The following is a 72,089-nucleotide window of genomic DNA, read 5'->3' on the forward strand; positions in this document are numbered from 1 at the left end:
TAATATCACTGTCAAATGTCCTTTGTATTTTCATTCACTGTAAACTCCTTCCTCCAACTACTGAGGCACAGGGGCAGATTAACCAGTAAGCAAGGCACACACAGCCTTACATTAAGCAGAGTATGAACGGGCGTACTTGTGTTTACTTACTAATCTATAGTGAACAACTTCACACGGGTTTCCCCAGGTCATTGAAAAGAAAGTAGGTGAAATTGTTCAGATTAGTAAGTATGCACAAATAAGCCTGTGCATACCTTGATTATTGGGTAATCCGGCCCTGGAAGCACAAGGAATTTCAGAAAACTGTGGAATCCAAGTTGGTAGAGCACTTAAAGGTCATCTTATCTAATATTTCTTCCTATGCTAAAACCTAATGACAAATGCTAAAATTGATTCTACATTTTTCTGGACAAACACTCATTCGGCTTCTCTTTAAGCACTCTCAGTGACACAGAGCAATTCACTGCGAGGTATTACTTTTCAAGGTATCATTGTTACATACTTTTTCTCCCTACTGAGTTCCCTGTAACTTTAAACTAGTTTTCCCACTTTTCTCTCTGGACCTCTATAGAATTTCTTCTTCCCTCTCTCCTGTGATCAGGTCCGTGGGTGCACTACAGAAGAAAGGCCTGGTGATTTGCTTCCATAAAGATCACAGCCAGAAAAAAACTTTCTAGTACAAAGTTCTACTCTGTAACACGTGGGGCCACCGTGATTTGGAATCCACTCGAAGGAAACAGGGTTGAGGTTTTTTTGTTGTTCTTCTTCCCTGTGATCACCCTTTAGGTATTTGAAGACCACTACCGTACTAAGGGAAACTCTGGTGGCTTAGTGGCTAAGTGCTACGGCTGTTAACCAAAGGGTTGCCAGTTTGAGTCCCCCAGGTGCTCCTTGGAAACTCTATGGGGCAGTTCTACCCTGCCCTATAGGGTCGCTATGAGTTGGAATCGACTTGATGGGACTGGGTTTGGTTTTTACCCTACTATGAGTCAGAATCGACTTGATGGCAACAGGTTTGCCCCACGAAGAAGCAGCTCTGGTGGCACAATTGTAAGTACTCAGCTGCTAACCAAAAAGTTTGGCGGTTTGAACTAGCTAGGTGCTCCTTGAGAGAAAAGACCTGGTGATCTACTTCCATAAAGATTAAAAAACAAACAACCCAAAACCCACTGCTGTGGAGTCAATTCCAACTTATAGTGACCCCATAGGGTTTACAAGGCTATAACTCTCTACGGAAGCACACTGCCACATCTTTCTTGTGAGTTGCCGCTGGTGGTTTTGAACTGCCAACTTTTCAGTTAGCAGTCGATCACTTTAACCACTGTACCACCAGGGCCCCTTCCCATAAAGATTACAGCCTAAGAAACCATGTGGGGTGGTTCTACTCTGCCATATAGGGTCACTATGAGTCAAAATTGACTTGACAGCATACAACAGCAGCATTCCACTGGGATATCACCTCATTTGTCTTGAGCTCTCTACCAAAGTGACCAAAGCTTGCACTTTCACTTTTGTTTTTAAGAATTCACATTGTTGAGCTATATTTAGTTTGTCGGTAATGAAGCCTGCAGATCTTTTTCACACAATTGAGTTTTTCCCATGCGTGGTTTCTTCCTTCTCGCGTTTGTGAAATAGATTAAAAAAACAAACAAACAACAAAACAACTAAAACCTGACTTTACCTTTATCTCTGTTCAGTTTGACTATGGAAACCTTAAAACTGGGACTGCTTGGCATGACTGAAATGGTTAATCTCAGACATGAATTGAAATTCTATTTTAAATTAAGCTGCAACTAGGTTTGAACCCTGCCTCTGCCTTCTACAAAGGACAAGTTGGCTTCCTGTGAAAGTTTTAATTATCTGACAAAAAGAGTGTGGAGATCCTGGCCTTAGCTCCTGTAAATAATCTTACTATCTTAACTGCTCTCAGGCAAGTCACCCAGTGAATGCCTAGGCCCTAACTCTCTCCTAGCCAGATGGGCAATGTTTACTTTTCAAAAGGTTTCAAGTTACAGCTGATTTAATCTCCTTCTTAACCAAATAGGCAATTTACATTTCAAGGATTCCAACTGGGGTTGAACTGGCCTACAATCAATCACTAAACCCCCATATCAGGAATGTTTACATGGGGCACTTTACAGATATTACGTTAGTCAATTTGTATTGAGAAATAAGAGATTGATGTTAGGCTAGAAATTGATGTTAGGAAAATTTGTAGTTTGACAACCCTTGTAAATTTTTCCTTACTTCCCCTGCACCCCCTTGATGTGAAGCCATTTTGCCTTTGTTTGCTCTGCCTAATAAATACCTCACTGCTTTCCCTGTAAGCCAGAATACACGCTGCCTCTTGTTTGAGTGCCCATGTGATTCTCCATTTCACAAAATGATCTTTTTTTTCTCTGTCAATAAAATTCTTTGTTATAATTTCTAGTGGAGCGTCAGTCTAGTGTTTTCACTAGGGCAAGTTTAATGTCACTGGTTTAGACCCACTGTTCCAGTCTGTTCCACAGAACTGGAAATTTTAATACATTTGAATCTGAATCATCAGACTGCTCACCCTCCTAGATGGGGGTCATTTGCAAAGTTGATGTTTCCTTAGTTTTCAGGAAAATGATTCTGTCATTTAAAACATAATTTTCCTTTTCTGTGGTTATACTCACTTGTATCGCATTGGAAATTAGCATTGTCCTTCAGCTTGAATCATGAGTTTGAGGCTTAGCAAATCTTGTTTTTTCTTTCTTTAAAAGAGACAACCATAGTTTCTTCCCCTGTATCTGACTATGGTAACAACTGCAGATTAATTTTTGGCAAAAAGTATATTTTTAAGCAATTAAAAAAATAGAGCACAGAATTCTCTAGATATAAATTCATTTAGAACAGAGTTTCTCTAAGTGTAGCCCACAGAGCATATACATCTTAATCACTTGGCTGTTTTCTAAAATTGCATTCCTGGGGCCAACCCAGACCTCTAGATTCTCTTGTAGTGGGGCTCAGAAATCTTCACTTTAATAAAAACCACAGGTGATTCTTATGGACACTGGAGTTTAAGAACCTGGCTTTAGAATTTCAATACAGTCATCTATAGCAGTGGGTCTCAACCCTGGCTATACATAGATTCACTGGAGACCTCTTAAAAACTCTGATGCCCAGACTACACCCAATATTAATTAAGTTAGACTCTCTGGGGCTAGGATCCTAGCATCAGGACATTTGAAAAAGTTTCCCAGGTGATTCTAATGTGCAGCTGGCACTGAGATTATTTATATGTCCCATTGTATAGATTTGAGGGTTGTTGTTAGGTGCCATCCAGTCAGTTCCAACTCATGCACAACCTTATGCACAACAGAAGGAAACACTGCCTGCTCCTGAGCCATCCTCACAATCTTTGCTGTGTTTCAGCCCATTGTTGCAGCCACTGTGTCAGTCCCTCTCTTTGAGGGTCTTCCTCTTTTTCACAGACCCTCTACTTTACCAAACGTGTTGTCCTTCTCCAGGGACTGACCCCTCCTGATAGCATGTCCAAAGTATTGTGAGATGTAGCCTCACCATCCTAGCTTCTAAGGAGCATTCTGGCTGTACTTTCAAGACAGATTTGTTTGTTCTTCTGCCAGTTCATAATATATTCAATATTTTTCAGCAACACCACAATTCAGTCATCAAGTCTTTCTAGGTCTTCCTTATTCATTGTCCAGCTTTCATATGCACATGAGGCAATTGAAAATGCCATGGCTTAAGTTAGGTGCACCTTAGTCCTCAAGGCAACATCTTTGCTTTTCAACACTTTAAAGAGGTCTTTGGAAGATTTGCCTAGTGCAATGCATCTTTTGATTTCTTGACTGTTGCTTCCATGGGTGTTGATTGTAGATCCAAGTAAAGTGAAACCCTTGAGAACGTCAATCTTTTCTCCGTTTATCATGATGTTGCTTATTGGTCCAGTTGTGAGGATTTTTGTTTTCTTTATGTTGAGGTGCAATCCATACTCATGGCTATAGTTGTTTATCTTCATCAATAAGTGCTTCAAGTCTTCTTCACTTTCAACAAGCAAGGTTATGTCATCTGCATAATGCAGGTTGTTAACGAGTCTTCCTCCAATCCTGATACCATTTCTTCTTCATATAGTCCAGCTTCTCAGAATATTTGCTCAGCATACAGATTGAATAGGTATGGTGAAAGGATACAACCCTGATGCACACCTTTCCTGATTTTAAACCACACAGTATCCCCTTGTTCTGTTCAAAGGACTGCCTGTTCATCTATGTACAGTTCCTCATGAGCACAATTAAGTATTCTGAAATTCCCAGTCTTTGCAATGTTATCCATAATTTGTTGTGATCCACAGAAATGAATGCCTTTGCATAGTCAAAAAACACAGGTAAACATCTTTCTGGTATTCTCTGCTTTCAGCCACGATCCATCTGACATCAGCGATGATGCCTCTCCTTACACGTCCTCTTCTGAATCCAACCCAATTTTCCAGCAGTTCTCTGTTGATGTATTGCTGCAACTGTTTTTGAATTATCTTCAGCATAATTTTACTTGCATGTGATATTAATGACATTATTCAATAATTTCCACATTCCGTTAGATCACCTTTCTTTGGAGCGGGCACAAATATGGATCTCTTCCCGTTGATTGGCCAGGTAGCTGTCTTCCAAATTTCTTGGCATATACAAGTGAGTGCTTCCAGTGTTGCACCCCTTTGTTGAAACATCTCAGTTGGTATTCTGTCAATTCCCTGAGCCTTGCTTTTTGCCAATGCCTTCAGCGCGTTCAGTATTTTGCCCATAGAATCCTTCAATATTGCAACTTGAGGCTTGAATTTTTTCTTCAGTTCTTTCAGCTTGAGAAACTCGAAGTGTGTTCTTCCCTTTTGATTTTCTAACTCCAGGTCTTTGCACATTTCGTTATAATACTTTGTCTTCTTGATCATCCTTTGAAATCTCCTGTTTGACTCTTTTTACTTCATCATTTCGTCTTTTACTTTAGCTACTCTATGTTCAAGAGCAAGTTTCAGAGTCTTCTGTTATTGATTTTGGTCTTGTGTTTCTTTTTAATAATCTTTTCCTTTCTTTGTGTATAATGTCCTTGACATCGTTCCACAACTTGTCTGGTCTTTGTCATTAGTGTTCAGTGCATTAAGTTTATTTTTGAGATGGTCTCTAAATTTAGGTGGGATATACTCAAGGTTGTACTTTGGCTCTCTTGGACTTGTTCTAATTTTCTTTAGCTTCAACTTGAACTTGTATGTGAGCAATTGATAGTCTGTTCCACAGTCAGCCCCTGGCCTTGTTCTGACTGATGATATTGAGCTTTTCCATTGTCTGTTTCCACAGATACAGTCAGTTTGATTCCTGTGTATTCCATCTGGCAAGGCCTATGTGTTTAGTCACTGTTTATGTTGTTGAGAAAAGGTATTTGCAGTGAAGAAGTCATTCATCTTGCAAAATTCTATCATTTGCTCTCTGGAGTCTTTCTATTACCAAGGCCATGTTTTCCAATGCATCTTGATTGCATGTTTGATCAATTTCTGACTGTAGAAGTTAGGAAAAAGTCTTCAATTTCTTCATCTTTGGCCTTTGTGGTTGATGAGTAACTTTGAATAATAGTCATTTTAACTGGCTTCCTTGTAGGCATATGGATATTATTCTACCACTGACAGCATCGTATTTCAGGATAGATCTTGATATGTTCTTTTTGACGATGTGATACCATTTTTCTTCACTTTGTAATTCTTGGTATAGTAGATGATATGATTGTCCAATTCAAAATGGCCAGCACCAGTCCGTTTCAGCTCACTAATGCCTAGGATATCGATCTTCAAGAATTCCATTTCATTTTTGACAACTTCCAATTTTCCTCGATTCATACTTCATACATTCCACGTTCCGATTATTAATGGATGTTTGCGGCTCTTTCTTCTCATTTTGAGTCATGCCACATCAGCAAATGAAGATCCCAAAAGGTTTACCCCATCCACGTCATTAGGTCGACTGTACCTTGGGGAGGGAGCTGTTCTTCTCCAGTGCCTTCCAACCTGAGGGGTTCATCTTTTGGCACTATCTCAATGTTCCGCTGCTTCTGTTTCCACTGGCCAGTTTTTTCAGAAGTAGATTGCCAGGTCCTTCTTCCTAGACTGTCTTAGTCTGGAAGCTCCACTGAAACCTGTCCACCGTGGGTGACTCTGCTGCTGGTATTTGAAATACCAGTGGCATAGCTTCCAGCATAACACCAACAAGCAAGCCATCATAGTACGACAAACTGACAGATGAGTGGTGGATTTAAGGGTTAAATAATATCAATTTACATAAGGGTAACAAGTTAATTCTGGCATAATGTAAAAAATAAGTCTTCAAATAAGAAGATACATTTTAAAACCAGGCAGAAGTATTTAAAAGGAAAATAAATATGAATAACCTGAAGCTATTAGCACTCACTTAAGCAATATGATTGTTCCAGTGCCTCCTTGCTCATAAAAAAAAAAAAAAAAACCAAACCCATTGCCGTCAATTCAATTCCGCCTCATGGTGACCCTATAGGACAGAGCAGAACTGCCCCATAGGATTTCCAAGGAGTGCCTGGCAGATTTGAGCTGTCGACCTTTTGGTTAGCAGCCATAGCTCTTAACCACTCTGCCACCAGGGTTTCCACTTTCTGATAAGGCTACAGGAAAAACGTAGCAACTTTTCAAATCTCATAAAAACCCTTCAAGCTCATAAATGTCACCTGTTTACCTTGGACTTTGAGTCACTTGTCCTAGAGTAAAAGTGAATTTATCACTGTGAGAAAAGATAAGAGGTGCCTCTTGCTGAGCACTAAAAGTTCCAATAGTAACTGCCGTCATTATTTTTCGGACAAGGAGGGTTGAGGGACCACCCTATGTGCCGCACAGTGTTAAGCACTGCTGGCAGCACTGGGAATAAATAAGCTAGTAGAAGGCATGGTCCTGGAGAAACTTAAGTCTAGTTAGAGAGGCAAAACAAACATGGGAGAAGCTAGAGTGAAAGTTATAGAAAACTGCATTATAAAAGAGGAGACCATGTGGGACAGTGGTTAAGTGCTCGGCTGTTAACCAAAAGGTCTGTGGTTTGAACCCACCAGCCGCTCCGAGGGAGAAAGGTGTGGCAGTCTGCTTCAGTAAAGATTACAGCCTTGGAAGCCCTATGTCCTATAGGGTCACTGAGTCAGAATTGACCCAATGGCAATGGGTGTTATAATGAGGTACTAAACTGTGGGATACATATTAAATGCTAGTTCAGAAGTTCAGCAGAAAAGGTCAGTGAGGTCTGCAGTGGTCAGGGAAAGGTTTGCCCATGGAGTTTGAGCTGTATCATGAAAACATTTCAGGATTTGAATTTATGGTACAACAACGGGCAAATTCCTGGATGAAGGGTATTGTATTAGTTCAGATGACTTCAAATGCGAGTAACAAATTCCCTGAACAAACAGTGGCTTAAATTTATACAGATATTTTGTTATCCCGCTTAACAAGAAGTTGGGATGTGGGAAGTTTCAGAGTTTGTACAGGAACTTAACAATATCATCATGGACCCAGTATCTTTGTCTTTTTGCTCTGGCATCTTTGGTGTAATAATAATGTTTTTCCTCATGGTTCCAAAATAGCTGCACAACACCAAACATCACATCCTCACTCTATTATCTCAAGCAAGAGGTTGGAGGAGGCATTTTCCATGTGTATCTCTTTTTCATAGAGGAAATTTTTTTCCAAGAAGCCCCCTCATGTCTCATCAGCAAGAAGTAGGTCATTTGGTGTGATATAGTCCAGACTCTTACAGTGGAGGAAAGTGTACCCCGAAGAGATTAAGTGGCCAAAACAGACCACAGAGTGAGTAGTGGCCACACTGTGATTAGAAACCAGCTCTCCTGATTTCTCTGCTGAGGAGAGTAAGTGGCTGTTAGGTGTGAGCACTCTGCTAGAGGTGGCATTATGCAGAAACCTCAGCAGGGTCCTGCGAGAGCCATCGCTTAGGATTTATCTGGATGGTTGGTGTCTCCATCCTGGTTTATAGGTCTTCAAGTGGGTGTGTCTGCCTCTGGAAGCCACCCTGGCTCTCAGAAACTGCTGTGTCTGGGGAGAAAGGATTGGGAAATATGGACTGGAAAGGGACAGAATCAAGTGAGCTGTACTAATTTTTTTTTTAATATTTTTAATTTTCTATTGTATTTTAGATGAAGGCTTACAGAATAAACTAGTTTCTTATCAAACAGTTAGTACACACATTGTCTATGACATTGGTTAACAACCCCACGACATGTCATCACTCTCCCTTCTCAACCCTGGGTTCCTTATCACCAGCTTTTCTGTTCCCACCTGCCTTCCGGTTCCTGCCCCAGGGCTGGTGCACCCCTTTAATCTTGTTTTGTTCCATGTACTTATTTTTCTTGACTTCTATTAAATCCCTAATGAATGGGTTGGCTGGATGGACCATCCTCCTTAAAATTCATTATAAGGCCAGCAAATACGTGAACAGTGAGCTAGAAATGGGAATAAACAACATCTGGAAGAGTGAAGTTGCTAGGAAACTCACACATTTCAATTCATAAGAGTACTAAGGTCTCTATTTAATATATTCTGCACCAGAACTGAACAGGGCTCTCAGTGTTTTCCTGGCCTGTCTCACTGACATGAAACTTTAATGAGAGTTGGCTCAGGGTTTCAGCCAACTGAGAATAGAGCAGAAGACAAGGAATATAGAAATAAGAGTTCTATTCCCAGCTCTGCTGCCTACTTGGGCAAGTAACTTGACCTCCCTGGGCAAGATGAGGGGGCAGATGAGGGTCCTTCTGGTTTTCAAATATCTTATCATTCCACACCAAGAGTCTGCAACAAGCAGCTGTCATCAGGTGCTGAAGAGCTGGCTGCAGCCTTTTCAGTCATACTTGCAGAGTAAGGTTGTTGCTGTCATCATTGTTGAGTCATAAAGGGAGAGATAAGAATTTCTGAATCTGGGGTATACTCTCTCCTCCAAACCTCCACTACAAAGGAAGAAAACAATAGGACATTACTTCCTAATCAGTGCATCATCTCACAGTTTGGCAGGTCCTATCATCCTGAGGTCACTCTCTTTCATGATCTATTGAGTTGGAAGAGAGGGTATAGATTACAGTGGAGAGATAAGCAAGGAAGGTCAGCAAGCAAGTGTGTGTGTCTGTGTCTGTGTCTGTGTGTGAGAGAGACAGAGAGAGAGAGAATCTCAAAAAAAGAGACAGACAAAGAGAAACATAAAGACAAGGAGAAAGTGGTCCAGGCGGAAGTCAGAAGTTTGTGAACAGTCATCTGGCTAGTCTAGTGGAAAAAGACATATATCCTTTCACTTTCCCTGATGTGACACAGATGGAAAAAACCTGGAACATAGTATGCTGGAGAGCCCGTGCCACCAGCTCAGCACTTAGATTTTATGCTTTCCAAAAGCCGAAACCTATTATATATCTTCCATTCATTCATTAATTCAATAAACATTTACTGAACACTTACTGTCAGAACAGATGGTTGAAAAAGATGGCCATGTTCTCTAAAAAAGAGCCCCAAAGAAGCTCACAGGCTACTATGGGGTCTGGGTCAGTGAACAATTACAGTGTGATGAATGCCGTGATGAGGGAAGTCTGGGGTCTTAGGGGAGCACATAGGTGAGACCCCCCCAAACACTCTTAGCTGGTTTGGAGAAATTCATGCTACATGAAGGGGAAGCAGGAACCAGCCTGGTGGGGAGGAGCTGGAGAGAGAAATCGTATTCTAGGCAGAAGTAGGATTACAGGTTATTTTAATTTTCTTCTTTGTGCTTAGCAGTGTTTTTAGAAATGTTCTTTATTGAATATGTATTATGTTTCTATAAAAATAATTACAAAATATAAAGGATAGCAATGGCGCTCAGGTCAACTAGTGCCCTTGATCAGTAAGCACCAGTGATACCACCCTCAAGTCTGAAACACAGCCAGGGAGAGAGGAACACTACAATTACTGCTAATAATACTGGTGATGAAGCATATTTGTTGAGTGCTTACTATATGCCAGCACTTCCCATGTAGTAAGTGCTGTGTGATAGGTACTAGCATCTCCATTTTATGGATGAGGAAGCTGAGGCCCAGAGAGTTAATAACTTTGCCCAAGGTCACACAGCTAAGTAAGAGGTAGACGTAGGATTCAAATACAGGCAGTCCAATATCAGGGCCCCACCTCTTAACTACTACACTATACTGCCCCTTTTTAAATGATAAAAGAGATGTACATAAGGAACCAACTAGTATGTAACTTGGCTCTCTCCTTTTTTATTTTTTATTGAACTTCAGATGAAGGTTTGCAGAACAAACTAGTTTCTTATCAGTTAGTACACACATTGTCCTACGACATTGGTTAACAACCCCACGACTTGTCAGCACTCTCCCTTCTCAACCATGGACTCCCTATTACCAGCTCTCCTGTTCCATCCTGCCTTCCAGTCCCTGCTCCAGGGCTGGTGCACCCTTTTAGTATTGTTTTTTTCCATGGGCCTGTTCAATCTTTGGCTGAGGGGTGAACCTCAGGAGTGACCTCATTACTGAGCTGAAAGAGTGTCTGGGGACCATACTCTCAGGGTTTCTCCAGTCTCTTTCAGGCCAGCAAGTCTGATCTTTCTTTTTGAGTTTTGGTCCTCTTCTAAGAAGCAACTTCTAGTTATTGTTTGACTATATCCCTCTCTCCTCCAAATCAGGATAGGAGGAAAAGAGTCTTAATTTCTACGGGGAGAGGGAGACGAGATGCACAGAGGGGATGAAGTGACTTCCTTAAAGTCACGTGATGATCCGATGACTACATGGGTTCTGTCTTAGTTACCTAGTGCTGCTGTAACAGAAATACCATAAGTGGATGGTTTTAAAGAACAGAAATTTATTTTCTAACAATTTAAGAAGCTGGAAGTCCAAATCAGGGCCTGAGCAATGTCAATCCTTCTGTGAGCCTGTCTCCTCTCCTCACATGTCATCTGTCTTCCCCTATGTGTGTGTGTCAGTGTCCATTATGGTGCTTTTATAACTCAGAAGTGAATTGGTATAGGATCCACCCTACACTGATAGATCTTGACTGATTGACTGCATTACATTAGACTGCATTATGAGCAGTGATTACGTTATAATATATTGTTATTGTTAGCTGTCCTCGAGTCAGCCCCTAGCTCATGAGGACCCCACGTACAATAGGACTGAACCGTTGTGATCCACAGCGTTTTCATTTGCTGATTTTGGGAAGTACATTGCCAGGCCTTTCTCCCCAGTCAGTTTTAGTCTGGAAACACTGCTGAAGCCTGTTCAGCTTCATAGCCTCCACTGATGGTGGTGGCACTGCTTGAGGTGCATTGGCTGGGAATCGAACCCAGGTCTCCAGCATGGAAAGTGAAATTTCTACCATTGAACCACCACTGCCCCCTACATTATATTAGATGTGAGGTCTTTACATTACATTACATCATGGGAGGTAATCTACTCTACCCAAGGCCAACTGATTTAATCACATGTAACTATTCCATGAAAGCAACCAGACTAGCGTTTGGCCAAACCAGTGTGAACCATAACCTAGCCAAGCTGACACATAAAATTAACCATCACAATTTCCAAAAATCCAGTTCAGGATCACAATTGTGGGACCCCACTTTGCTCTGGCCACACCAGCAATATTTATCTTGTGGCTAGTTTTCCAATTTTCAAAATGACTTACCCTGCCACTTTATGGTGTTGTTCCATTAATGGTTTTATTCTGTGATGCAGTTTCTATATTAACCACATTGTGTTGTTGCAGATAGATCTAGCGATTTGTTTAGAGAGGAGGGGGTTTTAAGAAAATTTTAATTTTTAAATAAATCATGGTACTGTTACACAGTTAAAAGTTATGCAGCCGCTAATAGAATGAGGTAAAGCTATATGACTTATAAGAAACATCTTCAAGATACATTACTAAGTGATAAAAGTGAGTTACTGAACAATATGTAGCACACGTTCTCATTTATCTAATTAAAAGAAAAAGAATATAAATATAGAGGTTGGTACATGCATAACTTTTTTTTTCTCACCCCAGACCTACTCAATCAAACTCCGTGATGGGGCTCAGCAAGCTGCGTGTTTTTTAAATTTTATTGTGGTGAAAATATACATAACAAAGCATACATTATCTCAACAATGTCTACATGTACAATTCCGTGTGGATCATAACAAATTACTGATAACATTGTGAATAATGGGTATTTCAGAACACTTAATTGCGCTCATGAGGAACTGTACATAGACCAAGGGGCAGTCGTTTGAATAGAACGAGGTGATACTGTACGGTTTAAAGTCGGGGAAGGTGTGTGTCAGGGTTGTATCCTTTCACCATACCTATTCAATCTGTATGCTGAGCAAATAATCCAAGAAACTGGATTATATGAAGAAGAACGGGGCATCAGGATTGGAGGAAGCCTCATTAACAACCTGCATCATGCAGATGACACAATCTTGCTTGCTGGAAGTGAAGAGGACTTGAAGCCCTTACTGATGAAGATCAAAGACCACAGCCTTCAGTATGGATTACACCTCAGCATAAAGAAAACAAAAATCCTCACAACTGGACCAATAAGCAAAATCAGGATAAATGGAAAAAAGATTGAAGTTGTCAAAGATTTCATTTTGCTTGGATCTACAATCAATGCCCTTGGGAGCAGCAATCAAGAAATCAAAAGACGCATTGCATCGGGCGTCTTTTGCTGCAAAAGACGTCCTTAAAGTGTTAAAAAGCAAAGATGTCACTTTAAGGTGCTGCCTGACCCAAGCCATGGTGTTTTCAATTGCCTCATATGCATGCGAAAGCTGGACAATGAATAAGGAAGACCAAAGAAGAATTGATGCCTTTGAATTATGGTGTTGGTGAAGAATATTCGAATATACTATGGATTGCCAAAAGAATGAACAAATCTGTTTTGGAAGAAGTACAGCCAGAATGCTCCTTAGAGGCAAGGATGGCCAGACTTAATCTCACATATTTTGGACATGTTATCAGGAGGGACCAATCCCTGGAAAAGAACATCATGCTTGGTAAAGTAGAGGGTCAACGAAAGAGAGGAAGACTGTCAATGAGATGGATTGACACGGTGGCTGCAACAATTGGCTCAAGCATAATGATTGTGAGGATGGTGCAGGACCAAGCAGTGTTTTGTTCTGCAGTACATAGGGTCGCTTTGAGTCAGAACCAACTCGACAGCACCTAACAACAACAATTCAGTGACACTGATTACATTCTTCAAGTTGTATACCCATTCTCACTATCCTTTTCCAAGTCATTCTACCACCTTTAACATAAACTCGACACCTGCTAAGCAAAAACTCTAACCACTGATAATTAGTAACCGTTAATAATCTTTGCTTTCTCTATATTTTTTTCTCTATATTTACTATTTCATATAATTGAGATCATACATTTGTCCTTTTGTGACCGACTTATTTCGCTCAGCATGATGTTTTAGCAATCTGTGTTTTAATAATTCCTACAAGCGATTCTGATGCATGCTCAAGTTTGACAGCCATTTTGTTTAAGCAGAAAATTAAATCGCAGAGTGGGGGAATGAGAACAACTCTGCTGGGGAAAGCTAACAACTCAAAATGACATGTCTCCACTCACCCAGATATCTCTAGCTCAAGGGTTAGCAGCCTTTTGAGCCCACTATTACCTCTCTGAAGAAACCCTGGTGGAGCAATGGTTAAGCACTCCACTGCTAACTGAAAGGTTGGCAGTTGAAACCCACCAGCTCTTCCTTGGAAGAAAGATGTGGCAGTCTGCTTAGTAAAGATTACAGCCTTGGAAACCCTATAGGAGCAGTTCTACCTTGTCCTGCATGGTCACTATGAGTTGGAATTGACTTGACGGCAAAGGGGTTTTTCAAGTGACCTCTCCGTGGGGTTGAGCAATGACCTTACACTGTCCATGCTTTCACAGTTTAGAGGCATTATCCAGAAAAGAAGGAAATGCTACAGGAGGAAAAGAAAGAGATGAAGTGTAGGAAAAACTAAAAGGAGGATGGGGAGGGAGGAAAACAAGGGGAGAGAGAATGCAAATAAAACAATACAGATCAATAATCTTTAAACCTTAAATCTTTAAAACATCCCCTGAAGTCTTCTTAAAACCAAACAATAGCTTAGCTTAACTAGTAAAAAGGTCTGCCTTGAGCATTATGTTCTTTTAAGAACTATCTACATGGGATCAAATTGACAACAGCAACTTGAAAGATTAGATAGGAACCTTAGGGGGCAGTGAGTTTATGTTGATGGGAGGAACAACTCAGAAATAGAGGGTGAGAATGGTTGCACAACTTGAAGAATGCAGTCAGTGTCACTAAATAGTACATGTAGAAACCGTCAAATTGGTGTATGTTTTGCTTTGTATATTCTCAACAACAACGACAAAATGAAAATACAGATCATATGGTGGCAAGCAGATGATACCAATACTTCAGGGACACTCTTTCATTTATTCAATAAGCATTGGTTATTTTCCCATTTTAAATCTCTATACCTTCAAGTCCATTTCCTTCCCCAGCCCCCACAGTTCATTGTCTATCATTCATCGACTTTGATAGGGTCATTATTTCGTAAACCATTCAATGTGTTAGCATTTTGGGACCTGTTTAGTTTTTTTTAGTAGTGATCCCCCTGCTGTTTGGCCAAAGACTTATGAAATCTCAAAGCTGCTCAGAAGAGTCATAAACTACCTATAGTGGTGGAGTGTGAGGTGAAGATTAAGGAGTTCTGCCCACTGGAGAGGTATGAGCTCTGGTCAAGAGAGAAAGTGCATATAAATGCCCTCTGGACCCAGCAGTATCAACAACAGACTTGAGAGAGGGATGTCAAGGAGTTCCTCAAACACCAACCCCAGACCAATGTGTAGATCTGCCTCTATTACAAAATGTTGCATAAGATTTAATCTTAGAAAATTAAGAGAGTGATAAAATTTGTTTTTTTAATTTTTTTTCTTGAAAATTTGCAAAACATGAGGTAAAACATGAAGGGACCTGGTAATGACTGCACATACATTTTATTCTAGTCTCCATCTTCTTAGCCTTTTTATTATTTTTCATGAAACATTTTTCAAAACATGGTACAATGCATTCTTCTTTACTGCAAAAGCAGTACTTACAGCCCAAATAAATAAAGCCAAGGGACTTTTTATATCAAGAAAATTACCACTGCAATGCTTTCTTCATTACTGCAAAAGAAGTATTAATAGGCCAAATAAATAAAACTAACAGAATTTGAATCTCAGGAAAATTACTACTACTGTGTATTCTCATTAATACAAAAGCAGTACTAACAGCTAAGAAGCAGAAACAGCTGCCCTGGAATACTGCAGAACTGCTCACAGTGGTGCATGCCACCTGCTACATGTGGAAGCAATGACTGGACCCTAAGACTGAATGCAGAGTAGGAATAATTTACAGGAGTTCCAATCTCTTAAAAAGTACCACTTCAACGCATTATTCCTTATTGGAAAGGCATTATTTACTGTTCAGAAGCTAGAAAAGATGGAAGCCAGTAACACCTGGAAACAATGAATGGCATGAAGGAGAAATGGCCACTATGGATGAAGACTGGCAACAGCTTATTGTCGCAATAAGTACATTCTCATGAGAACATAGCAAGTGGGAAACATAGTGAAGAGGAGGCTTATCTCACAGAAATAAAGGCAAACCTGTCAAAAGTTTAGAAAATTCACACAATTGAAAGGCATCACCCTAACACAATGCTCAATCTACACAAAAACGAGGCTTCCACTCGGGATTTTTGAGTTTCACGCATTTCAAAAGGCTCCCACCTTAAGGATAAAGGCGTTAAAATTGGGCTATCCCCTTTCCAAAGAACTCCAGAGACCTAAAAAGTAGGTGGGATAAAATTTGTCCTATGGGTCTTGAAAGGGTTTAAGAACAGGGATCCATTGTCTTACAGTTCTGAGGGCTAGAAGTCCAGGTATTGATTGTGTTGATTCCTCCTGAGGGTTCTGAGAGAGTGACTGTTCCATGCCTCTCTCTAGGTTCTAATGGTTGCTGGCAATCCTTAGCATTCCTTTGCTGTTTGCTGATGTATCTTCACATGGTGTCTTCTCCCTGTCTCCATGTCTGTTTTCCCCTTGTATTAAGACATCATTCAGAAGGGGATAGGACCCACCCTACTGTGGTATGACTTTATTAATTGATAACAAAAGGATAACCCTATTTATAAACAAGGACTAAGGTGCACCTGGCTCAAGCCACGGTATTTTCAATTGCCTCATATGCATGCAAAAGCTGGATAACAACAACAACAACAAAAAAAAAACACAAAAAAGAAGAATTAATGCATTTGAATTATGGTGTTGGTGAAGCATCTTAAATAAACCACGGACTTCCAGAAGAATGAACAAATCTGTGTTGGAAGAAGTAGAGTGAGAATGCTCCTTAGAAGCAAGGATGGCAAGACTTTGCCTCATGTACTTTGGACATGTCCCGGGAGAAGGACATCATGCTTGGTAAAGTAGAGGGTCAGGGAAAAAGAAGACCCTCAACAAGAAGGATGGACACAGTTGCTGCAACAGTGGGCTCAAACATAGTAACGATTGTGAGGATGCCACTGGACCTGGCAGTATTTCATTGTGTCCTACATAGGGTCGCTGTAAGTCAGATTCAACTCAATGGGACCTAACAACACAAACAAGGCCACATTCATAGGAACAGGGGTTAGAACTTCAACCTATCTTTTTTGGGGAAACAATTCGATCCGTAACAATTACCATCTCAAAATGTCACTTCTTATTAATGGTGAGGCATTAAAGGACCTTTTGCTAAAGGCAGTGCCTAAAGTTGTAGTGAATATTAGTCCTGTATTGGGCAAGTCATTTACTCATGACTCAGTTTCTTCTATGACAGAAGACATACATTGCCAAGTGTTCTCACTTTCAGGAATTAATTATATTAAAACAAACTATAGTGAGGGTAGATCAAAAACAAAAAAACATTGCCATCGAGGCGATTCGACTCATAGAAACCCTATAGGACAGAGTAGAACTGCCTCATAGGGTTTCCAAGGAGCATTCGATGGATTGGAACTGGTCAGAGGTTGAGCTCTTAACCACTGTGGCACCAGGGCTCCAAAAGGGTACATTAGTGATTCTTAATATTTGAGTGTGGGGGAGGTAGAGAGTTACAGGTCCCATCTGAGAACTCATGAAAGCTAGAAACCTCCCCCATAAAAATAAACGTACATAAATGTTGCATGCAACTTCTGGGAAGTCAAAGACCCTCCTCCCAAGTCCATTCACAGAGGCAATTAAAATCCCCAGGACAAGATGGTTTTGAAGCTGTATTTCAGTGTTTCTCAAAGTGTGGTCTATGGGTGATAGGAATGAGAACCACTTGGTGTGCTTGTTTAAAAAGAGATCCCTAGGACTACTACATACCTACTGTTTCAGGATCTCTGGGGGATGATGCCAAGGAACCTGTGTGTCTTTAAAAAGCCCCAGGTGATTCTTTTGGAAAATAACATTTGAGAATCAGTACTTTATTCCAGCTTGAGGTTTTCGGATGCTTTCATTTGTTGAAGACTTTAGGTTTCATCCGTTTACCTGTCAAGTATATCAAACAGTGAGTTCAGTATGGTCTCATTAAAAATTTACATGTGTATATACATGTATTTTGAGATATATATATATATGTGTGTATAAACCAAAAAACCAAACCGGTTGCCATTGAGTCGATTCTGACTGATAGCGACTTTATCGACCTTATAGGACAGAGTAGAACTGCCCCGTACGGTTTCTAAGAAGCGCCTGGTGGATTTGAACTGCCAACCTTTATGGTTAGCAGCCGTAGCTCTTAACCACTAGGCCACCAGGGTTTCTATACATATGTATGTATATATATTTCTCAGGATGTTAACAGTGTTTCTCTCCAGGTAGTGGGATTATGGAAGATCTTAATTTTTTCCCCTTTATCCTTCTATTTTCTTTTTCTTTATTTTTTTTTTCCTGTATTTAAAAAAGGCTCTTCCTCTTTTTGGGTTCAGTTCTCCCAACTGAAACACAAGGATGTTGCAAGTAGATGAATTTAAAGGTCATGTCCTGCTTTGGTGGTCAGGGACTCATTACTACCCTCTAGCTTACTTGTCCATTAATAGCATGATCTGCATAGGTACTAAGTGCGTGCTCAATACAACCAAAAACCCACTGCCGTCCAGTCGATTCCAACTCATATGTATTACGTTGAGATGCCTGGCCACCGTTTTTATCCCAGCAAAATCATTCTCTTCTTTCTCAAGGAGCCATAACTGAAATAATCTCTACTATCTACACCCCGCCCCCTCCTGCAAAAAAAAAAGTTTATCCTCTCGCTATGGTTTTAAAAAAGGCCGTCCGCGCACATCTCTTATGAACTTAAGAATGGTTGTGAACCAAAAAGCCAGGGCTTCATCGCCCCGCCCCCCGGCCCTACCCCACCGCCCCTTCTCGACGCTTTCTAGAGCGGGGATTGGCTGAAGGCAAGAAAGAGCCCTGCCCTGAGTCTTATGACTCGCGCTTAAGCGCTGATTCCTGGCTCTGGCAGCGTCGTGGTCAGTGGTCACCGGAGCTGTTACCCAAGTCCCAACGAGCAGCTTCCTTGGTGTTGCTGCTCTTGTCGCCGCCGCCGCCGCCGCCGCCTCTTGGTTTGCGGTATCATGATGTACCGAGGCCTCCGCCTCTCCCCGGTTCCGGGCTTGGGGCTGGTTCTGCTTTGCGTCGTCCTGGGTGAGTTGTCAGGCCCGCCGGCTTAGGCTCCCAGCCTAGGCCCGGCGGGGCGTCACTTCAAAGGCTACAAACTTGAAAGACTGGTCGGCGGGGCGGGGTTGGAGGGGCTGACGAGCTGACACTGAGCGGCGGCGGCAGGCCCGGGGAGGCGAACAGTAACCTAGAGTAGGCCTGACCGAGGGGTGGTGGGGAAGATGGGCCCAGGAGAGTAGGATGGGGCAATAAGGGGGGGCTGGTGGACGCCGAGGGAGTGGGTAGAGAAGAGTGAGGAGGGGAGGAGGTCGGGGTAGAAAGAATAACTTGGAAGGATACTGAGGAGTGCGCGTAGGAGGGCGGTTCCTGCAGATTAAGGGGTGGTAGAGACAATTTGGAGAGGAAAATCCTGGTTTCCCAGGAGCAGGGGCGAGTTTGGGAGATGGTAGCGAAACTATGGAGTGGGTGAGAAAATTGCAGAGGGAAGAGACTGAGCCTGCATGGAGAAGTTTGGGGGAAAAGCTTAGGTAGGGGACAGATCTGAGGATTCAGTCTCAGGAGTAGGGAGGGGAGTGGAATGGTATTTGTAGGTAGGAATTTGAGGCCATGAAGGAAGGAGCTGAGGAATGATGCTGGGTTTAAGTTTGGTAATCAGAGCGTTTTTTTTTTTTGTAGTATCACATTTTTTAAATTTTTTAAATTTGCCTTTGAACAGCTAATTCATAACATTGTACAAAATTATCAGGAGGTGAAAATTTAGTAGGAAAAATATAAAAGTTATAAAAAGATATACAGGAAAATTAAGTCTCCCTTCCCTGTCGGTCCTCCAGCAACCCAGAGGCAACCATTGTTACTAGCTGCTTGTTATTACTTCAGAGATATTTTATGCATATGTATAACCAAAAACCCAAATGAAACCCATTGCCGTGGAGTTGAGCTCTTAACCACTTCACCACCAGGGCTCCTGCATAGGTAGAATAGTTTTTTTTAAAAAAAGAAATAATAGCAAACTATGTGCACAATTCTGCACTTCGCTTTTTTAGTTAAAAATCTATATTCTAGAAACTGTTCCCCAGCATTATATGAAACTTTTCTCATTTGTTTTTTCTTGTTGTCGTTATTTTTTTCTAAATTTTATTTTGTTGTTGTTATTGAGAATATACTTACTAAACATATACCAATTCAACAGTTTCTGCATGTATAATTTAGTGACATTGATTGCATTCTTCAAGTTGTGCAACCATTCTCACCCTCCTTTTCTGAGTTGTTCTTCCTTCATTAAGGTGAACTCACCGCCCCCAAGGTTCCTGTCTAATCTTTTGAGTTGCTGTTGTCACTTTGATCCTGTATAGATAGTTCTTAAAAGAGCATATTGCTCAAGGCAGGCCTTTTTTTTTTTTTTTACTAGTTAAGCTAAACTGTTGTTTGGTTTTAAGACTTCAGGGGGTATTTTGGGTTTAAGCTTTAAAGATTATCTCAGGGCAATAGTTTCAGGGGCTCATCCAACTTCCATTGCTCCAGAAAGTCTGGAGTCCATGAGAATTTGGAATTCTGTTCTGTATTTTCCCCCCTTTTGATCGGGATCCTGCTATAGAATCTTTGATCAAAATATTCAGTAATGGTATCCGGGCATCATCCAGTTCTTCTGATCTCCTGGCAAAGGAGGCAGTGGTTCATGTAGGCAATTAGCCACATATCCCATATCCTTTTCCTATTCTTGACTCTCCTACTTCCTCTATTGCTCCAGGTGAATGGAGACCAATTGTTGTGCCTTGGATGGCACTTGCAAGCTTTTAAGACCCCAGGCACTACACAACGAACTAGGAGGTAGAACAGAAGCACTAATCATGTTATTAGGCCAGTTAGCTGGGATGTTTCATGAAACCATGACCCTAAACCTCTAATCCAAGGAACCAAATCCCATGAGGTGTTTGGTTACATATAGGTAGAGTTTTGAGGATGAAGGAACCTAAGGTGGTTGGGGCAATTTTGAGGCAAGAAACTTGGACCCAACTTCGGGAGACTAAAGGAGGAAGTGGGGAGTGAATTTCTGATTTGGATGTATTGAGGATGTTGTTTTTCTACCATTTTTGCTCCTTCCTCCCAGCCAGACCCTGACAAAGAAATCCCCCAGATGCTTCACTTGGGGAGAATCTCCCAAATGTGAGGTTTTGCGGGTGGTATATTTGCATCTTGTATACTACCTCCTTGCCTTCCGAGCCTCTTTTTTTCTTCTCCCTGAACCCATAAGTAGCCTATTACTTTGGTTTGTTTGTTTTTTGGGAGGGAGGATAGGTAGCTTCCTAAGGACTGAGTTGTTACCAGGTCCTAAGAATGACTGGGTGAATGTTGGCTGATTGTGCTGTGCCTCTAAGTGGTGCCCTAATAGCTCTAAGGCCTGAAAAGTGAACTTTGACCAGAATATCTCTTCCCGACTGGATCATCCCATGCTTGTTGCTACCCACTGGCTCTTGCTATCTGTGAAATAATAAAAGAACAGAAGGAACAGACTGAGATGGGAGTGGGGAAGAAACAGGCATATTAGGGGTCTGAGAAGGCAGTGAGAGGAATACAATTTGTAATTCACATTTCTATAGGATCAAATCAACACCCTACAACAGTGCTTCTCAACCAGGGGATAGTTGGCAATATCTCAAAGCGTTTTGAGTGGTCATAACTGGGGTGGGGATGGCTTCTGGCATCTAGTAGGTAGAGGCTAGGAATGCTGCTAGACATCCTACATGCACAGACCAGCCCGCCCCCCCCACACAAAGAATTATCCCACTCAAAATGGCGGTAATGCTGAGGTTGAGAAACCCTGCCCTAGAACCATAGCATTGGAAGGGTTCTTGATTATCTAATCCCATGATTCTCAAAGATCTTTTTATGGGGTCTGTGAGAGCAAAACTATTCTCAGAACAAAACTAAGAGGTTATTTTTTTCACTCTCACCCGTGTACGGTGGAGTTTTCCAGAGGCTATTTAATGTGTGGTGACATCACCACGCGGATGGCTCTGATGTTCTTGTGTTTTATGAATTGCTCAGTTTTAGTCTCTGATGTGGTAAATATCGGTAGATATAACACACAAACCACAGCTCCTTGAGGTCGTCATTGGATAAGAGTGTAAAAGGGTCCAGACACCAAAACATTTAAGAGTCCCTGATCTAATCCAGCTGTCCACACAGTGCAGGAAACTTCTGTAGCATGTCTCCAGGAGGGCCAGGGAGGCTGTGCTTGAATGCTTAATTCAAAGTCTTAACTCTACCATGAAGCACTTACTGAGGCCTGAGTGACCCTAAGAAAGGATTGTTTACAACAGAAAGCCCCTTATCAGTGACAAGAACGCATTTGACGAAGGCATCTGTTAATCAGTAGTTCACTGCCAATTTGTGCACAAACACAAGGCTGCTATTGTTTAGGGAAAGTAAAAAAAAAAGTTGTCTTATTTGTTGGCTTTCATGCCATTAACCTTTTTGATTATTGTGGTAAATATATGTGTGACAAAGCATTTGCCATTTCAACATTTTTTACATGTACAATTCAGTGACATAATTAAAATGATGAAAGCTTTTTTGTTTTGTTTTAGAAAATCAGTGCCAGATCATTGGAGGAAAAAAAAAAAACAGGCAAAAAGATGTGCATAGATGAACCCATCAGCTAGCTCATCTACTGGTTTGCCATTTATTGATTGGGACTAACTAGATTTAGCCTCTTGGAATATTCGTAAGACTGATTCCTTCCACCTCCAAGTTCAGAACAGAATTTGGAGGAGTAAATGTTCATAATGTATCTAGATCAGATTTTTAACAGGTTCCAGGAGAAAACAGACCATCAGGGTGGACCTCAGAGTCTCCTTATGTTGCTTTTTAGAATTCAGCAGGTCTTCAGTTGCTTGGTGGGTTTTGCATGTTATTTTTACATATCAAAGTGGATACCAAGAATAGGTTTTTGAAAACTTAATAAATATTTATAAGGTACCTGCTATGTACCTAATAACTGCCTGGGTACTGTAGAGGGTACCAGTGAGCAGGATCTGTCCTGAATTTATAGTCTCATTAGTAACTTGTGCTCTGTGTGTGCCAGTTTCGCTTTGTAACTCTATCCCAGCTCCATTGGTAATTTTTTAAAAATAGCTGCTGTAGAGTTAAGTATAGAAAGTAATTCTTAGAGTCTGTGTATTGGCCTTCTTCACAGAAATTAAATAATGCTGACACATTTACTTGAATGAATTTTAACTGACCAGAGGATTTTCTGAGGTAAAGGTATGTGATTTAGAGGAATTATAAAGAAGGTAGTAGCTGAAAATCCTTTCCTAGCATCATTGCTTAATTACATTCCCTTTGTGATATCTAGGAGTCCTGGTGGTGTAGTGGTTAAGAGCTATGGCTGCTAACCAAAAGGTCGGCAGTTTGAATCCACCAGCCACTTCTTAGAAACCCTATGGGGCAGTTCTACTCTGTCTTATAGGGTCGCTATGAGTCAGAATTGACTCTCTAGCAACAGGTTTCAGGTTTGGTTGTGATAATCAGAGATTTCAGAATTTTTCTCTGGTGATTTAGTTTGACTTCTGGTATTTTTAGGTTGAAACTTTATTTTTGGTATTATTTTTAGTTGAGGCTCTTCTGGGTGGGAATAACTTCATTTAAATATCCTTTCTGTGTACTTCACTGGCCCCTCCTTCCCACAAATGTTTATGGAATCCCTAAGGAGCCCTGATGGTGCAGCGGTTAAGAGTTTGGCTACTAGCCAAAAGGTTGGCCGTTTGAATCTACTGGCTGCTCCTTGGAAACCCTGTGGGGCAGTTCACTCTGTCCTGTTGGGTCATTATGAGTTGGAATCAACTCAACAGCAATCAGTTGTTTTATTGTACTTGAGTCCACCCAGAGGCACCTCAGAAGAAAGGCCTGGCAATCTACTTCCAAAAGATCAGCCATTGAAAGCCCTATGGAGCACAGTTCTACTCTGACACACATGAGGGTCACTGTGAGTCAGAATCGAGTTGACAGCAACTGGTTTGGTTTTTGATTATTGTGTACTAGCTACTCTAGTAAGTGATAGGGATAAGAGCAAAGGACAAGACAGATGAGATGTCTGCTCTTGTGGTGCTTACAATTTTAGTGAGGGAAGACAGCCCATCGAGTAAATAACATAACTTCAGATGGTGATAGGCGTTGTAAAGAAAATGATGCAGGTAAGGAGGAAGAGAATGCCCAGATGGTAGGGGGTGGATGATGGGGGATGACCCTCCTTTACCTTATGTGGTTAGAGGTCTGCCTTTGTTGAGTGACATTTGAGCAGAGACTGTAGTGTCAGGAGGCCAGCCACGTGACCATTTGGGGAAAGAGGAATAAATCTTGTCTTTCCCCATCTCTTACGTTAACACATTAGCCTATTTTCTACTCTTTTTTTCCCTCTAGTACTAGTCAAGTCTCGCCTGTAATACTAATCTCTGAGAGCAGAGACCATCTTATGTACTGTTATTTCTCATTGTCTGCCTAGCACAGGGCCTGGTACGTGGTTACCCACCCACTGCCCTTGAGTCAATTCCAATTCATAGTGCCACTATAGGACAGAGTAGAACTGCCCCATAGGGTTTCCAAGGCTGTGATCTTTTCAGAAGCAGACTGCCACATCTTTCTCCTGTGGAGTGGCTGGTGGGCTTGAAATGCTTACCCTGGGTTAGCAGCCCAGCGCTTAGCCACTGTGTCACCAGGGCTCCTTTGGTACATGGTTAGTCCTCTAAATTTTTTGAGGGAATTCATTGGCGGGCACTGGGGCTTTGATGGTGAACTAGACCAACTTGGTCTCTTTTTTATTCTGTGAACCTTAAATTATGTTTTACAAGAAGTTCTTTTGACTCTTTGGATTAAGAAGTTCAAGATCAGTGCTAATCAGTACAGATAATTCTAAGCCAATTTAAACAAAAAAACCTGTGTATAATTTCATATAATATTAGTATCTTATCTGTAGCTCTTCAAATATAACTACGTAGTTGTTGTTATTGCTACTGTGGGCCATCAAGTCGATTCCGATTTATAGCGACCATGTGGGACAGAGTAGAACTGCCCCATAGGGTCTCCTAGGCTGTAATCCTTATGGGAGCAGAGCCGAGTTCTTAACCAGGGTTCCCTACCTACATAGTAGTAAAGGATAAACCTGGAGAACTTAGGTAGTCCTTGGTGAGAAGGACAATGAAGTTTTCACAAAGAATCAGTATTTCTCCTTTTGGAGGTGATCTGAAAGAGAGAAAGTAAGCATAGAGATTTTTCTGTAGCCTTAGCACATTTTGTTAAACTAGTAACTTAGACTTCAAGGTTCTGCCTAATTATTCTAGCGATAATAGAGATACTTGAAAGGACAGGTTTATCTTTAGCCCATTAACCATTGATTCTCACATCAGATAGGGTTATACATATGTAGATATTTCCGTGAGTACAGCTTTCTTCCCCTATACCTTTGGGTGGCTTTTGTCTGTGATCAAAGATTCTTTCACAGCACTATAGCTGACTTCAGTGACCCTTGGTGCAAGAGGGCTGTTCTTCTCCTGTAGTAACAGAGCATTCTGATAATTTCCTATTAATGCGATCAGATCCTTAAGCGTACTTTATAAATACTTGTTGGTATGCTATCATGCATTGCGAAAGAATTCTGGAGGTCTGCCAAACACTGCTCAGCAATAAGCACTTTCCATTAGGTCAATAGTGTTCAATGTTATTTCCTTACCCACTCTGTGACCTTAAAAAAAAATTAAATTATTTTGTAGCTCAAAATCAGATTATTCTTTTTCTATTTTAAGACAAGAATATAAGCAGCTGAATTCACTGATTTTACCTATATCACCCATTGCCGTTGAGTTGATTCTGATTCATAGCGACCCTGTAAGACAGAGTACAACTGCCCCATAGGGTTTCCAAGAAGTGGCTGGTGGATTCGAACCGCCGACCTTTTGGTTAGTTAGCAGCCGTAGCTCTTAACTACTGTGCCACCAGGGCTTCGACTTAACCATGTTAGGAATTGCAAATAAGGACCAGTTAATCTGACTTAACAAACCTGCGGGAAAATCATCACTCTGAATAGAAAAGAGTATATGCCAATGTCCTGTTTTTTTTGTTTTTGAGACCATTTGCTCAATATCATTCTGAATTGATGAGTTTGAGATCAAGAGCCCATAACTTCATAAGATGAAAGTAAACATAACCTAAAAGTTGGAAGGAATATCTTTTTAGGTGGTGTGTTTACTAGAAGGGAGGCTTATAAACTGGAATCTCTGACTTGCTTGGCTAAATTCTGTTAGCTCTGAGGGGTTTACGTGCTTGCAAGAACCTATTACAGAAACACACAAAATTCTTGGTGAGGTTAGCTTGTCCAAAGTCTCACAGCTAGTAAGTTAGCCTAAAACCAAAACCAAACCCATTGTCATCGAGTTGATTCTGACTTGTAGTGACCCTATAGGACAGAGTAGAACTGCCCCGTAGGGTTTCCAAGGAGCACCTAGTAGATTTGAACCAACCTTTTGGTTTTTTTTTTTTTTTGGTTAGCAGCCAAGCTCTTAACCATTGTGCCACCAGGTAGATTAACCTGCCTGGTTTGAATTCAAGCTCTTCAACTTCAGGAATGGGGTGCTTAATCCCTTCATTATATTGCCTCTTAGGTCATTTCTTTTTTTATCACTAGTATTGTGTTCTGCTCCGCTCCTCCCCCCGCCCCCGCTTTGTCTACAGATGTGTATTCAGCTACACTTTGTGTCATATAGATTTGTAAAAACCTAGCTACTTTTTGAAGTGTCTCACCCTTGGGAAAATAAGTTCTGAGCTCTAAAGGAACCTATAAATGAACTTTTGGAAAGAGAATTGAAAGGATATTTGAATTTGAGAAAGTTGATTTTGTGGGATGCCTTTCTTTGGAGAATAAATTTCTTGGTTGTATAGTTATAACACTAGGATATATTAAGCTATGGACTTTTTGTTTAATACCTGTCTTATAACAGAAATATCACAAGTGGATGGCTTTAACAAGCAGAAATTTATTCTCTCAGTTTAGGAAGCTAGAAGTCCGAATTCAGGGCGCCAGCTCCAGGGAAAGACTTTCTCTTTCTGTTGGCTCTGGGGGAAGGTTCCTTGTTGTCAGTCTACACCTGGGTCTAGGAGCTTCTCTGCACAGGGACCCTGGATCCAGAGGACTCACTCTGCTCCTGGCTCCTCTTTCTTAGTGGTACTGAGGTCCCCCCTCTTTCTGCTTGCTTCTCTCATATCTCAAAAGAGATTGACTCAAGATATAACCTAATCCTGTAGGTTGTGTCCTGCCTCATTAACATAACTGCCTCTAATCCTGCCTCATTAACTCATAAAAACAAACAGAAACAAACCCATTGCCATCAAGTTGATTCCGAATCATAGCAACCCTATAGGATGGAGTAAAACTACCCCATACGGTTTCCCAAGAGTGGCTGATGAATTCAAACTGCCAACCTTTTAGTTAGCAGCTGTGCTCTGAACCACTGCACCGCCACCAGGGCTCCGAAGAGGTTCAGATTTATAATACATGGATAATTACATCAGATCACAAAATGGAGGGCAGAGACACAATACTGGGAATCATGGCCTAGACAAGTTGACACACATTTTGGGGGGACATGTGTCAATCCATAACAATACCCTAAGCCTTTTTAACAAAATGGTTTAGCTATTCTAAAATCAAACAGAGCTATAAAGATGGAAATCTCTTGTTAGAGACTCCTTACCAAAGGGTAAATATTTCCATTGTAAGCTTACCCTATGGGAAAAGCATTATTCCTAGTTTGAGATCCATGCCCAAAATTTGTTGAGGAGAAAGCTGCATGGAATTTCTGAGTATCCAGCAAACTGATAGGTCCATGATTCAGAAGGGCTAAAGGCTTGGCCTTCCTGTAATTAGATTAAGCTATATTTCAAGTCCTTATTGCAAGGTATCCTTACCTTGATATAGTCAGTCAGTATGTATTAAGACTCTTTCATGTGTTCAAGTCCTTATTGCAAGGTATCTTTACCTTGATATAGTCAGTCAGTATGTGTTAAGACTCTTTCGTGTGTTCAGCACTGCTAGGAATGATAGGGGATACAGGAAAAGTAGTAGATATGATCTCCACCACGACACCCCTGATGGATGGTATTCATATAAAAGATACACTCCTAGGGTCTGTGGCATTGATAAGCTCAGCAGCTTTAGGGGACATATTGGAATTAAAATGAGTGAGAGAGACATTATCAAAAGGGAATCTTGAATCTGTCCATTTGTAGCATTCATTCACAGTCTTTGGTACTTTTTTATTGGTAACAGATTACTTGCTGTACACTACACACTGGTTTCTTGTAAAGTGACAATTGAAAACTGCTGTTTTGGCGCCTACGGCATAGGGGAGGCAGGATTTACAGGCATAAAATAACCTTGAATAATTTAGGACAGTATAAAATATACTGAAATGTGGGGGTTTGCACTACGACTGCTCCTCAGGGGCTTTTATAGTCAAGGAAAGCTTTGTGGAGAAAATGGGTCTTGAAAAATGGGTAGCCGAACAGCCCAGATTCTTAATCACAAGCAACAAAAATAAAGTCTGCTTGATTTTAAGCAGAAAAGGAAATCATTAAAAACATATTAGAACATAATCATGCTTCTTGACCCCGCAATTTCATTCCTAGATATATACCCAACTGACACACATACACATGTATGCACCAACGTGTGCAAGAATGTTTACAGCAGTACTACAGTATTTGTAACAGAACCGGACTGGAAGCTATCCAGCTGCCCACCCACAGGAGCATAGTGGCAATAGATAAGTCATGGTGTATTCACCCAGTGATAGAAAGCTGGACAGCTGTGAGAATGAACATACTGCAGTAACACACAACAACATGGGTGAAGCTCACAAACATAATATGAGTGAAGAAGCCAGACACAGAAGAGAGCATAGTGAATGGTTCCATTTATATCAAGTTGAAAAAGAGGCAGAACTAGTCTATGCGGTTAGAAGTTAGGATAGTGGTTAGTCTTTGCAAAGGGACATAAAAGGGGCTTTGGGAGTATTTGTAATGTTGTTCCTTGATCTGAGTGTAGATTATGTAAGTGGATTCACTTTGTGAAAAAATTTTCAGCTGGATACTTAATAGAGCCCTGGTGGTACAGTGGTTAAGCGCTCAGCTGCTAACCAAAAGGTCAGCAGTTTGAATCCACTAAGCGCTCCTTGGAAACCGCGCTGGGCAGTTCTACCCTGTCCTGTAGGGTCACTATGAGTCGGAATTGACTTGGCAGCAACGAGGTTGGTTTTTTTTGTTTGTTTGTTTATACTTAATGTTATGTGCATTTTTCTCTACATGTGCTATACTGTGTGTGCGTTTTTCTGTATGTGTGTTACACGTCAACAAAATGTTTATTTTATTAAAAATGTATACTGGGTAACTCAGAATTACTGGAGATTCTTGCTGTATATTCCCGAGCTTGATTCAATACCCCAAATCATGGCACTGAACTGCTCTACCACTGCTAGGCACTGAACTGTACCTTGCCCCACTGGCCACTGCCAGTAGTCCTGCTGGCCTCCCAAGGGAGCTTGTTCCATTCCTGACTCCACTGTTGGCTTCTTTGTCTTCTGAGTCACTGCCCTCCTATTCAAAGTTGGGGGTGGGGGTGGGGGTGATGCATTCATTAGGTAAAGCCTAGCACAAGTGCCCATCCTTGCTGCAAGGGAAGCTGGGAAAGCAAGTGTCTGACATTTTCAGATTTTATAGTGGGTGGTGATATCTGCCAGAAGTTCTCCTAAAAAAAAAAACCAAAAACCACCAAACCTGTTGCCTGTCGAGTCTATTCCAACTCGTAGCTACCCTGTAGGACAGAGTAGAACTGCCCCATAGAGTTTCCAAGGAGCACCTGGTGGATTTGAACTGCTGACCTTTTTGGTTAGCAGCAGCAGCTCTTAACCACTGTGCCAGGTTTTCCTCCCCTAACAGAGGGAGGACATATTTTGGACAGTGAAAAAAGAGAGGGAAATCCTTCCTGAGGTGAACATTTAGGTCAGTAAAAGAAAGTAGACTTCCAGTGTTAGGAGCAGTACAAACCAAGGGATAGAAATTGAATAGAGTATGGTGTTTGGGTCTAGTGGAAACAAGTTTAACCAGATTAAAGGGTGTGTTTGGGAAAATGGCTTGAGAGAAGTTGAAGGAATAGGGTGGGACAAGGTTAAGGATTACTTTGAAAGTCAGGCAGAGGAATTTAAATTTGATACGGGAATTTCAGAGCCAATGAAAGTTTTTTAACAAGAAGGTGTCCTGAGAGGAAGTAGTACTTAAGATCAATTAATCTGGCAGCACGTGCAGGAGCCGCTAGGAGACATCTGTAGTAATTTAAAGGTGGAGTGGTGGATTGGGAGCAGAAGTAAAAGGGAGAGAGTGATTGAGAGAGAATTTGAAGGGAAAAAATTAATAGAACTTTATGAAGATAATGAAGTAGAAGCTGCTTCCAAAACTTTTGAGCCTGAGTGACTGTGTGTGGTCCTGCCTTTCTTCTGGAGCCAGAGATGCTGAGATGAGGACAGGTTTAGAGGAGGTAGAAGAATGAATTTTCGTTTTGGATTGTTAACTTTGAGGTGATAGGCATTTGAGTAAAAGCGGTACCCGGGCAGTTGGAGACCAAGGAGTGAAGTAGGCTCTGTGTAAGGAATAGCTGTCTCAGGGACAAAGGCTGTGACGGGAATGGAACAAAGTATGCCAGAACCTTCAGAGCGTTTCATTTGTAGGTATCTAGTATTGATAAATTTGAATTACGAACTGTGCTTTCTGCTTCATAAAGTTTCAGTTCTGTTACCTCAGGACATACTGATAAACCAAAAAAAGACCCAAGCCAGTTGCCGACTCATGGCAACGCCATGTGTGTCAGAGTAGAACTGTGCCCCATAGGGGTTTCAATGGCTGATCTTTTAGAAGTAGATCGCCAGGCCTTTCTTCCAAGGCACCTCTGGGTGGACTTGAACCTCCAGCCTTACGATTAGCAAGCGAGCTCATTAACCCTTTGCATCACCCAAGGAATCCTCACTTTGACACAGCGATACTGTAGCTATTTTTTTTTTACACTCTTTTCTTCCTGTTACTCTACTACCTTTGGAAAAAACATGATTTATACAGGTGAGGCTTTTCTTGGTTAGTTCTACAATAAAACCTGTGAAAGCTGGAACCTGTGTGTCTTAGTCATCTAGTGTTGCTGTAGCAGAAATATTACAAGTGGATGGCTTTAGCAAACAGAAGTTTTTTTCTCTCACAGCCTAGTAGGCTAGAAGTCTAAATTCAGGGTGTCAGTCCAGGGGGAGGCTTTCTCTCTGTCAGCTCTGGAGGAAGGTCCTTGTCATTGATCTTCCCTTGGTTGAGGAGCTTCTCTGCACAGGAACCTCAGGTTCAAAGGATGCGCTCTGCTCCCAGCGCTGCTTTCTTGGTGGTAGGAGGTCCCCCGTCTCACTTCTTGCTTCTTTCTTTTATATCCCAAAAGAGATTGGCTCAAGACACAATCCAATCTTGTAGGTTGAGTCCTCCCTCATTAACATAACTGCCACATGTCCCCCCTTATGAACATCATAGAGGTAGGATTTATAACACATAGGAAAATCACATCAGATGACAAAATGGTGGACAGTTACACAATACTGGGAGTCATGGCCTAGCCAAATTGATATACATATTTTTGGGGGGCACAATTCAATCCATGGCACTGTGTAAGGTGGAAACTTGTCAGAGAAGGAAAACTCAAATATTTTCTATTAAAACAAGCCCTGGAAAAATGGTAAGACTTGCAACCTTTCAAAGGTGAAAAACAAGGCAGTTCTGTCAAGATCCAATTCTCACAGGTTTCACTGTAATGGTTTTGTGAATACAAAGAGAAGAATATGCTAACGCTAGGGACCTTAAACAAGATCTAGGGAGCCAGGATATAAAAGCAGACTTCCTCCAGTTGATTAGAAAAATTATAAACTGGAATTCTCAGCTCAGCACTGCTACAGGGTGGCCTTGGATCAGTGATGACAGCTCCATTCCTATTGTACTTAGTAAAGAATGATTGTAAAAGCTACTTAGGCCTTGCAAGGTCTTTTTGAGTCTTTGCCAGTACATTTAGTCACTGTCAGTATCCACAAGCTTTAGCATAATATTCTTGCTTGGTGAGACAACCAGGTCTCCAGAGCATGACGCTAGGCTTTTGTGTACAACCTGAAAGCTGTCGCTGAGGCACGCCTTCTTGGTATTTCTCTTAGGACTTTATTCTCTATAGTCTGTAGCATGTTCCTACCTGTAGATGGCAGGGGATTGCTCAGATATCATTAAAGTGTATGCAGCTATCTTAACAGGAAACAACTCATCCCTTGGGTAATGGGACAGTGAAAAAACCCTTAGATAATTACCCATTATTTATGGTGCTGGTATGTCGGCTGACACATTTTCCCCCTGTGAATTGTATTTTGAGTCCTTGGGCTCTTCAGTTCAATAGATAATGTCTCTGTGTTTACCCCAGTGTAGAAGGTGAGAGTCAAGTTAGCTGAAAAGTCCAGGTGCTTTTCTGTCCCCTTAAGGTCTCTCTGCCTATTGAGATAGCAGTTGAGAGCTTACGGATTCCTCTGAGTCCCTGTCAAAAGATTTATCAGTGCTTCTAATCAATTGGATTTTAATGTGGAACAAAGTGATGAACTTTGAATTTCTAAAAATTAACCCTTTGCTTAGGGACCTAACAACCCTTTGGAACTCTGCCTCTTTGGTCACATGGTACACATGCTTTGAAAGAGCTAGCCCACAGCTGATCACATCAGGATAAAATAGTTGGGAAGACATCCATGTCATAGGTCATGTAGCTTATGACAAGATTTAAAGCAACAAGACCATAGGACACCAGCTCTATCATTATTTTTGCAGAGAATGTTCCACTAGCTGGTTTGAGAGAAGCAGGAATTAAATCCCCCTTCCAAGTTTCCCCTTACCTCATTTACCTCAAACAAAAGTCCTAACGGCAAACTATAGTTGCCTGAAACAAAATTAGCAAGGCACAAATGAATGTGGAAATGAGGCAAATGTCACCAGTCAGTGCCATTACCTAAGCATCCTAGGTCTGGCAGCTATTCTTTTGTGACAGAATAATCTAACTTTAGCAAATGAATTTCCTTCAAAACAGGGCTTCAAATGAATGCTGAGAATTTGCATTTCTAACAAGTCCCCAGTAAGTTATACATAACAGTCACCTGGGGGTCTTGTTAAACTGTAGGTTCTAATTCAGTGTATCTGGGCTGGAAATGCAAATTTTCAGCAGGGAACTTGTTAGAAATGCAGATTCTCAGCAGGGGTTCGAACTGCATCAGACAGGTTTGAAGCCCTGCTTCAGAATACAAAGAAAAACAGTCACTAAAAAAAAAAAAAAAGTCACTAGGATACCATAAACCAAAAACCAAACCCATTGCTGTCGAGTGGATTCTGACTCATAGCGGCCCTACAGGACATAGTAGAACTGCCCCATAGAGTTTCCAAGGAACGCCTGGTGGATTCGAACTGCTGACCTTTTTGGTTAGTCGCCTTAGCTCTTAACCACTATACCACCAGGATACCGTAGGAATACCATATATATTACAAATAGTTTGTTACATTTTTAAAGTTGGTTGAACTTCAGTTGTGGATAAAACTTGTTTTTATTTTATATATATGTTTACTTATTTTTGTAGTACAATTTTAAAATCTTATTTTTTAAAAATAAATTCAGGAGCTGTCCGGTCTTATGCATTGGAACTTAACTTGACAAATTCAGAAAAAGCTACTTGCCTTTATGCAAAATGGCAGATGGATTTCAAAATACGCTATGAAACTGCAAACAGGAGTTATGTGAGTATATATTTTTCTTTGGGTTTTATAGTAGGAATTTCATTCTGACTCCTTTTTTTTAAATCCTTTAAACACAGTTATACAAATAAGATTTCGTATGTTGACTAACTTAACACTTAAAATCTGTTGGGTTTTTTTTTAACATATACATTTGAAGGTATTCTTAGTGCTAACATGAATATTTCTTCTAATTTATGAGTTTTTTAGAATTTTTCTTGGAGTTGGTTGAAGGCAAGTGATCTGAAGACTATGTGGTGTTCAGGACTAACTACTTATGTGATGTTTTTAAAATATACATCAAAGCTTCAACTTTTTTAATACTTTGCTATTAAAATCCCCTTTATTTTGTTCTCTCAGTCCTTTTTAAAAATAATTTGTTATTTTTTTGTTGTTGAGAACATACACACAAAACATACACCAATTCAACAGTTTCTACGTGTACAATTCAATGACATTGATTGCATTCCTTGAGTTGTGCAACCATTCTAACCTTCCTTTTCTGAGTTGTTCCTCCCCATTGACATAAACTCACTGCCCCCTAAGGTTCCTATCTGATCTTTCAAGTTGCTGTTGTCAATTTGATCCCATACAGATAGATCTTAAGAGAGCATAATGCTCAAGGCACACCTTTTTTACTAGTTAGGCTAAACTATTGTTTGGTTTTAAGAAGACTTCAGGGGTATTTTTGGTTTAAGGTTTAAAGATTATCTCAGGGCACCTCAGACCTTTTGCCTTATTGTTTTCTTTTCATTAAGGTCCTGCCGACTTACAGCCTAATTTTTAAAACATCAGCTTAAGAATAGCAGTTCAGGCCAGTTTCCCATTTCCCTTGATGTCATACAAAAATTTGTCTCAAGGACTGGTTTGTAGCTGAAGAGTCTGAGACTGGTTTATACAGCAAACTAAGCAAAGGGTAACCTGGTCATGGGGGTTGTGGGCATACATGCCGGGAACTCATTGCTGTCTTTTTGCTTCCTGCCTCCAAACTTCTTATTCTTTTAGGAAACCGTAACCATTTCAGACCATGGCACCGCAACATATAAAGGAAGCATTTGTGGTGATGACCGGAATGGTCCCAAAATAGCAGTACAATTTGGATCCAGTTTTTCCTGGAGTGTGAATTTTACGAAGGCGGCGACTACTTATTCAATTGATAGCATCTTGATTTCCTACAACACTAGTGATAACACAACATTTCCTGAAGCTAAAGACAAAGGTAACCTTGAGAATTGAATTCATGCTATATTCTTTTGCTTTCTATTAATAATAAAAATGTAAATAATTTAAAAGTCATCATTACACATGCCTGTCTTCCTAATGAGATAAGAAACTTCATGTCTCCACCCCCCCACCCCCACCCAGCCAATGCACCGTACAGTGTTCACCATAGTGATGATTTTTGCTGTCATTGCCGGTGTGCTTTGCTGTGTACCAGGTATTACCCTAGGGGGACTACCTTCAACTAAAAAAAAAAAACCTTCAGCGTCTCACTTAATCCTGAATGGCAATCCTGTGAGGCAGATATTACCTCAGTTTTACAGGTAAAAGGACTGAGACTTGATGAGATTCAGTGACTTTCTCAAAGGTCACACAATCTAGGAAGCGAATGAACCAGTGTTTGAAGCAAAGTCTGTTGAACTATATAGCATTTATGCACTTGACCATCATTGTTTATTATTCACTAGTGGACACTCAGTAAATGTTAAATGAATGAGAAAATCCTTTAGTAATAACAAAACATATACAAATTCAGGAACTGGAGACCAGCAGAAATGCTTAATCTTCAAGTCTTTTTACTGTTTAGATAAGATTTTAACTGAAAAGGAAATGATGGTTAATTAAAGGTAAAATGACAGAAGTCAACATTTGCTGCTGTTTTGAGACAGTTTCAGGTCAAAATGAACTTGGGAAGGCATCGGCAATTAGGCCATTCTTGTAATTTCCAGAACTGAAATATGTATTAAGACATTTTGAAGGCGTGGATGGTGGAGCTTTTAATTTTGTTAGGGATATAATTCTTTCCTTTCTTCCCCTCATTAAGATTGAGTTAACATGGTATTCGTAGTAGCTTTAGCTCTTCTCACAGATAGCATTTCACTTTGCCCCCAGAAACACAGGTGGATGGGCCTCAGCTGCTCAGACCTCAAGATGAGTGGCTCATTTGGATATCAAAGGATGACATTTTAAAGACCCAGAAGTGAATGAGCTCATGTAAAACATGGGAGGTGTCACAGGCTGAGACTTAGAAAGCAATCCTAGTTTTCCTTTCACTGATCTCTTAATTTGAGAGGATAAGTGGTTATTGGCTGTCTTATGTATTGGGCTTTGTTCCCTGCACTGTCATTCAGAAGTACCATAATATTCACCTCTCACTCTCCAGGAGCTTAAAAAGTAATTGGAGAGACAAAGCTACATTGTTTTCCCAAGTTATATGGAAAAAGATGGTAAAACATTGAGGTCAGTGCGACTTTTGTGTGTGTGTTTTTGTTAGGGAGTAGAGAGTTCATAAATCTTTTCTGACAATCAGAGGAAAGCTGTACCAAACCAAAAACCAAACCCGTTGCTGTCGAGTCGATTCTGACTTGTAGCAACCCTACAGGATGGAGTAGAACCATCCTATAGGGTTTCCAGGGAGCGGCTGGTGGATTCAAACCGCTGACCTTTTGGTTTGCAGCCAAACTTTGCCTGTGGTCCCGTAGTCCCTGAGCCCATCTGTGACCCTATCTGATTGGGGCTGCCTGATTTATAAGTGTTATAACAAGTGGTTCTGATTAGGAGCAGAAAGAAAGGAGAGGTCATGGTGTGTTGAAGGAGTGAGAAAGCTTGATAGGATACGTAAGACCTCAGCTGAAACTAATGGTTGAATTTGAGTAAGCAGAGAATTTGCAGCGGCTACTTCCATCAGGGGAAATTGTGGCATGCGCAGCAGTCTTTGGAGAGCTGCCTGATTAAAATAGAGGTTGTGTTTGTAGGAGAAGGAAAAGAGAGTTGGCTAGGTGCAGTGGGCCTAAATTATAGAGGGCCTTGAAGGCCAAGGAAAGGCATTTAGCTTGATGGAGTAGGCACTGGGGAACCATTTTAGGTTTTTAAGCCGGAAAATGATACAACAAAAGCAGAGGCAGTAGTTTATAAAGAACATTCTGCAGGATTAATTTGGAAGTGAGGAGAGTGCAGGTGGGGATGCCAGCTTAAGAGGCTGTTATAGTAATCAAGGGATGATGTAATAAGTGCCTGGGCCAAGAGAGTAGCTGTACAAATGGAGGAGGGGGTTAATCTGACACCTGGTTGGAAGAACGATGGATTCTAAATTGTTAACACCTGTCCCTCCCCCTTTTATCTTAAACGAGGGGAAGATAGCATATTTTATTACTAGCTTCTATGTAATAAATTATTTTAAACTATTTGGGATTTAAAAAGCAAACCCTGGTGGCATAGTGGTTAAGAGCTATGGCTGCTAACCAAAGGTTGGCACTTTGAATCCACCAGTTGCTCCTTGGAAACCCTATGGGGCAGCCCTGCTCTGTCCTCTAGGGTCACTATGAGTCGGAATTGACTCAAAGGCAGTGGGTTTGGTTTTGGGTTTGGGATTTAAAATGGCTTCCTAAATGGACTGTTGATGGTTATTTTTGAAATTAACCACAATTTTCTTTTTGGGCATCTGATAATTGAAGTAGCTCTGAAGCTACTGTTTTCTTTCTTTCTTTCTTTTTTTAACTTTTTCATGATTAAACTACAGAAAAGTACAGAATACTGCAGTGGACCCACGTGTACCCATTACCCAGAATTACTAAATGTCATATTTTAGTATTTGTTTTATCTATTTATTTAAATAAACACAGCTGCACTCCCCAGTTCCATTTTTCTCCTCCCTTCCCCAGAGGCAACCGCTCTTAACGAATTTGATGTATATTCTTCCCGCCCGTGTGCTTACATTTTATTACATATGTACATATCTATAAAGGAGCCCTGGTGGCACAGTGGTTAAAGCACTTGGCTGCCTACCAAAAGGTTGGCGGTTTGAATCCACCAGCTGCTCTTTGGGGGAAAGATGTGGCAGTCTGTTTCCATAAAGATTACAGCTTGGAAACCCAATGGGTCAGTTCTACTCTGTCTGATAGGGTCACTGTGATTTGGAATCGAGTTGACAGCAGTGGGTTTGGTTTTTGGTTTTGGTATACATCGGTAAACAATGCATAATTTAAAAAAGGTTATAGTTTCATAGGGTAACTCTACTATATCTTCAAATTGTTTTTTTACTCATTCGTTTTTGAGATCTATCCATGTACAGCCAGTCCATGTATCTGTTTACTTATGTTAACTGTCAAAAATAGTCTTAGGAAAAATGCTCTAGTTCATTAGTTAAAAAACTCCCCTTAGCCATGGGGGGAGGGGGGAGCAAGGTAGTATTAATTGGCTGCCTTGCTACATGATGGAGAAGTACAGAAGCAGCCTACGTGAAGGACCTTGAATACCTTCCTTGCTGCTTCTCTAAAAGAGACAAAGCCACTTGTGTGAATAAGTGTGATCATGATCATTTGAGGTACATGTGTGTGCAATTTTTCCCAAGTTTCACTGTCGGCATTATAATAAAAAGCCTGAATCTGTACAGAATGGCTGTACCTTACTGATTTTGTATTCTGAAGATTTCCTGAAATGGAACAGACTTTAAATTATGTTAAGGAAGAGGTCCTGTAAGCTCATTATGGCTATTATAACTGATTTGGGAAAATTAGCAGAAAAACAAGAATTTCCTCTAAAACCTTTGATGAATCCATCTCTGTTCTTTGTTAAATCGCTAAGTCCTGTTGATTCTACCTTAGATATGCGTCTTCGTTTGGCTTCTTTGCCGGCTCCCTGTGGTAGCTCATCATCTTAGTTTAGATAACCCCTCACCTTTCACCTTAACCAGGTCATAAGCTTTCTAACTGATTTTCCTCTTAAATGGCTTCCCTTAAAAAGTTTTTTTCCCATGCCTTTCTGCTACAATTTTGTTATTTTCCTTAAAATAAAATATGTATTATTTACCTGCGTTAACAACTGAAGCTAGACCTCTGTTGCTAACAAAATAAAGCCGAAACTCTCCTTAGATCATAGAAGGTGCTTCCGACTGTGACCACCCACTTGCAACTTGTCTTTTCCTTTTCACCCTTCTTAACTTCCTCCCCCTTAAACTCTCTGCATTCCAGTGTTCCAGTCACAGTAAATATGGCATTCCCTGAACATGCCATGCCTTTTGTCATCTGGAATATGGGGTGGAACAGGCAGAGAGAAGGAGAGGGGAGCCTATATAAATATATTGGCACTTTTTTCCGACCTGCTTGGAAACAGCTCTTGTCAATCTTGTTTTGTAGGAATTTTAACTGTTCATGAGCCTGTGGCAGTTGTAATTCCATTGAATAACATCTTTAGATGCAAGAGTTTATCAGCTCTAGAAAAGAATGGTGTTGTTCAGGAGTACTGGGATGTTCTTGTGCAAGCTTTTGTCCAAAATGGCACAGTGAGCACAAAAGGTGAGTACTCTAAGTTTGTATTTCTATATTTGAGTCCTAATTTAAGATTAGAGTGTACCACATAGCTTTAGTTGAAGTCGTTATCTGAAAGCCTTTATATATTAAGGCTTATTTGTAGCCTGTAGACTGTAAAGTCTTTTGTTTGTTGTTGACTGTAAAGTTTTTTTTTTTTTTGGTAAATAATAGCAATTCTTATTCTTATGGAACTTGCAGTTCTAAGTTTATGGTGTACATGTTGTGGAATCGTCTTTCAGAACCTCTACCTTTAGTGTTTTAGCTGATAAAACTTAATCTTTGAGCAGATCTTCAAATAGCTTGTTCATCAGGTCTTTAGCAGTCCCAAGGCCAAAATGTAGAAAGTAGATTTCTATGTCCTAATCTTTCATTTTGTAACTTTCATATGACTTTATGGAGTCTCTTGGTGGTGCAAACAGTTACGTGCTCGGCTACTGACTGAAAGGCTGGCAGTTCGGCCACCTAGAGGTGCCTCAGAAGAAAGGCCTGGCGGTCTACTTCTGAAGGATCCCAGCCATTGAAAACTCTACAGAGCACAGTTCTACTCTGACACACATGGGGTTGCCGTGAGTTGGAATTGACCTGATGGCAACTGGTTTGTTTTGGTTTATGTGGCTTTATGGAAATGTAATAATTTCTCATCCACCAGTTCTGGAAAACTATCAACAGTTCTAAGAAGAGATTGAAATACCTGTGATTTACTGTAAAAAAAAAAAAATACTGTAGGGGTAACATAAATAAAAGGTTCATTTGTATTTAATTATTTTTGTGACTTCTAAATTTTTTCTGGCGGACAGTATCCCTCCTTGTAGTATTTGTACGTAGGGAGGGACGAAATGTTTTCAAAACTAAATCTCTGAATTTCACGTCAGAAGCATATGAAGTTCTTTGGGAGTCAGGGATTTAAGGGCATGAAAAGACAAGTGTGCAGCTAGGCGTGAGTAGATAAACCATTTGTGTGTGTCCTGAGCTTGTCGGCTGTATCTTACTCTGAGAATTGGTCTGCTTATGGAGCAGCAGCTTGAGCACTTCTGTCTCATTTAGTTTAAAGTATGTGAACAAAGTATTCCCTTCATCTAATATAACCCTCCTGGACTTCTGTCGTGAGAAATATTTTGTTCTTCCTTGGCCTTAGGATTTGAGAAAAAAAAAAGTCCACTTTATTTTGTCCTTTCTGTTTGTTTGTTTGCTTGTTTTAGAGTTTCTGTGCGGTGAAGATAAAAATTCAACAACAGTGGCACCCATCATTCATACCACTGTGCCATCTCCTACTGTAACACCCACTCCAAAGGGAAAACCAGAGGTTGGAACCTATTCAGTTAATAACGGCAATGGTACTTGTCTTCTGGCTACCATGGGGCTGCAGCTGAACATCACTCAGGATAAGGTATACTTGTCCATTTTTATTGCTACATTTGTATATTTCTTTTCAAATATATTCAACTTTCAGCCCAAAAGTAGCCATTATTAGAATGATTTTATTTTAAATGGCTATTTGATGTTGACTTGTTGAGTTTGATCAGTTTGGATTTCGTCTAACCATGAAGAGTTTTTATAGCTTTAAAGATGTTGTCTTGGCCAGGAGAAAACCTGGAAGTTTAAAGAACTCTTTGGAATTTAGATTCTATTTACCATCAGTAGATCAGAATACAGACACTGCCCTTGAGGTCACCTTTAGCAAAATAACAGGTTGGCACACAAAATAAAAGATATTACCCGTGAGCATGGGGCTCCATTGAAAAGCCATCTATATGAGACCCTGGTGGCGTAGTGGTTAAGAGCTACAGCTGCTAATCAAAAACTCAGCAGTTCGAATCTACCAGGCGCTCCTTGGAAACCCTATGGGGCAGTTCTGCTCTGTCCTGTAGGATCGCTATGAGTCAGAATCGACTCGACGGCAATGGGTTTGTTTTTTTTTTATATATATATATATGAGACCAAAAGGTCAACAGTTACTCTAAAGTAAAGATGAAAAGACAAATGGGGGCGGAGCAGAGCAGGGAAACTAGAGTTCTGGAAACGGAACAAGAAGAATGCAATTAATGAGAAAGTTGACACATTGTGAAAAACATAACTAATTTGCTGTGTAAGCTTTTACCAAAAACACAATAAAATATTATTGAAAATAAAGAATACGAATACCCGATCTTTATTTTAGGCCATTTAAAATCGAACTCCTTCACACTTCTATCTGAAATGCCCTGTAGGTTGATGTATGGGAACAGCACAGCCATCTGTCACTCCAGCTTGAATTGTATAGACATACTCAAGTACGCAACGGCATTTACTTCTAGCTGCAATGTTCCGCTGAGGCTACAGAGGGAGTACGAACAAACAAATCCCACAGCCAGGGTGCTATGATTTAAACAAGCTAGACAGGCTCTTCTGTATTTTCATTTGGCTCATTACTGAGGAAGCTTTCCTTTTTCTTTTCTTTTTTTTTTTTTTAGCAGTCTTCTGAGTCATAGCTTGAGGGTCTGTGCCAACTTTGTCTGAAAGTAAGACACCATAAATTTAAGTCTCCAGACAAAGGATTTCTTTTTTTCTTCACTTTACTGGATGTTATTAGAGTATAAGGCTTGCTGCAGGCTTTTATTGTAATCTGTATGTTTCCCCCCTTTTCTTCCCCTGAAGGCTGTTTCAGTTATTAACATTAACCCCAATACAACTGACTTCACTGGCAACTGCCATCCTCAAACTGCTCTACTGAGATTAAATAGCAGCAATATCAACCATCTTGACTTTGTCTTTGCTGTGGTGAGTAACATAATTTTCTAAAGTTTGATTCATTCTCTTAGAAACATATCTGAAAGTCTGAATAGTTGTCTGTGGAGGGAGTATTTAGCTCTATTTTCCATTTCAGCACTACTTAATTATATACATTGGTGCATTGATCCGTATTAATCCTTCAGGATCTCCTCAGAGGCCTGTGGGCTAGACTCTTGCATTAGTGTTCATCAGGAGTGGCCATGCTCCATCCAAGGCACAGTGATTGATCTGTTTGCCTGGAGCAGCAGAGAAGGGAGGAGAGTCAGGAATAGAAGGAGGATATGGAATGTGTGGCTGAGTGCCTCCCTGATCAACTGCCTCCTTTGGCATGAGACCAGAACAACTGGATGGTGCCCGGATACCACTACGGAATATTTTGATCAAAGATTCCATAGAAGACTCCTGATCAAAAGGGGGACAATGCAGAACAGAATTTCAGATTTTCATGGACATCCTGGAGCCATGGAGGGTGGATTGAACTCTGAAACTATTGCCCTGAGATAATCTTCAAACCTGAAAACAAAAATATTCCCCGAAGTCTTCTTAAAACCAAGCAGTAGTTTAGCTTAACTAGTAAAAAGGCCTGCCTTTAGCAATATGCGTGTCTAAGAACTATGTATATGGGATCAAAGTGACAACAGCAACTTGAAAGATTAGGGACCTTAGAGGGCAATAAGTTTATGTTAACGAGAGAGGAACAACTCAGAAAAGGAGGGTGAGAGTGGTTGCACAATTCAAAAATTGTAATCAGTGTCACTAAATAGTACATGTAGAAACTGTTCAACTGGTGTATGTTCTGCTATGTATATTCTCAACAACAGTGACAAAATAAAAAAAGAGAGTGGTCATGCTGCTATTATATAGACTGTAAAATAGGAGCAAAAATTAACTCACATCCAAAAAGGTATATATCTAATCTAGATAAAAAAAAAAAAAAACACAAGTAATTCCATGATGAAATTTTTCTCTGTTACTGGTTAGAAAAGTTCATGTTTGTCTACTCTAATAATACTTCAGGCCTTTTGGAGGATATACTATTTATAATCAGAATTATCAGTAGTAATACTAGCTAGCTTTGAGTGTTTATTATGTACAAGTTCTATCTAAGTACATTACATGCATTAATTCATCAAACTAGGATGGTTCGTGATAGCAACATGCAGGTTGTTGTGGTCATTCCTGCATAGATCAAGGGCCGAACCCTCCACAGAAGGTTTCAGGTTAAGCATACCTGTTCTACTTCTTGCTAGCAAAAATTAATCATCAAAGACCTCTATTTCTACCTTCTGAGGAGCAATCATTATCCCTATAATTTTTGTGAGGGCTGTGTGTATCTACTGAGCCCTGGTGGTGCAGTGGTTAAGAGCTCGGCTGCTAACCAAAAGGTCAGCAGTCCAAATCCACCAGCCGCTCCTTGGAAACCCTGTGGAGTAGTTCTACTCTGTCCCATAGGGTTGCTATGAGTTGGAATTGATTCGATGGCAACAAGTTTGGGGTGTGTGTATACATGTTATGGCAAATGGAAGTAGGGGAGTAAGTAGTGCAGAGATTGGCTCTTCAGCTATGTGTGTGTGTGGCACGGGCTGTGGGAAATGGTGGGAATCACCAATGTGAAGCACAGTTTCTCAAACTAGGAGTTTGTGTATAAGTGGATAAAAAGTAGTTCTGCTTTTAAAGCAGATCGCTTTATTTAGGAATGGATAAATAGTCTCAACATTTGATATGTAAAAAGTAGATATGTTATTTAGTTGTTTGTTTCATATCTGAACTTGGTATCTTGTGTCTAAAGCATTTTTCTCTATTGAGTATATGCTGGTAATTGAGAATATTAGGCAATTATATTTGAGAAAGGTTTACAAAATTCTTTTCCTACTGTGTTCAAATCATTCCTCTGTTATAGTACAAATACAACCAGTGAGGTTACTATTAGAAACAGCTAATTAAGCTCGTCTTCTCCAATATGGTAAGAGGAGGCCTCCTCAGACATGTTCTTTTTTAAAATTATCTCATTGGGGTTATAGTCAATAAGAAAGAGGAACCTAACACATTGAGGTTCATACCCTTTTGAGTGATTGAGATCTTTCTAGCTATGGATAGAATCCTGAAAAGAACATGGTTTCTTCTGAATTTCATGGGGAAATATTTAATATTTAACAATTGCAATATTTAATTTACATGGCAGACTATTTTAAAATGTGATCCAAAATAGTGACATCTTAACCATACTACAAGCACTTTGAAAAGTCAAGAAATACCTGTAGTGTCATCAGAGTTCAGTGGGTCCCGTATCACCTTCAACCCTGGTATGATAGATACTTCTTCTATGGATTATTTATAGAGTTTGAGTGTCTTATATGTAGGCTACTGTAGTAGGATGCAAAGAAGAAGGCCTGTGTTCCTAAGGCGCCCACAGGTTTAGTGTAAAGGTAGAAACATACACCGTTTTTTCAACCTTTATTTGTGGAAGGCCTTGAATGCCATGCTAAAGCTTTTGAACTTGATTCCGTGGGCAGTAGAGTATATGGTAGATGGTCCATCCTAAGTGGGATGAATGCTCTACCAGAGGTAAAAACAGATGCTGTGGGAGAATTGAGGAGGGAGGGGTTCATTCTGGCTGGAGGAGAGTCGGGAAGGTATGATGGAAGGGATGGCATTTGAGCTGGACTTTCAAGGATGGATAAGATTTATACACGTGGAGATAAGAAGAGACGTATAAAAGTACAGGTTGTCCTTGGATAAAGGGATGCAATCCAGAACTGCGGGGAGAATGTGGCATGTCGCATGCTTAGTGAAAGGTTAGTATGTAGTTGAGACAAATTGTGGAGAGCCTTAAATGCCAAGCTGAGACATAGCCTAAGCCGAGGAGGGACATGATAAGGTGCACAAATCCTCCTTTATGCTTCCTCCTGAAATTACTTTTGAGTCTGTCCTTTTGTTTTTATTCCTCACTGCCTGTGCCCTGGTGATAGCTCATATTAACCTCTTGCCTAGGCTATTCAAACAGCCTTCTAAGTAGCCCCTTCCTCTACTTCCCTCCCCCAACCTTCTTCTGCATCACCTTAGTCTTCCTAAAGCACAGTGATTCTGTGTTGCCCACAGGTAACATCTAAACTCCATAGCAGGGTAGTTCAAACCCAGCCCCACCCAACAGCGTAACCTGCATTTCTAGCCTTTGTTTCCTTTGCTTCTTCATAAATCTTATGTTTCCCTCCCACTGTCCCCTGTACACATCCTGTGAAGTAGGAGAGCACAGTGGTAACCAGTACTTCAGCTCTGCAGCCAGAGTTCCTGGGCTCAAAGCCCAGCTCACCACCTGCTTACTAACTGTATATCCTTAGGGGAAATTACTTAACCTCACTGCTTCCATTACCCAATCTCAAAATGGAGACCATAACAGCACCTCCTGCAAAGGGGTGTTGCATTCAGTGATGCTTCATATGTAAAGCTTTAAGAATACTGCTTGGCACTTAGGAGGTCCTTCTAGTATGGTTGTTTTCTAACTACCTTTGCTCATGCTGTTGCTTTCTGGAATGCCCCTTTTCCACTTGTTTCCTAACTGAACTGAATCCTGCCCGGGCCAAATGCCCCATCCCTAAACTTTCATTACTTTTGCTCCTTTTTTTTAGTTAGAAGTACTCTCTCTCCTATTAGTTTTCATAACTTAGCACTTTCTGTTTTGCAATATGGTTATTTATTTATATATTTATTTTCTCTTCCTGGTGGATTACAAACACAGTGAAGGCAGGGACCAAGTCTGATTCGTTTTGCCAGCTCCTTGGAGCACTGAAACATGTTACCTTGAACATAGCAAGCGCTAAAATTAGAATGACTGGCTGAAAAGATTAGGAGCCCTGGTGGCACAATGGTTGAAGCATTCGGCTGCTAACTGAAAGGTTGGTGGTTCGAACCCACCAGCTGGTCCACAGAAGAAAGATGTGGCCATCTGCTTCCTTAAAGATGACAGAAACCCTGTGGGGCAGTTCTGTTCTGTTCTATAGGGTTGCTATGAGTCAGAATCAACTCAGTGGCAGTGGTTTATTTTTGGGGTGGTGGTTGCTGATCAGGTGAGTGCTTCAGAAAGATAACTCATAGCAATGAGAAGGAAAGATTGGGGAGGCTAAAATGCAATGAGACCAGTAAAGAGACTACTGTGATCCAGGCTGGAGGTAGTGAGGGCACAGAAGTAAGTGGTAAAAAAATACAATTGAGGGAATGAATTGCCGAGTGCCCAAGAACCACATGACCACAGCTGGGGTCCAAAAATTAGAAACTAAATGCTGAGGAAAAGGGTTGTGGCCACATTTTGAATTCTCCTTTACTTAGTTGCATTTATTCTACTGGCCCAGGTCTAATCTATGACTTCCTCTTTTGTGTAATAATAGTATTAGTTTTTTTCCCTGTAGATATTAGCTATACATGTAGACAGCTGGGCTGTATTAAATGGAAGCTCTTTTTCAAACAGAAAAATGAAAACCGGTTCTATCTGAAGGAAGTGAATGTCAGCATGAACTTGGGAAATGGCTCTGGTAAGCACTGGCCTGGGGGAAAAGAATGTGGGTTACGCTGAAGGAATAGAAACCATAGTTGTCTTGTTACCAAATAGTGCCTTATTTAATGGGACAGATGATTCTATGTAAAAATTTTACCCTAGCCACAATTTAAAATTAATAACTAAGAACTAAGGTGTTCTACCTTTTGCAGTATCCCATCTTTTCAAAGTATGGAGGATGACAGGATGTGACTGATTTTAGACTATAGAAATATCTATAGAAAGATAAGGGAACCATTCCCAAGCCAACTCTTCAGACAGGGATTGGACTGGACTATAAGACAGAAAATGATACTGGTGAGGAGTGAGCTTCTTGGCTGAAGTAGAGACCTGAGACTATGTGGGCAGCTCCTGTCTGGAGGAGTGACGAGAGGGCAGAGGGGAACAGAAGCTGGTTGAATGGACATGGGTAATACCCGGTGGAGAGGAGGAGTGTGCTGTCTCATTAGGGGGAGAGCAGTAAGGAGTACATAGCAAGGTGTGTATAAGTTCTTGTATGAGAGACTGATTTGATTTGCAAACTTTCACTTAAAGCACAATTAAAAAAAGATAAAGATAAGGGAACTTGGTGATAGTAAGAATTGTTTTTTGTTGATAGATCTGTGCCCCAAGCTCCCATACTTAATTGCAAAATCATGAGGACTCTCCTATTTTTTATGTTGATCAGAAAAAGAAGTTACTAACCTGTTTGTTTCTTTCTTTAAAGTTTTCAGCTTTGTAAACAACAATCTTAGCTACTGGGACGCTCCGCTGGGAAGTTCTTATATGTGCAACAAAGAGCAGACTGTTGCAGTGTCTGGAACATTTCAGATAAATACCTTTGATCTAAGGGTTCAGCCTTTCAATGTGATGGAAGGAAAGTATTCCACAGGTAAGAATCAGGCACATTTTATTAATAATTTCTGTTCTTAAGTTGATTGATAAATGGCTTTTCATTTGAGTCATGGAAATTTAAATGTTGGATTTGAGACTATCAGCTCTTGACTGCTGTAAAGTTCTCATAGCCTTGAGCAAGTTGTGTAGCTATATCTTGATATCTACAAATAACACTTAAATTTGGCTCATTTGGCTCAAAATAGATTTTTTTTTGATGATGTGCAAGCCATTCAGGACAAATTCTTAAAGCTAAAATCTAATGTAAGTTTCAAGTGAGCTTTGCTGAAAGTAGAAATGCTCCTCCTAGGTTCTCATTTGTGGTAAGGAGGGCACTTGGGAGCAGGAGCAGTAGCCTTCTTGGTGCCATCCTCTGGCTGGAAACACATTTTTGCTGAACGAAAGCAGTTTAATCTTCCTTTGTCAGGACTGAAGTTAGAGTGGTAGCAAAGCCTCAGATATCGTGAACTATGTTTTTTTCTGGCTGAAAGGAAATGGAGAGTTTTAAAAGACACATGCCAGTGTGAATGAGGCTGTTCAAAGATTTACTCAGGGCTAATGGTGGTAAATATCAGATTTTTTATGAAGTCCTTATCGAAGGGCTCGTTACAATTTTTATAGGAATACGAAAAATGTATGTGGCATTACAAGATTAGAATTTGCACAAAGAAATAAAGTACGAAAAATTCCTTTATTTACTTGACCTTTCAAAGTGATTCCCCCAAACTGGGGATTTGCAGATCACAGCTCTTTTGAGTAGCGCTGCTCCAGTTGTCTACATCCTTTTTAACGATTGGCTCTGTGGTTTAGAAGGAAATGTAGAACCCAGTAAAAAACCCAGTGCCTTCGAGTCGATTCCGACTCATAGCGACCCTACAGGACAGAGTAGAACTGCCCCATAGAGTTTCCAAGGAGCGCCTGGCAGATTTGAACTGCTGAAATGTAAAAGTGGTGTTTAAAAGTGAATATGTTGTGGGCCATTCAGCTGCCTCTGTAGTAGTACTGCATACATAGTCTGAGTTGGTTAGGCTAAAATAAACCAAGCTCTCCACTCTTTTGTTCTGGTGACTAGAGAGGTTAATCACACTTCAAAAATATTTTCAAGAATCCATTTTCTCTTTTGTTAGCTTTGCTTGTATTCTTCAATTACTTTGACCTTTTCATGGCTTTATTTTTGGAGTCTTTATCTAGCTCCCCAACATTATTAACCTTATTTAGGGCCCAGTTTTGTGTTTAGAATTTAAAATTGTTTGCAGTGTTAGTTCAAGCCTGTTTACCTTGTCAACCTTAATAGAGACGAGCTGTGTTCTTTCTCTAATTTGAAACTTTGATGTTTATGTGTGTAGAATAAAAAATGTCACCCAAGGGGGTGTACAACATTTAATACTGGTAATGAGTATATAAGCTATTTGTGGAACTAGATTCTTGGATACTTGACTGTTTAAAAAACAACAACAAAACCCATCGCTGTCAAGTCAATTCCAACTCATAGTAACCCTATAGGACAGAGTAGGACTGCCCCATAGGGTTTCCAAGGAGCCGCTGATGGATTCAAACTTCCGACCTTTTGGTTAGCAGCCCAGCTTTTAACCACTGAGCCACCAGGGCTCCACTTGACTATTTAGAGGGAGGAAATAGAATGGTAGGAAGGTAAAAGAATATTGATTGGATTTTACTAGATCAGAGTACTCTCTAGAAATAGAAAAAATGGCTTCTGCAGGCTGCCAGCCCTGACTAGAGATTGATAAGAAATGTAGTAAACAGGTTTTTTGACTTTTGTAGCCACTAAGACTGTATACTCTAAGTCAGGGATCTGTACCCTTTTTTCGGTAAAGGCCCCCACAATGAATGTTTTAGGCTTTGTGGCCATACAGCCTCTGTCAGAATTATTTAACTCGGCCATTGTAGCACATAAACAGCCACTGGCAATACATAAACAAAAGAATGTGGCTGTGTTCCAATAAAACTTTATTTATGGATACTGAAGTTTCAATTTCATGTAATTTCCATGTGTCTCAGAATATTCTTCTCGTGATTGTTTTTTTTGCAGCTATTTAAAAATATAAAAACCATCTTTAGCATGGGCTACAGTTTGCCGGCCCCTTCCCCAAAGGAACTCCAGGACCAGCCTGGCTGTTCTGATCCCTTGATACCTTCCTGATCTGTTCCATTCTTCCCAAAAGACATTTACAGCACTGCTGAGAGGCACTGTAGAAGTGAGCTAGATTAGTTCCCTTCATGTCTGATGAAGTAAGGCTCCTGTTTTGAAAATGCTCCTATGTATAATGTAAATGTACACACATGTATGTATGTATACAGCGTAATATAAATTGTATTCATGTATACATATATAGGTATCTGTGCACACGTGCATATACATGAATGAAAGGACACAAATATGTTTTAGGGTTTTAATTTTAGAATAATCCATAGTTTTCTATAGCTTTATCATAAAAAATAGACCTGTTGTAGTTAAAGTTAATCTTATAAGAGAATTTCTGACTTTTGAATCAACGTCTTTTACTTTTGGACATTATTTTTTGCTTATACTCATTATTTGTTACAAACTTTTTCTCATCTACAGCCCAGGAGTGTTCGCTGGATGATGACACCATTCTTATACCAATTATAGTTGGTGCTGGTCTTTCAGGCTTGATTATCGTTATAGTGATTGCTTACCTAATTGGCAGAAGAAAAAGTTATGCTGGATACCAAACTCTGTAACACTAATACATGTTATTGCTGTTACCAAAAAATAAAGCAAGTACAAGTTCCAACATGAATTAATACTCAATTTAAGGTATATTGTAGTCCTTGTCCTGGAATGGGTGGTATGGGGGATTTCAAATTTAAACAAACAAGCAAGCAAAAATCCCCCAAAATTATAAACTACAACTTAGTCACATGATTTTGGTTTTCCCAACCAAGAAATTTAAGCCCTGGTGGCACAATGGTTAAGCACTTGGCTGCTAACCGAAAGGTTGGCAGTTTGAACCCACCGGCCACTTAGCTGGAGAAAAGACCTGGAGATTTGCTCTTTTAAAGCTTACAGCCTAGGAAACCCTACAGAGCAGTTCTACTCTGTCCTACAGGGTGGCTAGGAGTCAGAATCGACTTCATGGCACATAACAGCATTTCTACAGCAAAAGACATGTGCAAAATCACCTGGACTATTAGGTTTCATTTTATTGTCTTGAATTAGTGTTTCAGTGTTTTCACTTTAGATATTCTGTCTAGAAATACACAATTTAGGATAAATGATTTTTAAAAGTTTTTTTTTTCCCCCCTGCATGTCGTTGAGTTGGGACGTGTCTTACATTGAATTTGTACTTGCTCCTTTTGCACTTCTTTGTGATTTTGTTTGCAGGTTAACTTAGCTACTCTGGCATTGCTGCGTGTTTGACCTATGAGAGAGAAATGCCAGGAGGCCTGAACAGGGCCTTGGTATTATGTTCTTAGTAATAAAAGCTTCTCTAATGCTTCATGAATGCATTTGTATTTAATGTGGCTGCAATGGCAAAAGCTACAGAAACCTTTTAAACTTTAAAATAGGTGTTAGTCTTATTTAATCCTTTAAAAAAAAACTAGACATTTCAACCTTTTGACGTACAAGACACAAGCCTATTCCAACTGGGCGTTTCAATCCAGTTTCTAGGTACTTGAGAGAGAATTGTGAGGCAATGCCAATTTAGGGTGTTAGTCCTTTGTACCATAAATTGGCCTCTACATACTAAAATGGTTTGCTTTCTTATATAAGCATTAGGTGGTGCATGGTAAATGAACTATTGGTACATCTAAAATTAATGCAGATTTCTCTTCAGCCTTTCAGCATTTTTGTTAGTAGTAGTGTTTTTTTTTTATGCTAGAGTCTAGATAAAGAAGTGTACTTACACTTACAAAGTTAACTTGCACCTAACCCCAAAGTCTTGGTCTTCTCTCAGTGGTGTCCATTAAAAAGTCGTTCTTTGTTTCCAGCTCACATTGATTTCTACACCATTTACTAATTTGGCTTTCACGTTTAAATGTTTTTGTGCTAATCAAAACTTACATTGTTATTGTTCATTATGGATGGTAGAGTCATTATTAATTCATGTACTCTGTGTGCTCTGGAGAGATGTACCAATTGTCCATTTACCGTGCACTGCCTACTGTTTATATGAGAAAGCAAACCATTTCAGCCCAAGAGTTAACATAGCTAGTATTTCTCGCTGCTTCTAGGAGACTTCTTTATATTGAAATGGCTGAGCAAATATCTGAAAAAATTATTAATATGCAGCCATGTATAGAAGTTTCTTATTTTTTGAGAGGGGTTATTATGTGCTTTCCCATTGACTAGAAAATGAGGAGATGATCTGGGTTCCAAGATATTATTGATGTTGCATAAATTTGGTAGTAAAGCTATATATATAGATGTCTATATCTATATATATGTAGGCAATTGCATGTTAACATATGTATGTCTGTAATTGTCTTTTAAGTTATATTGGAGTGAGAAATACTTGTTCCCACTCAGAATTACTCTCTTTCAATTAGCTGGAGAACCTTACTAGCGCAGAATCAGATTCTCAACTAGCTTTCCTTTTAGAGCTACATTGAGCTATATTGCCAGGTTAAGACACTTTGTAAGCACTAAATAAAAATGGATTTTCAAAAATTATTTTTTAATTTAAATAGCGTTTCAGTGTGCAATTGTTACCCTTATAAGAATGGATAATGCTTATAAGAATGCAAGCCTTAGATATTTCTCATAAGTTGAAACAAAGCAGTTCTGCATTTTTTTTTTAAATAAAAATTGGAAGCATAAATAGGAGGCACTGGCTTAATGTCGTTGATGTTTCTAAAACTTTTTACATTTAGATTATATACCTGCTTCATATTAAAATACCTCTAATAACCACTGTTTTATAGAAAATCTGACTTCACTGAATATTTTTGTATTTTACATGGGCCAGTTTATATATTGCTATTTACGTTATTTCCTATAGGCACATGTTCTTTGTACCTATTGTAGTTTTATTTGTTCTACTGGGTTTACACCTTGATGGTAACACTCTATTTGGTTTGGGGTATCTTTCATGTGTTAGCATTTGTATAAAGAAACTGGTTCATGTAAATACTTCCCTTTTTTTTTCCCTCTAATGTTTAAACCACTAGTTCCTGTACGGTAGTTTTCTTTAGATATTTTCCTGTCCATTTGCTCAGCATAAATTGCTTCGAAAACAAACAATAAAGATTCTTTTATTTCTTAAGGAAACTTGCTCACGTTTTTTCCCCCATTGGTTAATATTTTATATATTCCATAATGACAGTTCCTAGAAGCTCTTAGAAGTAGAACTAAAGTATTTTCAAAATGTTCTGTGGGTTACTGTCTAAAACAGTGGTCCTGTATAGAGGTCTTGACTGATGCTGCGCTGGCTACAGAATAAGAATTACCTGGGAAGCTTGTTATAAAAATACAGATTCCAGGTTCCATTCCCGGGGAATTTAACTTCACAGGTCTGGGGTTGGGGTCTGGGGGTGTGTGTGTGCGCGCATGCGCTAGTAAGCTCTCTAGTTGGATCTGATGCATAGCCAGCTAGGGAACCAGTGATCTAGAATATTTATTCCATAGTAAAAGCTTTGAAGTACCTCTTTGTCCCCTTTTCTCAACTCCTAAATTAATACTGATGTTTAATGCCTAGATAGCTGCTGTACGTTGCAGACAAATTGAGCTGTTGATCAGAACCAGAGAAGGATTATTATCTGTCTCTTAGATCATCCTACAGTTCCCGAACCTTCAATTTCCAGATAGCTTCCCAGTCACCTTAGCGTATCACACAAGAAAATTTAGCAGCCCAGCCAGTAACTTCCTTCTGGATTAACCCAGTTAAGCCATTGTGACTGCCAGTTAATCGTCATGGCTCTCAACTCTGCTAATAGCTACCATATGACCTTGGTCAGGTCGCTTAACTTCTGGTGGCCTCAGGTTCTGCATCTGGAGCCTGGAGGCTTTAAAATCCTTTTACTTTTAGTTCTCTGCATGACAGTTTCCATTTCAGTGAAGATAAATATACAGCGAAACATTTTTAGGAATAATCTGTTAAGTAAACTACTTGTCTCAGGTATCAACATACTTTATATATACTATAAAATGAACCATCTTAAGTTCCTTCATTTTTTTGGAGAAATTCTCAAAAGACCTGACTATTTTTAAGATTCATCTCTGTTTATTCAGGTAGATAATGTTAAGTTGTGTAGAGCTCATCTCTTTCCCATCCATCTCTTCATCCTTTACCCTAGTGGCTAACTTTATGCATTAATAATGACCATATCTTGTCTTTGGAACTGGCGTATACATGTGTGCTGTGATACTGAGTAGCTTCACGTAGCTTTTCAGATTTATGTGATATACTTCAAATAGTTTGACTGTATGTTAAGAAGTTTATTTTTTTCCTCTGATTTATTTTGTTGTTGCTCAGAATATACACAGCAAAACATACACCAATTCAACAGTTTCTACATGTACCATTCAATGACATTGATTACATTCTTTGAGTTGTACAACCATTCTCACCCTCCTTTTCGGAATTTTTCCTCCCCATTAACATAAACTCACTGCCCCTAAGGTTCGTATCTAATCTTTCGAGTTGCTGTTGTTATTTTGACCCCATATAGATAGATAGTTCTTAAAAGAGCATAATGCTCAAGGCAGGCATTTTTTACTAGTTAAGCTAAACTATCGTTTGATTTTAAGAAGACTTCAGGGGAAATTTTTGGCTTAAGGCCTAAAGTTTAAAGATAATCTCAGGGCAATAGTTTCAGGAGTTAAAAGGTTTATTCTTAATGCTGACTCTTCCAAAGAGAAATTTCAATACAATTAGTTTTTAAGAGGAGTCTTTGTTTTATATTTTGTTGAAATGTTTATCTCAGTTTTTTAACTCTCACATTGAAAATTGTATTTGAAAAATTTCTAACAGAAAATTAAAAACTAAAAGTAGTTTTTAATCTACATGAAGCTTTTTATTGAAATTTCAGTGGCTGTGAAACTTATTTTTAAAAATCTGCTGCTGTGACTATTAAACTCTTCCACAAATAAACATTTCCTTTCCCCAGAAATATTTTCACTACTTTAAGTATACATCAGGTGATAGATCAACTTAAAATGACTTGTAGAATGAGATTTTATTTTCTTTAGGATGCAGTTCTATTAAAATTGCTGTTTTACCAAAATTTCTTTCCATTACCTTACAAAATTTTAAAGGTTGCATTCATAAAATCAATAGTTATTATAAATTAATATTTCACATACTAATTGAGAGCATTTTAAGTAAGTGACAGCATCTAGAAAGATCTTTGTATTAGCAGAATTGCCTTTTGGATCTACTCTGGGAATATTTGTCTTACATGAAAGCCTTCTTGGCAGTATTTATGAAAGTCGTTTCAGTACTAGGTCAAATACCCAATTTGGGAAAGAGAAGACTCTGGAACTGTTGCCAGAATAAGAAATTAATCTACTAATGAATTTTTTAAAAACCTAGTTATATTAAATCCAAGGCATAATACTTTATGGTACATGAGCAATATATGTCACCTAATAGTTTGTATGGAAACCCTGGTGGATAGTGGTTAAGAGCTACAGCTGCTAACCAAAAGGTCGGCAGTTCAAATCCACCAGGCGCTCCTTGGAAACTCTATGGGGCAGTTCTCTGTGCTGTAGGGTCACTAGGAGTCGGAATCGACAGCAGTGGGTTTGGTTGGTTTGGTGTGAAATTGCTATGGTAGCTTTGGGTGCACCAGCTACTCAGGTCAGCGTTGAGAGAACTTTCTCAGGTTTGAAGCTCATCTTGGGAGAAAGCAGGGATAGCTTAAATGAAAAAATATTAGAGGTATATAGCCAGGTGTGTAATTTGGTGAGTCATATGGTAATTCTATGTTTAACTTTTTAAGGAACAACCAAATTGTTTCCCACAGCAGTAGTATCATTTTGGAAACCCTGGTGGCATAGTGGTTAAGTGCTACAGCTGCTAACCAAAAGGTCGGCAGTTCAAATCCACCAGGCACTCCTTGGAAACTATGGGGCAGTTCTTCTCTGTGCTGTAGGGTCGCTATGAATCGGAATCGACTCGATGGCAACAGGTTTGGTTTTGGTAATAGTTTATATGCTGGGAGGTAATTTGCAGAATTGAAGGGGAGGGGCTAACTGGGTACTGTTAACCCTACATATTCGGAAGTCACATTTGGTAACCTCAGCTATCTGAATTTTAACAGAATCAAGAAACAAATAAAAAATTAGATCATTGAGCTGGCAACCAAAGTCAATGCCATAAAGTCTATAAACTCCAGGATTACGATGTTTTCCCAGTTATTGCCCCAAACAACAACAACAAAAAAAACAACTTGTTGCTGTCGAGTGGATTCCTACTCAGCAACTCCATAGGACAGAGTAGAACTGCACCAAAGGGTTTCCAAGGGAGCAGATGGCCCCATCTTTATCCCTCAGAGCAGCTGATGGGGTCTAACCGGAGACCTTTCGGTAAGCAGCAGAGTGCCTAACCACTGTGCCACCAGGGCTCCTAGTTATTTCCCCAGAGGCTAGCAAAAGCCTGGAGCATTTCTTGAATGGAAGGACAATCAGAACTGCCTTGCAACCTATTGATTCTTATTTTAGACACAATTCTAATAAGCTTAATTATTTCATTTACCTGTCTCTGGTAGACTGCAAGCAGCTACTAGGAAGGGAACTAGGGCAATAAGAGGCAAAGAAATGGAAAGTAGTGACAAGTGGCAGTTCAACATCCTAGTCCTCTCCTCCTTCCCTTGCTGCATCTGTGCCATTCCTTCCTCTTTCTCAGTCTCATAGGAGGTGGTTTTCTCTTCCTAATCAGCGCTTCTGGAATCCCATTCCTCCCACCCCCTAGGAGACCTTGTATCCTTCCTTCAGCATCTTCAACCTGTCAGTTGCTAATGACTATTTCTATAAACATTTAAATCTCTTCCACCCTGAAGCTGTATTTGCCTGTACTTAACAGCTCTTTTCTAACTACCTCCCTTTTCTCTTAATCATTCTAAACCTCTTGAATAGAGTATGTTTCCAATCTCAAGGCCTCGGTCTAACCCATCACTTCTCATTCACTCCTAAACCTGCAGCCCTTTGACCTATACTGTCCACTCTCTATCTTGCTAGGTCCAATGGACATTGCTCAAACTTCTCTAACATTTTAAACTCTTCTCTCCACCCTAACTGAAAATGTTCCTTTCCTTGTCTGCTGTGGCACCATTTTCTACCTGCCTTTTCTCCTTTTTCCTGTTCTTTCTCCTTTGTCTGCTCAAATATTGGTGTTCCCAAGGGTTTAGTGTTTGGTCCTCTTCTTACTGTACTTGCCTTCACTGAGAAACATCGGTGTCCATGGTTTTAATTATTACTTACGTTCGTTAACTTGGTTGTGACACAGGCTCTTCAATTCAGCATATCAAAAACGGAACGTCTCCTTCCACGTATCCCTCTCCACCCACACACAAAATAACTACAAACAAAACATAAATCCAAGTATTCTTCCTTCTGAATTTCCTATCATGATGAATGGCACCATCACCTACTTAATCACCCAAGTGTGGGAATGGAAATCGTTCTATTATCTCCTCCTGGCACACTCCAGTATCCACGTGGTCAAGTCTGCCTTCTAATTAGCTCTCCAGTCTGCACCTTATGCAATTGTACTTCACTGACACGGTTCAGTACTACATTATTGGTCACCTGGACTCTAGCAATAGAGACACCTACTACCTTACTACCTCTAGTTTTCCATTTGCCATAACTTCTGAAACAAATCACCACCACCACCAGTTGCCTTCCAGTCAATTCTAACTCATGGTGACCCCATCTGTGTCAAAGAAGAACTGGAAAATAATGATAAGTAGAAGTTCAACATCCTAGCCTTCTAGAGTCTTCTTCAATGGCTGGTCTTTAAAAGTAGATTGCCAGGCCTTTCTTCCAAGGTGCTGCTGGGTGGACTTGAACCTCCAACCCCCTGGATAAGTAGCCAAGTACATTAACCATTTGCATCACCCAGGGACTCCCTGAAACAAAAACCCTACTTAAAACCCTACTGCCCTTTTGTTTTGCCTTCAGGATAAGGCCAAACCGCTTAGAGCATACAACGTCTTTGTGAGCTAGTTCTAGTATACTTTTTCGGCCCCCTGTCCAGCCAAGAGTACCACTTGAGCCATTGTTCCAGCTATGCCAGCCTGCTTGCATCTCTCCTGAAGTACCATGTTTTCTTATCCTCCATATTTTTGTCTGTATCGTTTCCTATACCTAGAATGCCCTTCTCTCATTACCGCGTGGTTAATTCCTACTCATTCCGAAAAACTCAGCTCAAGTGTCGCCTCTTTTAAAGTGTGTCTTGTCTAACAAGGCTGAGTTGAGTGTGCCTCTGGAACACTTCCGTGACACACTGTGTGTTGCCCCTACCACAGCACATTTTGAGATTATTAGAACCACTGATTTTCTTGACTGTCACACTAGACTGCGCATCTTGAGGCAAACAGTTATGCCATCGGGACCAGTTTTTTTATTCTGCTACTAAATGACCCCAGATTCCTATGCATTGAGTTCTTATGTCTGATTTGTGTAGTTGTTCGTTTGGTAAGTTAATATTTACTTCACAACCTGCAGTATTTCAGTCACTGTGCTTGTTTCAACATCTTAACACTTTGCGCCTGAAAGCTCACAGCCTGATCATCAAGGAAAGGCTAATTATATTTATTCATTACTTTCTATTTAAGGTATCTGGGAAGTATGTGATCATTTTCTACATCTTTTATCCAAAATGATTGCATTTTTTTTGTACCTAAAAGCATGTGATTTGGTTATTTAGAAAATTGTTTTTGTGAAACATCTCATTTGCAAATAATGAATGCCAATACTTACTTGTTACCTTCGTGTACAATACAAATACGTGCGTTGGGAAGTGCTGTCATTTTAACTTAAAATTTACAGAAGTGAAATTTTGTCACTGTTTCTGTTCTCAATTGTCCTTTCTCCACATCTAGCTCAAGACTGCAGTGCAGATGACGACAACTTCTTTGTGCCCATAGCGGTGGGAGCAGCCTTGGCAGCAGTACTTATTCTAGTGTTACTGGCTTATTTTATTGGTCTCAAGCGCCATCACGCTGGATATGAACAATTTTAAAATCTGCAATCTGATTGATTATGTAAAAATACATACATACACATAACAAGGTTTTCATTCCTCTCAGTTTTGAAAGAAACACCGTTCCTTAAAATTGATAATTTTGAAACTTTTAAATCGGTCTCAGCATTTTGGGATAATTCTTGATAAAAACTGCTCTCTTTGATCAGCTTGAAGCCCTGGTGGCACATGTTTAAGAGCTATGGCTGCTAACCAAGAGGTCGGCAGTTGAAATCTACCAGCTATTCCTTGGAAAGCCTATGGGGCAGTTCTACTCTGTCCTATAGGGTTGCTATGAGTGGGAATCGACTCGATGGCAACCGGTTTGGTTTTTTTTGGCTTGACCAGCTTAAAATCGAAAGTGTTGTATTGGCTGGTCCTGAAGACAACTTGTTATAAAGAACATTGATATGCAGTGTTTTAAGTTCTGCCTTAAAAAGCCTTGGCTAAATTTTGATCCTAGCCTAAGATGCCTTATACTTATTAACATGGCCATTATAAGAATAAATATTGACTTTTAAAGGAATTAATAAATATTGTTTCACTGCCAGTGTTCTGTTTCAATGTATAAAAATAAGCCTGATTAATACTCATCACTGTACATTTACATATAACCCTTTAAACAAATACTGATGTGGCATAAATGCTCAAATGTGCCCCAACTTGGCTTTCAGTTGAATGAAGTAGAGAATGTCCTCAGGGCCGACAGCATTTTTTAGATTTTGTGACTTTTGCTTGTGATTTTTCCCTAGGTGAAAAAACAAAACAAAAAGCAAAACCCAAGCGGCTACAATAGAACTTACTCTGGCTTCAGGATTAGAGTTGTGTTTTGTGTTGTTGTTTTCGGCAATATCAACTGAAAAGATTCAAGTGTGTTTAATCACTTGCCCTTTTTTCCTTGTTTTTGTTCTTGCTTGGATGCCTGGTTAGCACTAAAAGATAGAAATAGTCTATGAACTAATTAGGACAGATTGTGTTGTTTCGCTACCTCATCTTGTTGCTCTCTAGAGCATTAAATCTATTTAGTGTTGTCATCAGACTGATACTTATGAAATGTAAGCTAACAACAATTTCAGAAGGGAGGCAGTGAAGCATAGCAACCAGGCTCTTGCTTCTTCAAGACGGCCCCTGTGGGGCAGAGCATAGACGGGGGTGTAGAGAGAAGCTGTTGGCATTAAAATGAGCTAGATATTCAGCCCCTATTGAAGTACATTTCATCTTGTAAGTGCAACACAAATATTGAATGTATAGACAAATAAGAAGGAGGCTTAATCAGTAGACTTGAGAAGACTTTTACCTTGAAGCGATTATTAATTCATTTTATGCCTATATTGGCTTGTTCATAGTTTCTATAGCTTACTGTTTAACAGTACAGTGTCTTGGTGCGCAGCTATCAGTCTCTGCTTGAGGGTTTTCAGTGAAATATCGTAAGTCCTTTCGACAAAGGTTAACATGGTTACTCAAATTCATGTTATGTATTCAGAACCATAGCAACTATTTTGTTTTTAATAAATGCCAAAAGTACAAGAGGAGGAAGAGTTAATAGAGGGAAGATGCAAGTTATCGCTCATAAATCACGTCACGTCAGTATCGCAGTTTGTTAATTGCAGTAGACACATGCTGGAAAGGACCTTAAACCCCATAATTTGACAGAAAGGGGAGTGACTTCACTGAGCTTATATATCTGGTGGATGGCAAAACCATTATTAACATTTTGGTAAAAATTGCGTCCAGTGAAATCTGGCCACTTAATAATAAAACAACTGCTGGTTTAAACTTGAAATCATGAGATCAGAATTTGGCGCTTTGAGCTTCTGTACTAACTACTTTTAATAAATAATACGTGATGCTTGGCTTGCGTAAGTATTTTTTTAAGTTCTGAATATTGGCCTTATTCAATAATAATACACTGAGACACTCTTTTGATCACTGTTTGCTACTACAAAACCTGAACCTCCTTGGATGGGATCACAAGCATAGGAAGAAAAGAGAAGGGAATTGAATATTTGTTGACCACGTGATGTGTATCCGATGCTTTGGAAATATTATTGTATTTAACCCTCAAATACCTTATAATATAGGTATTGTGGTGGCACAGTGGTTAAGAGCTCAGCTGCCAACCAAAAGGTTAGCAGTTCAAATCCATCAACCACTCCTTGGAAACCTTGTGGAGCACTTGTACTCTGCACTATAGGGTCGCTGTGAGTTGGAATCAACTCAGTGGGAATGGTTTTATCCCCCCCTTTACAGATGAGGAAAGGGAGACCCAGTTTAAATAACTTGACCAAAGCCTTTAGCTAGAAAGGAAAGGAGCCAGGATTCAAGCTCAGTTCTGTCTGAATCTAAGTTCGAACTCTGCTTCCTGGTAGTCCAGGGGAATGGACTGCAATATATTAGATTCTGTTATTGTCCTTCCAGGCCATTAGTCAGTTAAAAAGAATTATAGTTTGAGTAGCTGCCTAATGTCCGTGTGAACAAAAATTATACTGCGTTTTCTTGGTCCTAAGTCCCACTAAAATTTTATTTATTTTTAAAAATTAAAAAAAAAATTTTTGCATCAAATAGTTTAGTATTCACATCATTAAAAAATCAAAGCTGTAACAGCATTAAGAAATCTGTCTCCATCTGCTGCACCTGTCCACACCAGTAACTTCTCTTTTATAAAGAGCAGGTATCGTGCTGTATACCCTATTGTGTTACTTTTCTTTTTAACCCAGTTAAGAATATATGCTGGAGATCTTTCCATTCCATGTCTGTGCTTAGAGAGGTTCCTCATTGCTTTTTTTTTTGGCATTAAAAATTTTTTTTTTAATTTATTTTGTTGTTGTGGAGAATATACACAGCAAAACATACACCAATTCAAATTTCTACTTGTACAATTCAGTGACACTGATTATATTCTTCAAGTTGTGCAACCATTCTCACCCTCCTTTTCTGAGTTGCTCCTCCACCATTAACATAAACTCACTGCCCCTAAGGTTCCTATCTAACCTTGGAGTTGGTGTTGTCAGTTGATCCCATATAGACAGATCTTGAAAGAGCACAACCCTCAAGGCAGACGTGCTTTACTAGTTTAAGGTAAACCATTGGTTTTAAGAACACTTCAGGGGATATATTTCGTTTAAGGTTTACCACTTAAATGTTATTACTTATACAGAATTCTTCTGTGTATTTTAATGATAGTTGTGGCAAGGGAGAAAGGGAGTGGGGAAATAAAACAGCGGCTTTAAGCGTGGGTGATAGTTCTTTTCCCCAGAGCCATTAGACAAACAAAATATTACCATATTGCTATTTTGGACCCTTTCTGCTTTTTCTACTGTGGAATTTGGTGTGATTTTAGATGAAGTGATAATGAGAGACGGAAGGTGACCAGTTGGTTTAGAGATATTTGGGTGGATGTAAAGAAAATAAGAAAATAGGGATAATGCTATAAAAGACTAAACTATGTACATTTTGAAAAGCTTGTCTCTTATTTGCTTGTTTCCACTTAATTGCCTCCTTTACTAATTTCCTTTCCTTGCTCTCTGTTCTTTTCTAACAGCTGAAGAATGTTCTGCTGACTCTGACCTCAACTTTCTTATTCCTGTTGCAGTGGGTGTGGCCTTGGGCTTCCTTATAATTGTTGTCTTTATCTCTTACATGATTGGAAGAAGGAAAAGTCGTACTGGTTATCAGTCTGTGTGATCAGTTCGATTCAGTGCTGTTGCCCCCCTCCTTCCTTTGCAATCAGAATTTATGTTTCCACTGGCTAGAAGCCAGGAAATGCTGTGCAATAGATTGTTTAAGATATGCAGAATAACCTCAGTGAGTTGCTAGCCAACTTGGGCATGAGTAGCATTTATTTAAGAAAATGTGTATTAGGGCCAATTTCTTTTTTTTTTTTTATTTTTCTTCCCTTGTTAGTGTGATCGAAAGCAAAATAGGAATATGATTTTTAAGTAGTGATTTTAAGCCTCTGAATCCAATTATGAGATCCTTTCTACTGGAATATAATTTTCTATGTTGCAGCTACTTGTATTTTGCTACTTTGACATTATTTGCAAAATTGAAGCTGTTAGAGAATTTAACTTGCTTCAGGAAATAAATTCAAGAGCATAATCAATTCCTTTCCATTGATGGCAAACATAACATTTGGTTTATAATAAGACTTCCTTCCCCCACCTCCCAATCAGGATTATTTAAATCTGTATCTTTGTGTTTAAAAAAAAAAAAGAAAGAAAGAAATGACTTCATGATATTGTGTTTGATAGCAAAATTTGGCGGCTTTCTTCGTTACTGCTAGTAGTTACTATATTTCAACAAGGATGTCTTTTTTCTTCCTCCCCTTCTGGAATTTGGAATAAATCAATTATCTCAGACTTGACATTTATGCTGAAGGATGAAGACTAATAGCTTTTTTTAAAAAAGGTGTTCTTTAGAATTAGTTATGCCTTCCCCCCCAAGCCTTAATTTGTTCAGAAAGTTCTTTCACCCCTAAAAAACTGAGACACTTCCTATGCCACCTGCACTCTCCTATATTTGCTATATGAATAGGTTGTAATTGATATTTTTAATGTATTTCTTTTTTTTTCTCAAAGCAGCAGGTGCTAACTCTAGAGGCTAGTGGGCCCTGGAAGGCCATCAGTCAGATGGCTACCTAGCGAAAGCTGGATGGGAATTATTCTGTAAATTTGTTGAGCTTGGTCTAGGCTTATATCCCTGAAGGTACCCCTAATGGCTCTGACTTCTGGAGTAAGGTACTAGGAACCATCATCCCACTGTCTTCTTGATTGGTTAGGCTGTTGAATTGGCCTTTTATTTGGAAGCACAGTGTTCTAAATTTCCAGGGCCCAAATGGCTGTTTTGCATATCTGTCCTGAGCAAAAGACAGATATTTATTTTCTCAAGCTATTTTATTTCTATATTTAACTAAAAACAAAAGTTCCCAAAGATCTGCCTGCATTTCAGAAGTGCCCCTTGGATTAAAAAATTAAGCCTAAACTGTAAAGTTAGTTTGTAATTAAATCCAAGGATTAAGTAAGTTCCAGTCTACCTCTCAGCGGAATGCCATTAACTGATGTCAGAATTCTTTGCCAATAACTGGAGTTACACAAATTTTATTAAAAAGAAAGAAAATTCATCAACATCTTTCTTTATTATTTTATCTAACTATACATCTCAAAAGCATTTATTCCAAACTGGGATAGATAGAAAGTCGGATTGCTTAATTACATCTCCATTAGAACTCTCTAGCTCTGACCTGCAAGCTCAAATTGTCCTTTATTTGCTAAGTATATAGAGAATGTTTTCTTTTAAAAGGTTCTCCTTTGAGAAGAATTGCCTATTTGTTACTTGGTAAAGCGCATTTGGTCAGAATGATGACATTATAAAGAACAGTGGCTTCATTTCAATAAATATTTTTGAGATGATGATTGTCTAGAAGTCAGATTGGTTAAATCAGCTTGTGACCTTGCTAAGTAGTTTTCTACCTTTTGGGTAGGAGGCAGTATCACAAATTCTTCATTGGGAATCACGACTTTATCTTAGGTAATTGGCAAACACGTGTTTAATTCTCTTGGAGAATTAAAATTAAAAATACAAAATGTTAGCAGCAGATTAAAACAAAAACTGCTTCTAATTCAGTAAAAACAGGAAACCTAGTATCTCTGAACTGAGTGTTCAGCTTTGCCTACTGGGTTCATATTTATGTCAGTAAAACACTGGTTCAGGCAATAGGGCTTGGAACTCATGAATACATTGTTTTCCACCTAAGCTTCTTTGGAAGAACTGATGCTTGCAGTTCCCTAAAGTTTTGAATATATCAACTTAGGGGACTAATTAATATCTGCAAAATAAAGCATAGTGTGCTTCTCCTGTTTGATCTGATATGTGTGATTTTCGATTGATGGATTTAAAAATAATAAAGACTATATATTCCATGTCACTATGGATAACTTCATTTTTATCCCATGTTCTCAGCCTTAAGAGCTTAGATTTGTATAATCTAAGTTCCCTAAGTTCTAGTCTCTTGAGTTGATGACAGAAATCATATGAGTTTATAGGCCTACAACTTAACAAAGTGCCATCTTTAGGAAGAAGGCATTAGACCCTTTAGTACAGACAATTCAAATATATGGGGGCCTATATGGTCATGAAAATACCAAGAACACATTGAAAACAAAATATGGAAATATAACAGATATAAGAGCTCCTTAACAAATGTACTTTCAGCACATCTATCTGCATTAATGAACTGGTACTCTTTGTTGAAGTTCACTCCTTCCTCAGGGATATGGCAGGGGCAGAAGAAGAGCTGGCAGTTTTCCGAAAATTCCTTAAGATTCCTTACAACCCAGTCTAATGTTCAAATGTATGTGATTGGATTAAATAACACAACTTACAATAAATATACTCCTTTTTACATAAGGGCCATTTTTGGTAGAAGAACCAAACACTGCATTTCTCCATAGTTACTGAATCATAGGGTTTCATTTACTGATTGACAAGACATTTAATGGCTTATAATTAAGTCAAGTAATGGCCTTGCCTTGCCTGTTGCTGGAGGGGTGGTAGGAAGTCTCAATAGAACCTGTCTTTCTTGTCTTAGCTCCTTCATTGAATATACTTCACAATTCTGCACCTCACAAGGCCTCTGAAGGAAGCACTTTAAAGTTACTGTTAGCAAGAAGAATGCTTCTAAATATGTTGTTGTGAGGGTTAGTGAGTATCTAAAAAGTAAATTTGGAAGTTTTATCTTTTTAGTTCAATGTATATACTCTTTTAGACTGCTTTTAGAACTCTTGAGGAAATGTTTTCTTTTGCTTTACTTTTATTGCCTGAATGTGTTTTGATGGAGCATAAATTTGGGTCCCTTTGTTTCTAGGTGGTACAAACTGTTAACACACTTGCTGCTAACTGAAAGGTTAGAGGTTCAAGTCTACCCGGAAGTGCCTCAGAAGAAAGGCCTGGTGATCTCCTGAAAAAAATCAACCACTGAAAGCCCTATGGAGCACAGTTCTACTCTGACATACATGGGGTCGCCATGAGTTGTAGTCAACTCAGTGGCAACTGGTTTTTGTTTCAAGAACAGGAAAAGTCTTGGTATGCAATGCATTTTTAGTAGGAAAAAGCAACTATAGTTTTATTAGCACTTACATTGCTGTACACTGTACACACAGTATTTTGTTTAGTTCTCACGGCAACTGTCTGAGGTTAGGCGGTATCATTCCCAATTTACAGATGAGGTAGCTGAGGCTCGACTTAACCAAAGCTGCTTGAGGAGTAAGCGAGAAAAGTAACCTTTGAACCCACTCTGTCTGCCTCCAAATACCATGCTCTTAACCACTACATGTCTTGCCCTTCTCAGAAACGATAGATTTCCCCAAACAAAGCAAAACCTATGCCATATACTAAATGGTTATAGAAAGCTGACTTCTGTACTCTTTATCTTGCATGTAGTCACCTTATAACTGTTCTTCAGTATTCTTAAAATAACTTGAGTTGTGTCCAGCCCGCTTGGGGCACGGAAGGATGTTGTGGCAGCATGCCTTTTGAAAGATCAAATGAAGGCCAGCATGAGCTGTACCTCATCAGTAATGTTAAGCCCAGAATGTCACTTTTTTCAGAGTAGCCTCATCTGATTATTCTGATCACATATCATTACCATTCTGCCCTCAAACTGTTCTACACCGTAAATCATTTTCACTGTGCATTGGCGTGTTTAAGAGACTAAATGGAACTGTCTCCTCACTTTCCCTAAATTAATATCACCCCCTCCCCCAGCCCTTCCCTGGTTTTGGATGCAGTGCAGCCATGACACTCAGTAATCCTTGTTAGGTGGTCCTGAACCCCAATACATAGCTCTTACTCCCAGGTCTAGAGCCGTGTGAAGGGATTTCAAGAAACCCCTGCATATTTGAAGTTCCCAGCCATAAACTGCAAACACACCTCACCTCATCTGCTCTCCTATGCTCACTCCACTCTAGCCATGCTGACCTCCTTGCTGCTCCTCAGAGACTCTAAGGGTGGTCTTACCTCAAGGCTCTTGTGCTTGCTCTGCCTTCTACCTAGAAAGATATTCCCCCAGATATCCTCATGGCTCACCCCCTCACCTCATTCAGGTCTCTGTTCAAATGTTACCTCAGTAGAGCCTTTCCTGATCATCCTATTCGAAATAGCACTCCACCATCAGCCACTTTCCATGGCCCTTACTCTGTTTCACTTATTACTTATTACCATCTGACATACTATATACTTGTTTGTGTTTCATATATGTCCCCCACTAGAAGGTAAACTCCATGATAACAGGGATTTGTGCTGTGTTTACTACTGTGTCCCTAGAACAGTGCCTGACACATATTTCACATTGAGTAAATATTTGCTAAATGAACAAGTGGCCATCTTGTCTAATAGTTAAGCATTTATTAAGTACTCAGTAACTTGTTAAATCAAATTTAAGATACCAAGAACTGTAAGATAAATACTGCCGAAGAAACTGGTTGTGAGGCGTGCGGGTTTCAGAGATGTCCTAAAAGGTGAAAAAATGCGCATCTTAGAATTGATATGTGTTTAGCACTGCAGTGAGTGCTCTACGTGGAGTACATGATCTATCTTTCATTAAAGGTTAATTAATAATCATACATCATCTAATGATCTAGACCAGGTCAACCAGCCAGTAAACAGATTCAGTGTGAGCCAATGCCATAAGCACTCTGCCATCACAGCCTCCCTTTCGTACAAAGGGATTCCCTAGGTGATGCAAATGGTTAAAGTGTTCAGCAGCTAACCAAAAGCTTGGAGATTCAAATCCACCCAGAGGTGCCTTGGAAGAAAGACCTGGTGATCTATTTTTAAAAACTTAGCCATTGAAAATACAATGGAGCACAGGTTTTTACTCTTGACGCACATGGGCTCATCATGAGTTGGAACCGGCTTGACAGCAACTGGTTTCTGGTTTTTAGAATGAAGTACCAGTTCTTATATCATTTTCAATGGGAAAAACAGAAGTCTATGATTGCTACAATTTTCTATTTTTAAGCAGATCAAATATTTACTGTTCATTTTTCTGTCTTTTAAATGTTGTATAAGTATACAGCAATCCCAGCTCTACCACACAGTAGCTATGTGACCTTCAACAAGTTACTTAATCTAAGCCCAAGTTTCCCTGTCTGGAAAATGAGGATAACGCTACTACCTATCTTGTAGGATTTTAAAGAGAATTAAATAATACCACCAAGTACATACCAAACCAAGCCAGTTGCCATCAATTCCAACATATGGTGACCCTACGTGTGTTAGAGTAGAACTGTGCTCCATAGGATTTTCAATGGCTGATTTTTCAGAAGTAGATTGCCAGGCCTTTATTCTGAGGTGCCTCTGGGTGGATTCAAACCTTCAAACTTTCACTTGGCAGCTGAGTGTGTTAACCTTTGCACCACCCACATAGTAAAAAATAAATTTTAGCTTTAAAAAAAAATGATACTGACTGGTGGGGATGTAAAATGGTATAGCCATTTTGGAAAACAATATGGTTCTTCCTTAAAAAGCTAGAAATAAAAATACCATATGATCCAGCAATCCCACTCCCTGGAATATGTTCTAAAGAAATAAGAGCCATCACACGAAGAGACGTTTGTACACCCATGTTCATTGCAGCATTATTCACAATAGCAAAAAGATGGAAACAACCTAAGTGCCCATCAACAGATGAATGGATAAACAAACTGGTATATACACGCAATGGAATATCTACACAGCAATAAAGAACAATGATGAATCTGCAAAATATCTCACAACATGGATTATGCTGAGTGAAATAAGTCAATCACAAGAGGACAAATATTGTAAAAGACTCTAAAAACCCAAGAAAAGGATTACACATAGAAAAAAATCTTTGATAGTTACTAGGGAGTGGAGGGTTGGGGAAGGGAAATCACTAACTAGATAGTAGACAAGTGTTAACTTTGGTGAAGGGAAAAACAACACACGCTATAGGGGAAGTCAGCACAGCTTGACCAAGGCAAAGTTATAGAAGCTTCCCAGACGACTATTATAGAAACTCATGAAAAGGTTTACACACAGAAAGAAACAATTTTTGATGATTTTGAGGGAGGGGATGAGTGGGGGTGGGGGGAAACACTACACAGTAGATAAGCGGTAATTTCGGTGAAGGGTAAGAAGGTACACAATACTGGGAAAATCACAACTTGACCAAGGCAAGGACATGGAAGCTTCATAGACATTTAAACTCCCTAATGGAACAAATCACTGGGCTGAGGGCTGGGACCGTGGTCTCGGAGCCATCCAGCTCAATTGGCGTCACATAGTTTATAAACAAAACGTTCTACATCCCACTTTGGTGAGTAGTGTCTGGGGTCTTAAAAGCTTGCGAGCGGCCATCTAAGATACTCCACTGGTCTCACCCCTTCAGGAGCAAGGGAGAATGAAGAAAACTAAAGACACAAGGGAAAGATTAGTCCAAAGGACTAATGGACCACAACTACCACAGCCTCCACCAAACTGAGTCCGGCACAACTAGATGGTGCCCAGCTACCGCCACTAACTGCTCTGACAGGGATCACAATAGAGAGTCCCGGACAGAGTGGGAGATAAATGTAGAACAAAATTTTAACTCACAAAGGAAAAAAAAAGACCAGCCTTACTGGTCTGACAGAGACTAGAGAAACGTCGAGAATATGGCCCCCAGGTACTCTTTTAACTCAGTACTGAAGTTGTTCCTGAGGTTCACCCTTCAGCCAAAGATTAGACAGGCCAATAAAACAATAATACATGTAGCTCAACCATGTATATGAGATTAAATGGGCACACCAGCCCAGGGGCAGGGATGAGAAGGCAGGAGGAGACAGGAAAGCTGGATGAATGGAAATGGGGAACCCAAGGTCGAGAAGGGGAGAGTGTTGACACGTCGTGGGGTTGGGAACCAATGTCGCAAAAAAATTAGTTGTTTAATGAGAAACTAATTTGTGAACCTTCATCTAAAGCACAATAAAAATAAAGTCCCATCTTTCTAGTAAACAAAAAAATATAAATTAAAACAAGATACCTTTCACAATGCCTCAGATATTTTTAATGATAATATTCACTACTGGCCACAGTACAGAAAACTGCACATGATCATAATGTTGGCAGTGAAAATGAAAAATTGGGAAAAGTTAGTGCCCATAAGATAGGACTAGTAAAGGGAATTGTGAAACACTGACGTGACGGAATCTACACAACATAAAAATCACATTCTCAAGAATAAGAATATGAGAGTATGCTCATGTCATAGTGTTAAGTAAAAAATCAACATTGCAAAGAAATATGTACAATTACTCTGTTAAGTAGATCTATATATCTTTATGTGCATTTATCTATATCAATGTCTGCTCCTCTGCCACTCTTCTGATCCTGGTATTTTCCCATCAGATACACCTGCTGGGCCCCACCCCCAAAACTCATTCTGGAGGTCTCAGGTAGGGCCAGATAATTTGTGTTTCTAGCAAGTCCCCAGGTGATCCTGATGCTGCTGGTACAGGAACTACACGTTGAGAACAACTGGATTAAAATGCACCATAACTATCCCAAGTCTCATATGTGTCCCATCTTTCTAAAATTCCAGGAAACTACCAGCACACACAAGAGTACCACAAAACCAGCCCCCAAACCAGAAAACTTAGCTTTGGGTGTGATGCCCCTGATGGTCTCTGTTATGGATTGAATTGTATCCCCCAAACATGTGTGTCAACTTGTCTAGGCCATGATTCTCAGTATTGTGTGGCTGTCCTCCATTTTGTGATCTGTTGTAATTTTCCTATGTGTTGTAAATCCTAACCTCTAGACAGGATTATAGGCAGTTATGTTAATGAGGCAGGACAATCTACAGTATTAGGTTGTATCTTTATTCAATCTCTTTTGAGACATGAAAGGGAGAAGTGAGCAGAGACAAGAGGGACCTTATTACCACCAAGCAAGAAGAGCCAGGAGTGGAGTACATCCTTTGGACTCAGGGTCCTTGTGCTGAGAGGCTCCTAGACCGGGGAAAAATTGATGACATGTATCCTTCCCCAGAGCCAACAGAGGAGAAAGCCTTTCCCTGGAGTTAGCACCCTGAATTTGGAATTTGGACCAGAATGCTCATTAGAACCAAGGATGGTGAGGCTACGTCTCACATATTTTGGACATGTTATCAAGAAGGATCAGTCCCTGGAGAAGGATGTCATGCTTGGTGGAGGGTCAGTGAAAAAGAGGAAGACCCTCAACGAGATGGATTGACACAATGACCGCAACAATGGGCTCAAGAGTTGCAGCAATTGTGAGGATGGCACAGGACCAGGCAGCGTCTCGTTCTGTTGTACATAGGGTCGTTATTAATCGGAACTGACTCAACAGCACCTAACAACAACAACAACAGACTGTGAGAGAATAAATTTCTCTTTGTCGAAGCCATCCGCTTGTGGTAATTCCGTTATAGCAGCACTAGATAACTAAGACAGAATTTGGTACCGAAAATGGGTGCTGCTCTAACAAGTACCTACAATGTGGAATCGGTATTGTGTACCTTCTCATCCCCATCACCGTCCTTTGGAAACAGTTAACTTGTATTCTAGATTGCACACATGAAAAGGAATTTTGCCCCAGAATGGTTTGGACTTGGAGGTGATTTAAGACTTTTGGGATGATATGATGGGGTGAAAATGTTTTACATGTGGCAACGACATGAATTTTTGAGGGCCAAAGGGTAAAATGTTATGGATTGAATTGTGTACCCCCAAATGTGTGTCAGCTTGGCTAGGCCATGAGTTCCAGTATTGTGTGGTGTCCTCCATTTTGTGATCTGATGTAATTTTCCTATGTGTTGTAAATCCTAATCCGTATGATGTTAATGTGACAGGATTAGGCAGTTATGTTAATGAGGCAGTACACAATCAACAGGATTAGATTGTATCTTGACTCAGTCTCTTTTGAGATATAAGAGAAAATTGAGCAGAGAGGAGAGGAACCTCATTACCGCCAAGAAAGAAGAGCCAGGAGTGGTGTGCGTCCTTTGGACCCAGAGTCTCTGCACTGAAAAGCTCCTAGACCAAGGGACGGTTGATGACAAGGACCTTCCCGCAAGAGCCTACAGAAGGAGAATACCTCTCCCTGGAGCTGGCGCCTGAATTCAGACTTCTAGCCTCCTAAACTGTAAGAGAATAAATTTGTTTGTTAAACCCATTCACTTGCGGTATTTCTGTTCTAGCAGCACTACATAACTAAGACAGTTTCATACCTTCCCAGTGCTTCGCTCCCATGTAAAAATCACTTTCTTTCTCTGCCCTCATCCCTGTCCCTATACCAAGCATATCACCAGCCTCGATCTCCATTTTTCTCATGGAACGTTTATCTTGTTAGCCCACAGTCTATAGCCTGGCTGCTTTCCAGAACCCTGAGCCTCTTGAGAGGATTATGCATAGTAGAGAGAGGGGAGAGTGCCTGGGAAGGCAGAAAGAAAAGAGGTGAATTTCTACTTATGAGATCTCAGCCGGACTCAGGGAGACAGCGCCTCAGGGGATTGGCTTCATGGTGCACGTAGGGGTTGTGGACCCCAGGGACTAGGGCTCCCGGCCTGGGCA

The 72,089-nt window shown here is 39.9% G+C and overlaps 1 protein-coding gene across 2 annotated transcripts; it reads left to right on the plus strand.

Moving 5' to 3' along the window:
- Positions 1-18,665: 18,665 nt before the first annotated feature.
- LAMP2 (lysosomal associated membrane protein 2) lies at positions 18,666-59,311 on the plus strand. Of its 2 annotated transcripts, none has more exons than XM_049872509.1 (9): positions 18,666-18,763; positions 33,492-33,610; positions 34,613-34,826; positions 38,962-39,120; positions 40,335-40,522; positions 41,770-41,892; positions 46,367-46,430; positions 47,160-47,324; positions 58,358-59,311. In XM_049872509.1, the coding sequence occupies exons 1-9, from the start codon at positions 18,694-18,696 to the stop codon at positions 58,495-58,497; spliced, it is 1,242 nt and encodes a 413-aa protein (XP_049728466.1). In that variant the 5' UTR covers positions 18,666-18,693; the 3' UTR covers positions 58,498-59,311. The 2 variants fall into 2 exon arrangements, with proteins under 2 accessions (XP_049728466.1, XP_049728465.1); XM_049872508.1 differs by lacking the exon at positions 58,358-59,311 and adding an exon at positions 49,911-50,754.
- Positions 59,312-72,089: the final 12,778 nt, after the last annotated feature.

Source organism: Elephas maximus, chromosome X (assembly GCF_024166365.1).
Source record: "Elephas maximus indicus isolate mEleMax1 chromosome X, mEleMax1 primary haplotype, whole genome shotgun sequence".
Lineage (NCBI taxonomy): Eukaryota > Metazoa > Chordata > Mammalia > Proboscidea > Elephantidae > Elephas > Elephas maximus.

Coding starts and splice junctions, on each gene's coding strand:
- LAMP2 (XM_049872509.1), top strand. CDS start 18,694: ATGATGTACCGAGGCCTCCGCCTCTCCCCGGTTCCGGGCTTGGGGCTG. Junction 33,611..34,612: donor AAACTGCAAACAGGAGTTAT/GTGAGTATATAT, acceptor TTATTCTTTTAG/GAAACCGTAACCATTTCAGA. Junction 46,431..47,159: donor GAACTTGGGAAATGGCTCTG/GTAAGCACTGGC, acceptor CTTTCTTTAAAG/TTTTCAGCTTTGTAAACAAC.